The following is a 72,089-nucleotide window of genomic DNA, read 5'->3' as shown; positions in this document are numbered from 1 at the left end:
TAATGTACTGTAAACCGTAATTAAATTTAAGAACAATTAACGACTAGGCAAAAAGAAAAAAAGGGAAAAAGAAACAAACAGAAATGTATTTAGTCTATTATGCTTTATATAATGGCCAGACTGGTGCATCGTTCAGGCTCTCATCTGTCTCTTGGACTGCTGTCAGTCACACGGAGGTGGCTGCTCCCGCGGTGAGGCTTTGCCCTGTGGATGGCACGATGCGGTGCAGATTGATGAGGCCATCATATTCATATTCACCTCGGCAACACAACATATTGGCTCAAATCCAGGAGCAAGTTGAGCGTTAACTGTGTTGGCTTCATCTGGCATTGTTCCTCAAACCTTTTATTTTCAATAAGGACCCCCAGTTTCAATATGCACTAAGTTTCTATCTCTGGGACCCCAGTCTACATGTCAATTTACACTGTCAGTGTTAGACATGTAAAGGGCCCATTTAGTTCCTAGCTAATCAATAAGCTGCGGAACCCCCAGAATCCCCTCAAGGACCCCTGGGGTCCCTGGACAGCACATGTTTGCTGTGGCTATGGTTATGAATTATACCACACAAATAGATCAAATAAGAAGTCAGCTGTGGTTATGGTTATGAATTATACCACACAAATAGATCAAATAAGAAGTCAGGAGGCGTGGCACTCTTTGTGGACAATAAACTGAATTGTAAAGCAGTCGAATACATGACAATGGCAATTGATGACCTAATGGAGTGTGTAACGGTGGAAATACAGATGGAAAAAAGGAGCAATATAATTGTTACTTGTATATATAGGAAACCTGGGTCAGCGGTAGAAACATTCACAGAAACACTTGAAGATATATTAAGTAGGGTAAATGAAAACAAAACATTCTTTATCTGTGGTGATACCAATGTGGACCTCTTAAAGGTATCCAGTCATAAGGCATCATCCGAATATTTGGAGTCACTATACGGATTATATCCATTAATAACAAAGCCTAGTAGAATAACGGAAACGTCTGCTACATTGATTGACCATATTTTCACCAACAGCATGGACAATAAAATCACAAGTGGTTTGGTGATAAATGATGTCAGCGACCATTTACCTATTTTTCTTACATTAGAATGCCAAATTAAGAAGGACGAGGAGGAAAATGTGCCTAGATATATAAGAATAAGAAAGGATAATGCACAATGTATCCCCCTCTTTCTCCCCCTGACCTTCTTTAGTAAATTAGATAGTATGATCTCTGAATTCATTTGGAACAAGAAGGTGCCGAGGTTGCGTAAGCAGTACCTACAGAGGCCCAAATCTCTTGGGGGAATGGCTCTGCCTAACTTTAGATTTTACTACTGGGCCTCCAACATTAGGATTTTCCAATATTGGATCTTATATGAAATAGCGGAACCCCCTCCAACGTGGTTAGCTATGGAGGCAAACTCGGCTGGTCCAGTGTCACTGAAGGCTTTAACATACTCTCCCATTCTCTCCTGCGGCAACAGAAAACCTTGGATAACAAAAAGCTTACAGAATGCAGCTAAAAAGAAAAATAAATTGTACAGAGACTTTATCAAATCTAGAACAAAGAATGCCGAAATGAAATATAAAGTGTACAAGAATAAGTTAGTATTAATTATGAGACTGGCCAAGAAAGATTACTATAACAAATTGTTAGATGAAAATAAAAATAACATTAAAGGCACCTGGAATATTTTAAACAAAGTAATGGGTAATAAACCAGTTTCCACAAACTTACCTAGTCATTTCAATAATAATAATAAAATTATAAAAGACAAGAACGAAATGGTAAACGAATTCAATTCTTTTTTTGTAAACATTGGACCAAATTTGGCAAACTTAATTGGAAATCATGATGAAACAGAACGGGGTGATTGGTCAGGAAGTAGTAAAGTGTTGCAGTCTATGTTTGTGGGAAATGTTAGCGAACAAGAAATCCTAACTATGGTAACAAAGTCTAAAAATAAGACATCCACTGATTGTGATGGGTTAGACATGGTTATAGTGAAAAAGACAATTGATTGTATTATCAAACCCCTTTGTTATATTTTTAATTTATCCTTTCAATCAGGCAAGTTTCCAGATCGAATGAAAGTTGCAAAGTTATTCCACTTTTTAAATCAGGAGACAAGCATAGCTTCAATAATTACAGACCAGTGTCATTGCTCTCACAATTCTCTAAGGTGCTTGAAAAGATCTTTGCACAAAAGTTTGATGCTTTTATTGAAAAGCATCAATTGTTGAGTGAATGCCAATATGGCTTTCGGCAAAATAGGTCCACAGCAACAGCTATAATGAATATAATGGAGGAAATATCAACAGCAACAGATGAAAATAAATATACAATAGGGGTATTTATAGATTTAAAAAAAAGCTTTTGACACCTTGAATCATTCAATTTTGATTTCTAAATTATACACATATGGCGTGAGAGGAAAGGTACTGGACTGGATGAGAAGCTATTTAGAAAATAGGCAACAATATGTGCAGTGGGCAGGTAACACATCAGAGTGTATGCAAATTGCATGTGGAGTCCCTCAAGGTTCTGTTTTGGGACCCAAATTATTTAATTTGTACATTAATGACATTTGTGATGTATCAAAAAAAGTTTTGTTTGCAGATGACACAAATTTCCATTGCTCTGGATATGATTTAAATAAGTTAGCTGAGACCATTACACATGAAATGAAAAAACTAAAAAAATGGTTTGATATAAATAAGCTCTCGCTGAATTTGGAAAAAACTAAGTTCATGGTTTTTGGAAATAGGAAAAAGGATGACCAGGTGGAAGTAGTCATAGATGGAGTGGCCATCGCAAGAGTATCAGAATTTCGGTTCTTAGGTGTAATAATGGATGACAAATTAACATGGAAATCCCATATAGCGCATGTTAAGAAAAATATCTCGAAGAGCATCTTTATTTTAAACAAAGTGAAGCATGTGCTAGCAAAAGAAGCAATGCGAATATTATATTTTTCACTAATTTCTCCATATCTTAGTTATTGTGCTGAAGTGTGGGGGAATACGTACATGATTACCACAAAACCATTATACTTATTACAGAAGAGAGCAGTACGAATCATGCACAAAGTGCATTATAGAGAGCACACAAATGGTCTATTTATAAAATCGAGGGTATTGAAACTTGAACATGTCGTGAAGCTACAAACCATTTACAACAGCTATTTGAACCTAGTTCAGAAAGTGGGGATAGTAGGAGGAAATTTGATTTTAAACATAAAGTTGCACGGACAACTCAAAGACTGATGTGTCCTTCGGTAACAGGAATCCGAACGTGGAATTCTCTGGATGACAATTTAAAGGGTTGTACAAATATTTGCCAATTTAAAATAAATTACAAAAATCTAATATTTAGGCAATATGAAGCCGACGAATAGGTTAGCTATTATTTCTTGCACGTGTCATTGCTCAACTACTTGCTTGTTTTGTCTTACTCTTTTGTTTTTTGTTGTTGTCTCCACCAGGCCGAAGGCATGTGGGGAGAGTATGTTTTGCACTCCGTCCGTCCGCGTGTGTGTCCGTGTGTCCGTGTGTGTGTCCGTGAACAGCTAATCTCGGCCACCGTTAACCCGGTCGATGCCATATTTTGCACACACACTCCCTGGATGCCAACCATGAACCTCTGCCCCAAACTTTCCAGAACGGCCTGTTATAGCGCCACCAGGAGGCCGCTTTGTGCAAAACAAGTTTTTCAATGCCATATTTTGCACACACACTCCCTGGATGCCAACCATGAACCTCTGCCCCAAACTTTCCAGAACGGCCTGTTATAGCGCCACCAGGAGGCCGCTTTGTGCAAAACACGTTTTTGCACAGTACACCTACAGATTTTGTCCAAACATCACGCAAATTGGTACACAGTCTCTCTAGAGCCATTCAACGAAACGGGTCTTTCAGATTTATCAGACTCCATCCTGATTGGTTAAGATTGGCTTCCAAAGTTCACAGGAGTGCTCAGTTTCAAACAAAATGCTGCAAATCATGAACACATCGCGTGATTTCCGTGAAATTGTGCACCCACATTCCCACTAGGCCGAGGACGAAATGCCACATGAACAATTTCAACTCAGCCTCAAGGTGGCGCTATAACTGGCCGAAAAGTGTTTTTACCTCTAACTGCACGGATCTGTGGATAACCTGGTGGAGACCTGTGCCCGGAAGGGCACTTTTTCTAGTTAGTGTGGTTGCCCCAAAAGGGGCAACCAGACTCTAGTAATTGTAACACTTTATTATTATTAGTGTGGTTGCCCGAATGGGCAACCAGACTCTTGTAACTGTGACACTTTATTATTATTTTCTCACTGGAGTAGTCTTTATTTTGACGCTTTATACCTCCCACACTGTACGCTGTACGCACTTGAGCCATATGTCAAATTGACCGGAAAAATCGGGAATCGTGTGCTTGTATTTTGTTAAGAGAAATGTTGTATAGTTTAATTGATATGAATTTATTAGTGAATTAAATTTCCCCATTGACATGAATGGGAAAAGGCAAAAATTCACATAAAAGTATTTGTTCCTCGGAGACTGTAATCACTATAGTTACAAAACTTTTAGGGATATTTCAACATTATCACTAAAATTATTTAACCCTAAAATTTTATCGGTCGGCCTCATGGTGGCGCTATAACAGCCCACTTTACCTTTTGGCTTATAACTCTTGAACCGTAGGTCGTAAAATCAAAATTATTTTTTCCCTGGATTCCTTGGGTCATGACGCATCTCCCCATATAGGCCACGCCCATTTCCGCCATGATAGATTTTCCGCCATTTTGAATTCTGTCCAAAACACACTTTTTGCTTTTCCTCCTACAGATTTTGTCCAAATCTCACAGAAATCGGCACACGTGATCTCTGGACCCATCCAATTAAAACTGAGCCGCAGAATTTTGAAAGTGCGTATCGTTCGGCCGTAATCGTCTTCCGAAGTTAGTAGGAGGGGCCTATATCACAAAAAATGCCATAAATCACGAACGGAATGTCCAATCCATCCCAAATTTCAATCACATGTCCGGGGTGGTTCAATCAACCAAGTTCTAAAAGCAATTCCATTTTCATCCATAGGGGGCGCCGCAAACGCGAGAAATGTAACCGTTTGTCGCAAAAACATGAATTTCGGGGGTTAAATCCCCTCCGAATTACTTACGCATGATCTAAGGCGTGACTTGAAATTGTAATTGGCTGGCAATACTAGTGGGAGGGGCATATGTAAGCCACTGCGGCAACCACACTCTGCAATTTTTTTTAATTGCGAATTTTCTAGTGTTATTTGTTAGTGTGGTCTTTATTAGTAGTCTTTATTTTGACGCTTTATACCTCCCACACTGTACGCTGTACGCACTTGAGCCATATGTCAAATTGACCGGAAAAATCGGGAATCGTGTGCTTGTATTTTGTTAAGAGAAATGTTGTATAGTTTAATTGATATGAATTTATTAGTGAATTAAATTTCCCCATTGACATGAATGGGAAAAGGCAAAAATTCACATTCAAGTATTTGTTCCTCGGAGACTGTAATCACTATAGTTACAAAACTTTTAGGGATAATTCAACATTATCCCTAAAATTATTTAACACTAAAATTTTATCGGTCGGCCTCATGGTGGCGCTATAACAGCCCACTTTACCTTTTGGCTTATAACTCTTGAACCGTAGGTCGTAAAATCAAAAAAATGTTTTCCCTGGATTCCTTGGGTCATGACGCATCTCCCCATATAGGCCACGCCCATTTCCGCCATGATAGATTTTCCGCCATTTTGAATTTTGTCCAAAACACACTTTTTGCTTTTCCTCCTACAGATTTTGTCCAAATCTCACAGAAATCGGCACACGTGATCTCTGGACCCATCCAATTAAAACTGAGCCGCAGAATTTTGAAAGTGCGTATCGTTCGGCCGTAATCGTCTTCCGAAGTTAGTAGGAGGGGCCTATATCACAAAAAATGCCATAAATCACGAACGGAATGTCCAATCCATCCCAAATTTCAATCACATGTCCGGGGTGGTTCAATCAACCAAGTTCTAAAAGCAATTCCATTTTCATCCATAGGGGGCACCGCAGAAGCGAGAAATGTAACCGTTTGTCGCAAAAACATGAATTTCGGGGGTTAAATCCCCTCCGAATGACTTACGCATGATCTAAGGCGTGACTTGAAATTGTAATTGGCTGGCAATACTAGTGGGAGGGGCATATGTAAGCCACTGCGGCAACCACACTCTGCAATTTTTTAAAATTGCGAATTTTCTAGTTGTGGGCTCGCCACAGCGAGCACACAATAGTTATTGCCAGCCTATATTTATTTATTCTTCTTTATTCCACCCTTTTTTTTGGCACCTAACTACTTCCGCATACTTTATACTAGAAATTTAGTTCAAAGTTCAAACTGTTCGGCTCTTTGCAGTGATGGTTGCTTGTTTTTTTTTTTTTACAAAGTTTTATACTTTTTATACTTTTTAACTTTTTAACTTTTTTTTACATTCTTTATAGTGAGAGTCGATGGAAGAAAGGTCCCATTTTTCACAGTTAACTTTTTTGAGCTCTTATTACTCCGTCATACTTTCACTTTGAAACTTCATTCAAACTTTATAATGTTCATCTATCTTTGAACTTTAATTGGTGAAAAAGTTGTTTTGAAAAAGTTTATACTTTTTAAAATATTTAACTTTATTTATAGTTTTTTCCTCCCATTGACAATGTATGGGATTTATCTCTAAATCAACCTCACTTTTGCAGCCTCATTACTCTGGCATACTTTGTCGTAGAAACGTGATTTAAACTTTAGAAAGCTCACACGACTCTGGACTTTTTCGTGGTTCAAACCGTATTCGAATACGTTAAACGGTTTTTCCGAAATCGCAGTTCAATCGCAGGCCGTTTCGCCTAATTAGTGTCAAGTTAGAGTGCAGGGCTTCTTTCACTAGAGTGTGTGAACAGAAAATCTTTCCTTGAAAATCTACCAAACAAATTGCCGTCCCGGCCAAAATATTCACTTTACACGCATGTCCTTTGGTCATTTTGTAGCCACACATGTCCTCTTTCACACAATGTGACCACCAAAACACAGAGACATACAGAATGTGAACTACGGCCTTTTAAGTGACACAAATACAGTCAATCTGCTCATTGACCTCAATTGTAAAATCCTTACGAGGAAATTATCGCGATGACAATTCTTAACTCGCTCTTATAACCACATTTTCGATCGTACCAACACCACAATCGCACATGGTGTACCTCAATATCTCAGGCCACTCACAGCGAAAAAATTATTTGCATTCGACTTTTACTTTTTGCGATAGAGCAATTTGTTCGGGCATAGTTTCCCCCCATTCAGAACCATTGTAAAATAAGAGATCAAGTTGCGCGCCACTTGTTTGTCTTTTACACTTCCACAGCTGAGACATATAAGAGCTTAATTACAGGGCTGAAATTAAAGTTACAAGATCTCAATGAGTTGCTCTGCGATACCTTGTGGGCTTGTAGGTCTGCTATTTGTGCAATTGGATGGCCTTTACACAGCTCTCGCAAGAGCACACACGCACGCATGCACGCACGCACACACACACCCTGTCTTCCTATTGGCTGGCCTTTACACAGCTCTCGCAAGTGCACGCACGCACGCACGCACGCACGCACACACACACACGTTTATAAAAAAAAAAATCAAAAAAAAGAATTAAAAAAAAATAAAAAAAATTAAAAAAAATTAAAAAAAATTAAAAAAATTAAAGAAATTAAAAAAAATTAAAAAAATTAAAAAATTGAAAAAAATTGAAAAAAATGGAAAAAATGGAAAAAAATGAAAAAAAATGAAAAAAATTAAAAGAATGAAAACTTAAAAATATTTTTTTTTCTTTTTTACTTATAAAGAAAAAACTTCAATTTTTTAGATTTTTTTTTTTTTTTACATTTAAAGAAAAACTTTAAAAACACTTCTACAACTTCCACATACTTTATTCTGCTTAAACTATAGTTTTTACACATTTTCATACTTTTTTTAACTTTTACTTCAGCTTTAATGCATTTTCTACTTTTCTTTACAATATGCTACAGTCCCGAAATTTTGATTATAGATTTAGACCACCAAGACACCAATGGTAACACCATTACTCCGGTCCCCGAGTTTCAAACTTGACACGGCAATAACTTTATACAAAGCATTTTACGCGAGCCCACGCAGTTTCTACAGGAACTGCTTTCTAGTTATTATTATTATTATTTTTTCACTGGAGTAGTCTTTATTTTGACGCTTTATACCTCCCACACTGTACGCTGTACGCACTTGAGCCATATGTCAAATTGACCGGAAAAATCGGGAATCGTGTGCTTGTATTTTGTTAAGAGAAATGTTGTATAGTTTAATTGATATGAATTTATTAGTGAATTAAATGTCCCCATTGACATGAATGGGAAAAGGCAAAAATTCACATAAAAGTATTTGTTCGTCGGAGACTGTAATCACTATAGTTACAAAACTTTTAGGGATAATTCAACATTATCCCTAAAATTATTTAACCCTAAAATTTTATCGGTCGGCCTCATGGTGGCGCTATAACAGCCCACTTTACCTTTTGGCTTATAACTCTTGAACCGTAGGTCGTAAAATCAAAATTATTTTTTCCCTGGATTCCTTGGGTCATGACGCATCTCCCCATATAGGCCACGCCCATTTCCGCCATGATAGATTTTCCGCCATTTTGAATTTTGTCCAAAACACACTTTTTGCTTTTCCTCCTACAGATTTTGTCCAAATCTCACAGAAATCGGCACACGTGATCTCTGGACCCATCCAATTAAAACTGAGCCGCAGAATTTTGAAAGTGCGTATCGTTCGGCCGTAATCGTCTTCCGAAGTTAGTAGGAGGGGCCTATATCACAAAAAATGCCATAAATCACGAACGGAATGTCCAATCCATCCCACATTTCAATCACATGTCCGGGGTGGTTCAATCAACCAAGTTCTAAAAGCAATTCCATTTTCATCCATAGGGGGCGCCGCAAATGCGAGAAATGTAACCGTGTGTCGCAAAAACATGAATTTCGGGGGTTAAATCCCCTCCGAATTACTTACGCATGATCTAAGGCGTGACTTGAAATTGTAATTGGCTGGCAATACTAGTGGGAGGGGCATATGTAAGCCACTGCGGCAACCACACTCTGCAATTTTTTTAAATTGCGAATTTTCTAGTTAGTGTGGTTGCCCGAATGGGCAACCAGACTCTTGTAACTGTGACACTTTATTATTATTTTCTCACTGGAGTAGTCTTTATTTTGACGCTTTATACCTCCCACACTGTACGCTGTACGCACTTGAGCCATATGTCAAATTGACCGGAAAAATCGGGAATCGTGTGCTTGTATTTTGTTAAGAGAAATGTTGTATAGTTTAATTGATATGAATTTATTAGTGAATTAAATTTCCCCATTGACATGAATGGGAAAAGGCAAAAATTCACATAAAAGTATTTGTTCCTCGGAGACTGTAATCACTATAGTTACAAAACTTTTAGGGATATTTCAACATTATCACTAAAATTATTTAACCCTAAAATTTTATCGGTCGGCCTCATGGTGGCGCTATAACAGCCCACTTTACCTTTTGGCTTATAACTCTTGAACCGTAGGTCGTAAAATCAAAATTATTTTTTCCCTGGATTCCTTGGGTCATGACGCATCTCCCCATATAGGCCACGCCCATTTCCGCCATGATAGATTTTCCGCCATTTTGAATTTTGTCCAAAACACACTTTTTGCTTTTCCTCCTACAGATTTTGTCCAAATCTCACAGAAATCGGCACACGTGATCTCTGGACCCATCCAATTAAAACTGAGCCGCAGAATTTTGAAAGTGCGTATCGTTCGGCCGTAATCGTCTTCCGAAGTTAGTAGGAGGGGCCTATATCACAAAAAATGCCATAAATCACGAACGGAATGTCCAATCCATCCCACATTTCAATCACATGTCCGGGGTGGTTCAATCAACCAAGTTCTAAAAGCAATTCCATTTTCATCCATAGGGGGCGCCGCAAATGCGAGAAATGTAACCGTGTGTCGCAAAAACATGAATTTCGGGGGTTAAATCCCCTCCGAATTACTTACGCATGATCTAAGGCGTGACTTGAAATTGTAATTGGCTGGCAATACTAGTGGGAGGGGCATATGTAAGCCACTGCGGCAACCACACTCTGCAATTTTTTTAAATTGCGAATTTTCTAGTTAGTGTGGTTGCCCGAATGGGCAACCAGACTCTTGTAACTGTGACACTTTATTATTATTTTCTCACTGGAGTAGTCTTTATTTTGACGCTTTATACCTCCCACACTGTACGCTGTACGCACTTGAGCCATATGTCAAATTGACCGGAAAAATCGGGAATCGTGTGCTTGTATTTTCGGGCAACCAGACTCTTGTAACTGTGACACTTTATTATTATTTTCTCACTGGAGTAGTCTTTATTTTGACGCTTTATACCTCCCACACTGTACGCTGTACGCACTTGAGCCATATGTCAAATTGACCGGAAAAATCGGGAATCGTGTGCTTGTATTTTGTTAAGAGAAATGTTGTATAGTTTAATTGATATGAATTTATTAGTGAATTAAATTTCCCCATTGACATGAATGGGAAAAGGCAAAAATTCACATAAAAGTATTTGTTCCTCGGAGACTGTAATCACTATAGTTACAAAACTTTTAGGGATATTTCAACATTATCACTAAAATTATTTAACCCTAAAATTTTATCGGTCGGCCTCATGGTGGCGCTATAACAGCCCACTTTACCTTTTGGCTTATAACTCTTGAACCGTAGGTCGTAAAATCAAAATTATTTTTTCCCTGGATTCCTTGGGTCATGACGCATCTCCCCATATAGGCCACGCCCATTTCCGCCATGATAGATTTTCCGCCATTTTGAATTCTGTCCAAAACACACTTTTTGCTTTTCCTCCTACAGATTTTGTCCAAATCTCACAGAAATCGGCACACGTGATCTCTGGACCCATCCAATTAAAACTGAGCCGCAGAATTTTGAAAGTGCGTATCGTTCGGCCGTAATCGTCTTCCGAAGTTAGTAGGAGGGGCCTATATCACAAAAAATGCCATAAATCACGAACGGAATGTCCAATCCATCCCAAATTTCAATCACATGTCCGGGGTGGTTCAATCAACCAAGTTCTAAAAGCAATTCCATTTTCATCCATAGGGGGCGCCGCAAATGCGAGAAATGTAACCGTTTGTCGCAAAAACATGAATTTCGGGGGTTAAATCCCCTCCGAATTACTTACGCATGATCTAAGGCGTGACTTGAAATTGTAATTGGCTGGAAATACTAGTGGGAGGGGCATATGTAAGACACTGCGGCAACCACACTCTGCAATTTTTTAAAATTGCGAATTTTCTAGTGTTATTTGTTAGTGTGGTCTTTATTAGTAGTCTTTATTTTGACGCTTTATACCTCCCACACTGTACGCTGTACGCACTTGAGCCATGTGTCAAATTGACCGGAAAAATCGGGAATCGTGTGCTTGTATTTTGTTAAGAGAAATGTTGTATAGTTTAATTGATATGAATTTATTAGTGAATTAAATTTCCCCATTGACATGAATGGGAAAAGGCAAAAATTCACATTCAAGTATTTGTTCCTCGGAGACTGTAATCACTATAGTTACAAAACTTTTAGGGATAATTCAACATTATCCCTAAAATTATTTAACCCTAAAATTTTATCGGTCGGCCTCATGGTGGCGCTATAACAGCCCACTTTACCTTTTGGCTTATAACTCTTGAACTGTAGGTCGTAAAATCAAAATTATTTTTTCCCTGGATTCCTTGGGTCATGACGCATCTCCCCATATAGGCCACGCCCATTTCCGCCATGATAGATTTTCCGCCATTTTGACTTTTGTCCAAAACACACTTTTTGCTTTTCCTCCTACAGATTTTGTCCAAATCTCACAGAAATCGGCACACGTGATCTCTGGACCCATCCAATTAAAACTGAGCCGCAGAATTTTGAAAGTGCGTATCGTTCGGCCGTAATCGTCTTCCGAAGTTAGTAGGAGGGGCCTATATCACAAAGAATGCCATAAATCACGAACGGAATGTCCAATCCATCCCAAATTTCAATCACATGTCCGGGGTGGTTCAATCAACCAAGTTCTAAAAGCAATTCCATTTTCATCCATAGGGGGCGCCGCAATTGCGAGAAATGTAACCGTTTGTCGCAAAAACATGAATTTCGGGGGTTAAATCCCCTCCGAATTACTTACGCATGATCACGGGGGTCAAATTTGAATCACATGTCCGGGGTGGTTCAATCAAGCAAGTTCTAAAAGCAATGCGGACGTCTCTGTCGTTTATAACAAACCAAACCATTTAAAAATCGGTTGCAAATTGAGAAAGCTATTGTTATTTAAAAACTACATCTAAGATGGCCGCCACGCACACGACGTCGCCGTCCATTGGCCAGAAGCGAGTCCTGGTTCAGCCATCTGGTGACGTGAGCTGCTTTCCTATTGGCCGAATTGCTATGGTGTGAGCTTTGAAACCTAATAGACCCTTGACGTCAGTTGCTCTTCCGGTTTAGACATTGGAGGGGGAAATACTTTTTTCTCCATTGAGATTATATGGACCTCTTCTGGCTGGCAATATTAGTGGGAGGGGCATAAGACTAACTGACCATTTATCAGTGTACACTACAGAGCTAGTGGCAATAATCCTGGCCTTGCAGTGGGTAGAGGAGAAAGGGATCGACAATACTGTTATTGCGTCTGATAGCTTCTCTGCACTGGAAAGCATCAAGTCAGGCAGATCTGCATGCAGAATGGACCTCCTTAGTGAGGCACATATGAGCTTATATAGAATAGGAAACAGAGGAATAGTAACACAGTTCTTGTGGGTTCCAGCTCATTCCGGAGTGGAAGAGAATGAGCGAGTAGACATTTTGGCCAAGCAATCATTAAGAGTGGAGCAGGTAGACATGCGCGTGACTATAAGCAAGAGTGAAGTCAAACCAATGATCTGCTATAGACCAGCAATTGACATGGATAGACAATGATTCCACTTGTATTATAAGGAGAGACATTCAGAAGCAGCTTGGACTCCTCATGCATAGAAGGAGGCATGATGTCAGTCCGCTGCCCCCCCAGGTTGGCAGAGGAAGTTTAGCGCCCAGGATTACATTAGATAATTGGCACTGGCTGAAAAGCAAACTAGGTTACAAAATCAACGATTGCGGCAACCACACTCTGCAATTTTTTAAAATTGCGAATTTTCTAGTTCTTTTTATTTCACTGTAGTCTTTTTTTTGTCACTTTATACCTCCCACACTGTACGCTGTACGCACTTGAGCCATATGTCAAATTGACCGGAAAAATCGGGAATCGTGTGCTTGTATTTTGTTAAGAGAAATGTTGTATAGTTTAATTGATATGAATTTATTAGTGAATTAAATTTCCCCATTGACATGAATGGGAAAAGGCAAAAAATCACATTCAAGTATTTTTTCCTCGGAGACTGTAATCACTATAGTTACAAAACTTTTAGGGATATTTCTTAATTATGACTAAAATTAATTAAAATTATAATTTTATAGGTCGGCCTCATGGTGGCGCTATAACAGCCCACTTTACCTTTTGGCTTATAACTCTTGAACCGTAGGTCGTAAAATCAAAATTATTTTTTCCCTGGATTCCTTGGGTCATGACGCATCTCCCCATATAGGCCACGCCCATTTCCGCCATGATGGATTTTCCGCCATTTTGAATTTTGTCCAAAACTAACTTTTTGCTTTTCCTCCTACATATTTTGTCCAAATCTCACAGAAATCGGCACACATGATCTCTGGACATATCCGATTAAAACACCAAATGCAGAATTTTGGTAGTGCGTATCGTTCGGCCGTAATCGTCTTCCGAAGTTAGTAGGAGGGGCCTATATCACAAAAATGCCATAAATCACGAACGGAATGTCCAATCCATCCCAAATTTGAATCACATGTCCGGGGTGGTTCAATCAACCAAGTTCTAAAAGCAATTCCATTTTCATCCATAGGGGGCGCCGCAAATGCGAGAAATGTAACCGTTTGTCGCAAAAACATGAATTTCGGGGGTTAAATCCCCTCCGAATTACTTACGCATGATCTAAGGCGTGACTTGAAATTGTAATTGGCTGGCAATACTAGTGGGAGGGGCATATGTAAGCCACTGCGGCAACCACACTCTGCAATTTTTTAAAATTGCGAATTTTCTAGTTTTATTTTGTTTTTGTTTGTTTTGTTTGGATGTGTATGAGCCAATCATTAAAGTAAAAACTAACTTGAGTGAAAAGGGGGCAGGTATTTATAAGAATGTATTCTTCTTCCTGCTCCTTTTCGTCATGGGTGTATCAGATAGGTATGAAAAACAAATGAAGTATGTAAGACAAATGAATTGTTATCTATTATGATTTGTACTGTATTGTGATACTCCATGTGCGAAATAAAATGAAATGAAATGTTGGCTGGAGACTGGGCACAGCTCACCTTGTGAATGAAGAGGCTGCTGGTCTTTTAATGTGACAGACGCTTGCAGCTTCATGTCCCTATGAGACAGGACAAACAAGTCGACTGAAGCCAGAATCAACAGAAAAACTTTCCCATAATCTGAGTGACAGAGGGAAGGATTTATGAAATGTTTGGCAAACAGTGCACACTGTTGGCTTAAGCCCTGGGCTCCTTCCTTTGGGCATAGACGTAGATGTTCATAACACTTTAGGTGAACTGTTTACACACATCTCAAATGAGAGAGATTTGGGTGATTCAAGGTGTGATTCAGTGGTGGAAGAAATACTCACGTGTTTTACTTGAGTAAAAGTTTCAATACCACAACATAGAAACACTGTACAAGTAAAAGTCCTGTATTAAAAATTTACTTGAGTAAAAGTACAAAAGTATTGGCATCAAAATGTACTTAAAGTACCAAAAGTAAAACTACCTATTATGCAGAATGTTTTTGACTACAGTGAAAAAAAAAGATTTACTATACTAAAGTCTACTTTAGTAGTGTACTAAACATTGGCGAAATTGTCAAATAATATAAGAAAGAGGCAACAATTGTGAAAATAGACTATCCACAAGCTCACAACGCCTTGCAATATTGATCAGCAGCCTGCAGCAGACAATTCAAGCAGACAACCTGACAGAAACCTTTAATAATAGTTTTTTTTTGTTTCACAACAAAGTGTATTGACTTGTTTGTAAGTGTTTTCTTCACCATATGAGAGGGACATTTGCATTTGAAAGTTACATTTGTGACTGAAACCGGATCGAGCACAAGCTCTAGATCTTCAACCTGGCCTAGGCTGCACCACCAGGCTAGCCAACCACCACCAGGCAGGAGCAAGCAGAAAAGCCAGCCACCACCACCACCACCACCACCACCAGAAAGGAGCAAGCAGCTAGCTACCAGGCCAGCCAGCCAGCCAGTCACCACCACCAGGCAGGAGCAAGCAGCTAGCCACCAGGCCAGCGAGCCAGCCACCACCACCAGGCCGAAGTAATCAGCTAGCTACCAGGCCAACCAGCTACCACCACCACCACCAGGCAGGAGCAAGCAGCTAGCTACCAGGCCAGCCAGCCAGCCAGCCACCTCCACCAGGCCGAAGTAATCAGCTAGCCACCACCAGGCCAGCCATCCACCACCACCACCAGGCAGGAGCAAGCAGCTAGCTACAGTACCAGCTGGCCAGCCAGCCACCACCACCACCAGGCAGGAGCAAGCAGCTGGCTACCAGGCCAGCCAGCCAGCCAGCCAGCCTTTACCAGGCAGGAGCAACTAGCTGGACAACAGGCCAGCCAGCCAGCCAGCCAGCCACCACCACCAGGCAAGAGCAAGCAGCTGGCCACCAGACAGGAGCACCATGTCAACTCGGGCCCGAGGCAACATCAACAACAATGAGGATCTGGTCTCTATGCAGCAGGTGCGTGAAATGTTTGAACAGCAAAAAATGCACTACAAAGAACTTGCAGCAACAGGAAACCAGTTGTAAAAATTTCACGCAAATAATCATGAATACTACAAACCAGCGAGTGGATGAACTTATGTCAAACTAAATTAAATGCCTCAACTCCTATTACAAGTGCTTGTCAGGGTGGTCAAACATGATTATTTGGGGGGTCCCCAGTTCAAATATGGTTATTTGGGGGGTCTCCAGTTCAAATATATGATTATTTGGGGGGTCCCCAGTTCAAATATGATTATTTTAGGGGTGTGCCCAGTTCAAATACGATGGTATTGGGGGGTCGCAGCCTGAACAGGTTGAGAACCACTGTGATAGAGGACTGAACTTGACTACACACACACACACACACACACACACACACACACACACACACACACACATTTCGATTTCTTTATTTGAGTCCACATTTATAAAATACATTATCAAGGGCACAAATATTTTCAGTTGCTTCTGATATACTACGCACTTGAAACATCAAGTCTCAGTGCTTGAGTCCAAACAAGCCCTAAATAGCCTATACAGAATATAGGCAACACATGAACTTATTCACAGCCAACATTGGTCACTTCAGTCTGTCATAATTATTACCAACACCGAAAGTAAATCATGGGTACAAAAAGCACCTTCTATAGACCAAGCTGCTTTGCCTTACACTTATATAATAATAATAATAATCAAGCCTCTGACCACTAGCCTGTGGACATGGCCCAGGCTGCCAAATATAAAAACAATGAGCTGACACTTATAGCCCTGCAGTTGTATGCGTGTCTCAAAGTATCCTGTACGTCTGTATACTATATATTATTTATTGATGGTGTCTTCTTGTTCTGCACCAGGTGGAATAATTGTATAGGCTGTATATGTGTATATGCTCAAGCACGCTGATTGGTTGACGAACACCACACATCTAACCCTAGCAGAAAGGTTAGCAATAAAGCCATTTCATGGCATCTTTAAGGACCATATTGTGCATGCTACCATTGGCTCTCCGCCCGTTCTCAAACCACGATAAAGCGCACCTAGCCTTGCTCAAATGAAAAATGCCTCATCACTATAAATATTATTACTCCTCCATATATAGCCTACAGTATAACTCAAGGCTGGTCAGCCTTGACGTTAAGATACTTCTCCCACTCTTGTTTCCTACATCATCTGTGCCGTTGCGGTGAGGCGGTGACACGTTGGTAGCAGTTTAAAAATGCATGTGAAGTTTGCACCCTGGAGTGGGAACTTCTGGAGTACTCTGCGCTGCCTGTGAGTGATTGATTTTAAGACCCTTTTAATGTTTGTTTTGCATTTTCTTTTCTTATGAGTGATAGGATTTTATATAGCCATAGTTTTATCACACAGTCCTATGCTGAATACAATACATTGGGGGCAGTGTTGCCAGATTTTGATTTTGTGAAATGAGCAACCGCAGGTCTATGAAAACAAGCCCAAAAGAAGCGACTATATGAGGCCACGTGAGCACCTATACACATACAAACATGTTGCCATGCGACGTGGTGTGATCTTGTAGTTTTTTTTTTTTTTTTACATTTTAAATACACAAATCTTGTAGGCTATTTGTGTCCCTGGCACAAAGTATTTTCAGCTGGGGACATTTTGGTGGTCCTTGACATGAAAATGTTTGAGAACCACTGGTTTAAACATTAGGAAACAATCCCAAATAAGCAACTACAACTACTTTAACCCCCCCCCCCCCCCCAAACACACTTATTTGTCCCTACCACTTTGCAAAGTTGCACTTCATCTTCTTCTGTCAATACCAGGAAGTACGGACAAGAAGTTACGACATGATAAATAACCAGCCAATGAATGACAAAGCACCGCTGTGATTACAGTAGGCCTATGCCGTAGCATTGCTCATTATGTACTGTATGCTGATACACAGTGTTCACAATGCTGTGTGATGGCTCCTCCAGTTCATTACACTTCATATCTAATCATATTCCCTTTCTGTATAATCATTATGCAGCGAGAGAGGGTAAATATTTGGACCTGAAATAACGGATATACCCCATTAAGCTATGCTCGAACTTCCAGAGCAACAGGGAAAAATGAGCTTATGTGTCAGTGGCGTAATGATTTTGTGTTTCTGCATTGATATTCTACTGTGTAAACACAGCAGTGACAATGAGGAAAGCTTTCTGATGAATGGGATTATGTCTTTTTGTGTATTGAAATTAGTATTATTGGATAGTAATTCAATTCTGACATGGATTACCAATTCCTCATTCCTGCTCTATTAGCCGGTGTAATTTCCCTCTGAGCACCGTCTCCAGCTCACATGCACTTCTGCTGTAGTGTGCACGCACGCCAGGAACAAGCAACACACTTTGAGAAACGCTTTCTCTCTCTCTCTCTCTGTCTCTCTCTTGCTCACATATGAACAACTGTCTCTCTCACACACACACACACACACACACACACACACACACACACACACTCGCACACACACACACACACACACACACACACACACACACATGCACGCACACACACACTCGCACGTCGCAAAACACAACAACCAAACGGCAGCAGAATTCCCAGAGCTCATCCACGCAGTGTGTGGCTGGGGTCTACTCCAGTCATCAATCACTTCTAATACCCTCCCTTCATTTGTACAGATGATATTTGTTTTGTTATTGCCTCTGCTATTATTGTTGCCGTACTTCTTTGATACATTCCCCGACAGCTCGCGTTTCCATTATAAGTCGTCAATTAATATAACCCAAATGTAATTATTGTGACAGGGCGTCTAGTGTGCCGCTGAGACGAGCAATGGCTTATGACAGGGTGTGCTTCAGACTGCCGTAGCGGGCGCAGTGTGGGACATCCTCTGTGACGCCGGCCTCCCCCGGCCCAGTCCTGGTGCTTCTCAAACCCCCAGGACCCCCAGAATGATATATGTATTTGGCTGTGGATCCTCGTCTCAAAAATATTTTGTGCCAAGGATTTGAGTTGAAAATGTCTGCTTAAACATATATAATATATATATATATATATATATATATATATGGGCTGTCCGAGTTAACTCATTTACAGTAATCGCGATTAACTCACCGCTATCTCTCTTTAATAGGGGTATAAAAGACTTGAAAAATAGAAGGTTCATTGTGAATAGATAAAAACTGATGACTTATATCTGTCAGTCCTTGTCTCTTTTATGCCCATAATTATATGGAGTTTCCTGATGTCATCAGTATGCTATAGTGGAATGCCCACACAGGTTTAGTCTATAGCCAGAACAAAATCTGCCAGCATTTCCTTTTCAGCACTCTTAAGACGCTCTTAATCCAGAGCGATTCACAGTGCAGAAATTGGCCTCATGGTGGCGCAACAACAGGCCATTCCAACAGAACATTGGAAGGCAAAGGCCAATGGGGATGGAATATATGGGGACGTGGAGTGATCCGTGTTGATCACATGACTATAGAGATGGTGTATACTGAGTTGCGTGATGTATAGATAAAATGTGTACGAGTAATAAAGAAATGTGTTTTGCAAAAGTCGGCCTCATGGTGGCGCTATAACAGGCCGTTGTGGAAAAACTGGGGCAGAGGTTCGCCATTGGCATCCAGGAAGTGTGTGTGCACAGTTTGGCATCGGTCGCGCCAACGGTGCCGGAGATTAGCGCACGCACACACGCACGCACGCACGCACACACACACACGGACGGACGGAGTGCAAAACATACTTTCTCCCCATGCCTTCGGCCTGGTGGAGACTGGAGACAATAATTATAGCCATAAAAAACTGTATCATACTGTTTGTTCCCTTACAAAACTCCACATGGTATATTCAAAGTACTTTTTTTTTGTAATTCCCCATATGTGACCGGGGACATGCAGTAGTTTGATATACAAGGGGGCCATGGTCATTTTTCAGTTCTTTACATATTATGAAACTGCACACTGTAACCTTTCATATGATGTATTGCTCATTGAAATTGGGGGGAAAATGAAGAAGATATGACCATTTGAAACCTAGTGAATCAGAAATGTCAAAATAGAGCATTCCACCTTCAAAGATTTCAGCAGTGATCTGTGACTTTAGGGGGCGCTGTTTTCCCTTCATTCCTCCATTAGTCAACAAGCAGTGTTGCCATGTCTGCTTATTATAATTAGTTGGCCTTGTTTCTAAAGAAAAATTATGCATAGGCCTACTGTACCAATAAGTCTACACAATTAGAGAATGTTGTTATCTTGATAGTTTTCCTGTTATCTCTCCTTTTTTAAATGGGCTACTGTATTTATTTGGCATTTTGTAGTATGAAAAAAGGGCAAAAAACAGTGGCAGATAAATTAGGCCTATGTAAATGTCCCAGATGAGTACAAATACAATAGCTATATTAGCCTGTTATTATTATTATTTGTCTGCAGAAACCCCTTCTGAAAATAATGTATGCCAGGGACAAGATTTGTTTTGTTAAATGCTTGTAGATCGGCTATTTTCGATTATTAGGCAATATGGAGGATTACAAAAAAAAAGTACTTTGAATATACCATGTGTTGGGGGCTATATGATATAGCCCCCAACTCCGCATGGCTTTTCATAATCTCAAGCAATCCCAAAACAATTATAGCCATCGGTTTGGATAGTTGTAAATGCGTAGGCCTATTGCCTCTGTCCCAAGAGAGATATTATAGTCGTGTGTGTGTGTGTGTGTGTGTGTGTGTGTGTGTGTGTGTGTGGGATAACTTGCATGCACTGAACAAACACTTATTTATTTGTTTATATAGAACCTTGAACGGTGAAAGAACATCACGATTGATACAATGACAGTCATCCTTTTGTTTGTAATGCTGGATATACAGATCCTGAAGCAACTTTTGTGCCCATAAAGACATCATAAGTTTGGATGAACCTGCACATCTGCAAACTCTACACATATGAGGCGTTGTGCTGCGAGGCGTTGTGAGCTTGTAGATCGGCACGTTTAACATGACTAGGTCAACCAAAGTGGTGTACAGGTCAAAACAAAACAATGCAATATATAAACAATTCAGACATTAGCATAAGATTACAATGGAATAGTCACAAACACAACATTAGCACCAGCAAATGGGGTGCCTCAGCTGTCGCTGAAGGCCAGGGAGAAGAAATGCAGATGTTGTTTATCAGGCTGAGTCCAAAACAAATATTATTCCTCTCAATACAGTTTACAACAAACTATTCAGATTTGTTTTTGGATGCCCTCATCATTGTTTAATGTATGAACATTTGAATCTCCCACTGTAAGAAGAGACAGGTTACAATTCATTTTTAAATGTATGTATTATTTATAATTACCCATATTCTTCCACGTTTCCACCTTGAATAACCCACTTGGAAGCATTTTAGAGGCAATGCCGTGAGTTGTTGATTTTAGTTAACCTTCTGTGACCATGCACTTTGATGTTTTGTGAATGTGATTGTTTATTTGGAATCTTGGAAAAGTTATTTCTTGAATAAAATAGCTTGCTGCTGTGTGCAGAGCATAGTAGCCTAGAGTGCACAGGTGTATAGGGCATCCTGCTAATTGCCTTGATGTGTGTGTGGGTCATTTAGCTACTCACCTGTTTTCTTTTTACTGTGAAATGATGTCAATTAAGAACAAACCCTGAATGTTTGTATTGTTATATTTGCAGTTTTCACCGTCATGTTGATGAGGAAGAGCAACAGTAAATGTGACCAAATTTGACTGGGAGACTGCCATTGGATTTTTTTGAATTTTAGTTTTTTCATTTCATCTCAAAGCAGGGAATCATAGCTTCAAATTGACATATTGGTTGTTCAGTTTGACCCACCAGTTTCGGAGATATGGCTTATAGAGTGATGTCTTGCAGAAAACAGCGAGTTGAGAAAACAGGCTTGAAAGGTTCACTTCTGTGGTCTCTAACATTACAATAGCTACATGTTTAAGCATTTATTTCATATTTACATGTCTTCTGTGGTCTCTAACATTACACATAGCTACATGTTTAAGCATTTATTTCATATTTACATGTCTTCTGTGGACTCTAACATTACACCTAGCTACATGTTTAAGCATTTTTTTCATATTTACGTGTCAATTTCAGCTTTGACACTTATTTCAGACATGCTCTAGTATGTGAAGAGTCTGCCTGTGCTATTAACTCATTTAAAAAAGAAGACAAAAAAAAGTTTTTCTCCTCTGGTGAAAAGCTGGAATGTGCGCGATGGCAGTCTCTCAGTCAAATCTGGTCACAAATGGTCCAATCTTACTTTGTCTCTGTCTTCATTGGCTACGGTTTAACGCTGCTATAAGGAATAATATGTCAAAATCTTAATGACTTACAAATGACTTTGTTTGTTTTTTTGTATTCAGACAGCCAGCCATGAGTAAAACGCTCCCAGAGAAAAATTTGTCTCTGTGACACATCTAGGGGCCACAATCTGCATTCAAAGATGTTCCTAGAAGCTTTGTCATTGGTCGAAAAAAAACGGGCGAAATTACTAACCAATCAGGAAGTAGACAGGCAAATCGTCCAATGACAAAGCTTTTACCCATTGCTGGCTGTCTGAATACCAAAAGAAAATGTAATAAAAAGGTTGTTAAAAAATGTGACAGATTATTGCTTATAGCAGCTTTAACTCAGTGTTTAGTGACAGTTCCCTACACTGCATGAGAACACTACAGGTGTACTTAGCTGTACACCGGTGCAGGTCCCCACGTCATTTTGGGGGGTCCCCAGATGACAGTAAACTAATTAGTATAGTAGTATACAGTAAGTGTAGGGTATATGGGGGAGGGGTTCCCAAATCAAATGTTTTTTTTTTTTGGGGTAGGGGGGACAAATGGAGTGGTGCCATTGTCACCCATTGGTTTCTCCAGACCCGTTTTGAAGCCACTATTTCAGCTAATTCAAATCCGCCATTTTGGAATTTCTGCTTCCGAAAAGCCGCCGCAAACAAGTGAAACTACAGTATCTGCCTTCATTTAATGTATTGAGTTGCTGTTGAGAGACCATGCATGTGAGGATGTATGAGATGTGTATAGTGTATACCAAGAAATATAAAACTATGAACCCTTTACAATCTATTGATGGCAATATGAATGTGACTTCCTCTCATCTCCCTGAAGATGATTTATTGTGTCTTAATGTCGACCTTTTGTCTTAATACCCTCCTACACGTTGCACTGGCGGTGCAAATGTTATGATGCTGCTGGTGTTGACATATTTGGAAACCCAGTAGTGTGTGACAGGTGTATTACTGGGGCAAGGGTTTCCAAACCTTTCAGGCAGCGATCCCCCACAAATTGTGAAAATAGCCAATCTACAAGGTCTACAAACTGTGAGGCGTTGTGAGCTTGAAGATCCTGAGCTTGTCATATTTTTTGACAGTTTGGCCAATTTAGTATTAAAAAGGTCTTAAACGTCATCCAATTGTAACTTTAGACATGTGCAGATACCCTGTAGTGTATAGTATACACAAGTAAGACACGCAAACGCGGGAAGCGAACGCAGCTCGTAAATTGCAATAACGACAATTAGAATAAATTACGCACTTTTTTTTTCTTTTTAGTTAGTAATTTTTTTAAGTTTTCTACTGTGTGTGTGTGTGTGTGTGTGTGTGTGTGTGTGTGTGTGTGTGTGTGTGTGTGTGTGTGTGTGTGTGTGTGTGTGTGTGTGTGTGTGTGTGTGTGTGTGTGTGTGTGTGTGTGTGTGCTACAGCTGCGCCTTCTGGTGGCGGGTGGGTGGTGTCACAGCGGGACAGACAGACACACAGACAGACAGACACACAGACATGATCTGCAGGGTCTCATAGTTAGTGCTCATTGCGTTCGCAATCACTGCGTTCGCAACAATACACTTCGTTATACTGTATGTTGTTTTGTTTAACATGAGTGCTTTCAAATGAAAGCACAAGTCAACACTAAAACTGTTACTGTGGACGACACCATAATTAAGCATTAGGGTAATTTCTCAGAACATTTAGAGACGTACAAATATACACTTCAGTACAGTAAGGGGAAAGGGGGGGGGGGGGGACTCAGACTTTATTCACGGGGGCCAGTTTCGAATCAAGGGATTCACATGTCTTAATGACTGTTGGTAGGGCGTTCCACATTTTGGTGGCATAGGAGCGAAATTAATTTAGTCCCTTGTTTGAGCCGAATCTGGGTTGCACATGGTGTGTTGAACTCCCTCTGGTGTTGTGGGTGTGGCTGTTGGAACAATAGGCACACTCATGTGTCAAGGGTAGGAGGAATGTTACATTTTATAGTCTTTCCAGGCACGTCATTATCAGAGGTCAAAGCAACGGGTCAATAATCATTAAGGCAAGGAGTGTTCTTCTTTGGTACAGGCACAATGGTGGCTTCCTTAAAACACAGAGGAACCACACACGGTGACGGGGACAGGTTAAAAGCCTCATTAAAATGCTGACACGTGCAGCATGTTTGGAGGACATGGGAAGGAACGGCGCCTGCAGGGCCAATGGCTTAACGAGGATAAACCCTTTTCAAAGTTCCTCTCGCAGTTGTACTGTGGCTGCACGTGGGCAGCTAACAGATGTAAATGTCCGCAAGAATCAGTTAATTGTTGTAAACGAGCAGCTGCTGTCTCAATAGCAGCTGGACTTAATTATAACCATCAATTAGTTGAGATACAGCAGGTTCCGGTGTACCCATTGTTGTATTTTAGTTTTCTTCTTGTACATTGGGAATTGTATCAATGCATTTATTGATTGATTTAATTGTCTTCTGCTCTGCTACCACCCCCCCCCCCCCCTCATTTTTTTTACTCATTTTATAGGCACACTTATGATTTCAGCGTTGTTGTGTTGTGTCCTTTCCACAGATGTACAAATACATGTGGATTTCAATCAATCAATCAATCAATCAATCAATCAATCAATCAAATATTCACCATTGTCCCCATATAAAGTGAGTTTTCATGACAAGACAGGAATTATTATGCCTTTGCATGCAATAGAGTTATACATAACTGATTTATGATGCTTCGAGTTAGACAGAATTCTTGAGATGAGTCATGTTGAAATGTTGCGTGCTGCCCAGCAGTCTGGCATCACCCAAGCGGATACGTCCACATCCTTCTCGCCCTCAGTGCGTCTTTGTTAGATAACTTCTGACATGTTGTTTACACGTCATGTCAAGTTGGCTACTCCATCGGTCAGCACAGACAGAACTTTAGCCCAGTTCCACATAGGTCATTCATATTGTCACCTTATTGTCATCATTTTACCCTTAGTCTACTGCTCCGGGTTGTTCTTCTAATACATTAAATGTCATGTCATCCATGTTTATGGCCAAAATATGTTTTCATCTGTCCCATTTAATATCTTGTTCAGTCGCCATACTGTCTCTTCTCAGTCACCAAGTTATGGTAGGCGCTGTTTTTTAATTGAACATGCAGCTGCCGTGTTATCAGTCTAGTTTGACCTTGGCCTAGTAACTCAGTGCAGGGAAAGTTATCAACAAGTTGCCTGGCAACTCTCACGGCTTTCCATGGGCATCGATGCGGAACGGAGGAGATTAATTCTACGTCTCATCATCCATGTGCTGGTCCAATGAGCGCTCGACAACCAGCCCCACCGTGGGATATTACGGATCTCAAGCCAATGAACTTTATATCACCAAATCTGACGTGATCTGCACTATTAATGCCTGGGACATACTGTGAAGAGCGGTTCGGTTCGGTTCAGTTCAGTTCGGATCCACTTTGGAACCATTTGAACACTCTACATTATTTGGATGTAAATACTATTATCTGAACCATGTAGCACATTCTCTATGTAAATTGATTTATACCTACTAAAAATAATTGTTAAACCCTTAACTTTATTTCATCTGTCTCTAAATTCTTTTTTTAAGGTCTTTCTATTTGTTATGGTACAGACAGCATTTGGGTCTCTGTGCTGGGTTATTGAAGGTATTTATTTACAGTCCTTTCTAATTGAATGCCACAGACGAAAAACAGTCCAAGTCCACACTATTGATCCATAATGTATAAATGATAGATAAGGGTTCAGGACAACGAGGCCTTTTCGTAGAGGCGTCAGAATGAAATTTGGACTTAGACTGTTTTTCGTCTGTGGTACTCAATTAGCATTACAAAATAGATATAATTTATTTTGTATCTATTAGTCTTACTGGTTGTATTGTAATATAAACTGTATAGTACAGTATAGTAGTGAATTGATTACAGACTGTGAGAGGTTATGCCTTTAACCACAAAGGTTTCTGGGACGCTAAGCCCTTAGCTAGATGCGTGCTTAGTGTTTACATTTAGTATTCGTAAATTGGTAACTCATTATTTTCAACTGATCTGCAAATGTTCAGTTAAGATTTGATAATTCCATGTCTATTTGTAGATTGTTATGACCTTGTTGGGATGTTGGCACACCAATGGACATTTCGCAAACCTCAAACCTCCATTAAAACTATTTTAATAATGATGAATAAAAATAAGCGTTTTCATGAAACTAAGATTAAAGGGAAACACAAATCAAATCAAATGTGAAAAGAACAGAACACTAACTCATGAAACAGTAATTATCCCCAGCCAGACCTCAGACATGTGTTTTAGACAAGGCGGTGAGCTGCATCTAATTTGATGACATTACATTCTTAATATTTTACACGGCCCCGGGGCCCCATGTTGCCCTTATGCTGACCTCCCTCTCTCCCCAAATGCCCTGGCTGTGACTCCTATCTGGCTCTGCTGCCCTGTCTGTCCAGCACTCTAAAATCTCACACGCAGGCAGGCAGGCAGGCAGGCACGCACGCACGCACGCACACACACACACACACACACACACACACACACACACACACACACACACACACACACACACACACACACACACACACACACACACACACACACACACACACACACACACCTCTTTTTCTCTGTGCTTGCATCTCCTTGTCCTTTCTTGTTTCATCTTGCCTTATCCTGCCAACCCCATGTCCTTGTTATTACATCTCTCTCTCTCTCTTTCTCTCTCCCCCCTTTTCTAACTTCCACTTCTCTCTCCTTTGCCTCTTCTCTTCTCCCTTCCTATTCTTTCTCACTCTCTCTCTTTCTCCCTCCCTCTGCTGTAGAGGTCAGGTATGATGCAGGGACAGAGAGCCAGCCTGTGTTTAATTACATTAATAAAACGCCCTGTGAGGTAGAATGACCTCTCCTCTCCCCACCGACTCTCCCCCTATCTGCTATATCTCGCTTTTGCTATACGCTCTCTCTCTCTCTCTCTCTCTCTCTCTCTCTCTCTCTCTCTCTCTCTCTCTCTCTCTCTCTCTCTCTCTCTCTCTCTCTCTCTCTCTCTCTCTCTCTCTCTCTCTCTCTCTCTCTCTCTCTCTCAGTTGTTTCACAAACCCCAGCTCTGCAGAGGTTCTCTGCAGGCCACGGACCAATAGGTGCCAAGTTGCATTTCATGGCTGATTCAGATTGCGAGGCGTTGGACGGGCGGCCGGGCACGTCTCTCAGTTGTCCGGCTCCAACTGGCCCAATCTCCAGCGGTTCCTGACACACTCACTTAGCTGGAGGTCATGTCAGACATCCCTGCTACACCACCACCTCCCCAAAGAGGAGGAGGCCTCCTCCTCTGACCCAACCCCAAAGAGCTACACCCTCACCTGCTCCTCCTCTGACCCAACCCCAAAGAGCTACACCCTCACCTGCTCCTCCTTTGACCCAACCCCAAAGAGCTACACCCTCACCTGCTCCTCCTTTGACCCAACCCCAAAGAGCTACACCCTCACCTGCTCCTCCTCTGACCCAACCCCAAAGAGCTACACCCTCACCTGCTCCTCCTCTGACCCAACCCCAAAGAGCTACACCCTCACCTGCTCCTCCTTTGACCCAACCCCAAAGAGCTACACCCTCACCTGCTCCTCCTCTGACCCAACCCCAAAGAGCTACACCCTCACCTGCTCCTCCTCTGACCCAACCCCAAAGAGCTACACCCTCACCTGCTCCTCCTCTGACCCAACCCCAAAGAGCTACACCCTCACCTGCTCCTCCTTTGACCCAACCCCAAAGAGCTACACCCTCACCTGCTCCTCCTTTGACCCAACCCCAAAGAGCTACACCCTCACCTGCTCCTCCTCTGACCCAACCCCAAAGAGCTACACCCTCACCTGCTCCTCCTCTGACCCAACCCCAAAGAGTTACACCCTCACCTGCTCCTCCTTTGACCCAACCCCAAAGAGCTACACCCTCACCTGCTCCTCCTCTGACCCAACCCCAAAGAGCTACACCCTCACCTGCTCCTCCTCTGACCCAACCCCAAAGAGCTACACCCTCACCTGCTCCTCCTCTGACCCAACCCCAAAGAGCTACACCCTCACCTGCTCCTCCTCTGACCCAACCCCAAAGAGCTACACCCTCACCTGCTCCTCCTTTAACCCAACCCCAAAGAGCTACACCCTCACCTGCTCCTCCTTTGACCCAACCCCAAAGAGCTACACCCTCACCTGCTCCTCCTCTGACCCAACCCCAAAGAGCTACACCCTCACCTGCTCCTCCTTTGACCCAACCCCAAAGAGCTACACCCTCACCTGCTCCTCCTCTGACCCAACCCCAAAGAGCTACACCCTCACCTGCTCCTCCTCTGACCCAACCCCAAAGAGCTACACCCTCACCTGCTCCTCCTTTGACCCAACCCCAAAGAGCTACACCCTCACCTGCTCCTCCTTTGACCCAACCCCAAAGAGCTACACCCTCACCTGCTCCTCCTTTGACCCAACCCCAAAGAGCTACACCCTCACCTGCTCCTCCTCTGACCCAACCCCAAAGAGCTACACCCTCACCTGCTCCTCCTCTGACCCAACCCCGACCAGTCATTTGTCTGACGATGACAACCTTCCTCAAACCCTAACCTAACCATATACGCAAGCACGGAGAAGCGCATGTTCACCAACCTTAACGCAATAACGCATGCTTGTTTGCCAACCTTAATCCGGTCACCAACCTTAACGCATGTTCACCAACCTTAATCCGGTCGTTTTCCACATGTCGGACCAATGACTGGTCGGAAAAGCGTACGCACCCCGAAGAGGAGGCTACACCCCCACCTCCTCCTCCTCCTCCCTCCCACCTGCTCCCACACAGGCTCATCAGAGACAGTGAACCATCCACTTCACCTTTCTTCCTTTAAAGTTACATTTCACCTTCAAATTAATTAAACATAAAAAAACACAGCCGTGTGAAGTAAAGGGCGATCTTATCATCGTACATTATCTCATTCCGGACAGTCAGAATTTGCGTCCTCACGTTTGTTTTTAATGTTTGACTTACGCAATGTTTATTGTTTACACGAACACTCAAAATTGTCCATTCATTATCAATTGCATTCAATGTTTGTGTAGGACAGATTTGTGTTGGCACATACAGTACACTAGAAGCTGGACATACTGTAGGAAGGGCTACAATAAATCAAAAATCGCACCCATGTGAAGTGAGGGGCGCTGCTATCATCTTCCAACCTAGTCGATATACAGTATATTAATTTATGTACTACCAATGTATAATATACATTTTATGATGTAATTATCAGACAAAACAAACATTAAACTCTGTCCATTTCAATGGCGTTGTTAATGTCTGTTTAAGGAAAAGTCATCGTCCCTCAACAATATATCAAAAATGAACAAAAATAAGTTAAAGAAAAAATATGGCCCCTCACGCATTAGAAGGACGGCATCAGTCACTAGAACCATTGTTTTCAATGAATCTGTCATGGTGAAAATGGAGTTTGATGTTACAAACATGTTTTTGAAAGTGAAATATCCCTTTAACTTGCCTGCACCACCACTACTCGATTCGAGGGCCGTGTGATCCCATCTCCCATCTGTATCGAACCGATTACATTTGGGGGGAGAGAGGTTGAAGGGTGAGGGCGTGAAATATTCATTTGGAGACAAGATTCAAGGCATGTGCCGGGGTCCAGATCTCTTAAGTATTTCAACGAGGCTCCCTTCCGCTTCACGTTGTAAAAGCTGGAATCGATGGCACGCAGCATACCCCCTGGGCCGGCAGACAATGGTCCTACACCCATAAATAATGTCAGAAGCAGGCTGGCACATGACAAGCAGCGGTAACTTACTATTATTGCCTGCAACCCATGATGAGAATCCCCATGGCAGCCAACAGGTCGTGGCAATGCAATATGCATGGGATTCATGCAAATGGTGCACCTCAAATGCAGGGTGTCAAGAATATCTCTGCTGTCAAAGTGAAAACCACCATGGTACCTTCAGGAAGAACGTATTCTCCAGAAGTTTTATTTAAAGGTTTGAAGGCCTTGCCGGTTGTCAGAAACTTTTTTGCCATGGGGCTCCAATGGTCTCTATGGACCTCAGCCAGGCGTTGCAAAACTTTGAAATGTACCGATAAAGACCATGTTGACGTCCAGTAACATAAGATGACGAAATACTGGACCTAAAGACTTTCTAAAGGGTTTCTTTCCTTGACAGAGGTGGAAAAAGTGCTCTGCAACCTACATCATGATCCCCATGATACAGCCTGGCCATAAAGGCTAAATAAATAAATAAAATCACCATCTTGTCAGAGAACATTATGGCTTCAATGTAGACGCATAGCTTACATTTCCATGCACCACAATGGGGTAAAGCATATCCTTTACGTGGCTTGGCGTGCACTTTTTGCTGCACTTTCCCACACGGAAAATTGTTCTTCCATCTATCTATGCATGTTGATACCGTAGTAGTCCCATTCGGGTGTGTTGTTACTAATATATTATGGAGTAATGGCAAAACCACATGGGGCTCTCCAGCGCCCTAATGGGGGGCTCTCCAGCGCCCTAACGGGGGGCTCTCCAGCGCCCTAATGGGGGGCTCTCCAGCGCCCTAACGGGGGGCTCTCCAGCGCCCTAATGGCTCTGGTGGTTGATGCTTTCACTTATGCTGTGAGAGCAAAAAGTGGTTAAAAGTGCTATGTGCTGCGGGTGGGCAAATGATAGTGTTTTAGATGTCAGAGCGTTTTTTCTCTGTTCTCAGCAACGGCATGCACCCAATGACAAAAAATAAAGGTGCTGGCCGAACAGGTTGTCGATTTCTTTCATTAAACTGGCTGTTTCTGTGCCCTGAGATTGTTAAATATGTCACATTTGGTTTGCTTTCAAATTCCTTCCTTTTTTAATATATTTTTGTTGCTTTTGTTTTACTGTAATACTAGTTTGTCTGCTTTGTCACCGTTTAGATGTTACTCTTTATTGTTTATCATATTTAGGTTTCAATACTGTAATTCAAAAAATACATTATCATACAATTTATTTTCCCTCCTCCCGTACTACACAACAATGTGATTGTTGTGTGGCTTGTCCATAAAAGCTCCTTTTAAAATCACAGATGTACCAGTGAAGCAAAAAAGGAAGCTTCCTCCCTAAACAAAGAAACCAATGCGGTTCAAGTTCACTTAACTGAACTAGTCTGTCTACAGTACTGTATATGCAATCAATGCTGGTTGCAAAGAGAACTGTAATGCATGGAATACAACTGGAAAAATTCTTGCTTGATTTATAAGTTAGTAAACATTTTCCTTTTCAGTCGCTAATTTCAAGTCTTCTTCAAAACAACATGATGTTCATTTTGTAAATGATGGTCCCGTTTAAAGTAGAATAGATGTGAAAGTGTTGTGATTGACTAAGCGACCACACTTCAGTGATCACATAGTAGAGGCAGATTTTACGGCCTCAAAACAGGCCAATATTTACAAGCTCCCAAGGAGCTTGCGAAGTTGTAGATCTGTTTGGCGAGCGACAGTGAGTATAAACTGGCTCACTATATTCTGTCTATTCCTCAATATTTATGTGATAATTAATATCAAACTCGCTAAACAGTAAAATAACAATAATATAATAATAATAATAACAGATTGTGTGAACATGTGTGAACCCTCACTTGGTTAGTATACTGATTAGCTTATTAGCTGATCGGTAGAACAAATGTGCCATCTCTATCATCCTGTGTCACATGTCGGTCTGTCTCCTCCAATTCCATTCTCTTGTTTTCTCAACATCCACTCTCGCTAGCTCTTCACTCCCTTTCCTTCCTCTTCCTCCTCGTCTTCTCCACTTTTCTCTCCCCAGTCGGGGGAGGGAGAGAGAGAGAGAGAGAGAGAGAGAGAGAGAGAGGAGAGAGAGAGAGAGGAGAGAGAGAGAGAGAGAGAGAGAGAGAGAGAGAGAGAGAGAGAGAGAGAGAGAGAGAGAGAGAGAGAGAGAGAGAGAGAGAGAGAGAGAGAGAGAGAGAGAGAGAGAGAGAGAGAGAGAGAGAGAGAGAGAGAGAGAGAGACGAGAGAGAGAGAGAGAGAGTTAATTAGATAGAGGGCCAAGGAGGGGGGCACCTGGTAATGGAAAGACACTTGTATGGAAACAGATGGCCCAGAATTTATTAACTTGCAGGAGAGCTTCAAGGAGGCCACTGGACCAGACATTAGGCCAGCCACTGTCTGACTGGGAGCTAGCAAGCTGCAGGATACAGGTAGAGGCTGTCGGAACCCAAAAATAGAGGAGATTTATCTGCAGGTCTTTGCAAATGATCTATCGGAGGGGAACAATGGAGGCGATAGTGGCTTACTGGTTTTGCTCTGGTAGCTTAGCACCACTGAAGCCCCAGTATGTGTGGCAGTGCGGGAGTTATAAAAGGATAATTTGAGGAGGAGACATGATGGAGATGGGAATGGTATTTCATTATTTTTTGCAAACTGACTGTGAAAATTGGACTGACTATAATCAAATTGCAGGTGTGGGGAATAAGGCTGGGGTTGCCATGGCAATCAGTTGGCTCAGGCAGAGTGAGTGGATTTAGACTCATTAGGTCCACTGGCAGAGCCATACCAGAGCCTTTTCTGGCGGTTCTGGACAACCGTGTATCTGACCGACTCAAGGCCGGGCACTGCGCTTCAAAGTGGCAGTGGTATGATTCTCGAATTACGTGGACTAGAACTCGACTGTCCTTCGGTCGGTCTCGCTCCAACGCCACGCCATTCAGCTGGCCAGTTGTCCGGGTGGCCACTCATCCAGGTGGCCACTCGTCCAGGTGGCCACTCGTCCAGTTGCCCAGTAGTCTAGGTGGCTACGTGTCCAGGGTGCCCACTTGTTCTGTCAGACTATTTGGGTGGCATACTGTTCTGTACCGTACTGTACCTTGTGTACTGTACCGTACTGTACCGTGCCATACCGTACTGTACCGTGCCATACCGTACTGTACTGTACTGTACCGTACTGTACCGTGCCGTACTGTACTGTACTGTACTGTACTGTACTGTACTGTACTGTACTGTACTGTACTGTACTGTACTGTACTGTACTGTACTGTACTGTACTGTACACTTTGAACAGGCATAACTCATGAAAACTTCAATACACATATGCATCTCCTCACAAGGAACAAATGTGATATGGGGACCTTTGACCTCTCACCCACAATTTTGAATTGTATGAAAAACAGTTCAAATCTCCTCCCAGGATCTACATTTTAGTTTTAAGTGAAAGAATGAAGGTTTTATGAGCCAATGAAAATTGCAGTTTTATGAAAATTCTTCTTCTGCCCCTAATACATTCAGCGTCACATTTACAGTAGGGTAGAGGGTCATACCAAATGGCACTGAAACCAGTCTTACTCCAATTGGCCAAAGGGGGCCGCTATAGCAATTGTTTGAAAATGAAACCTTTGAACAGGCATAACTCCTGCCTTGTTTGGCCAAAAGCCATGGCACTTTTTCCACATGTGCCTTGACTCATGCGGAACACATCTGTCACTTTGACCAGTAAGCTCCGCCCTAAGTTTTCCCGCCATTTTGAGCAATTTGAAAAACGCTTAAACCTGATTTTCTGCCGGTATTTTTGAGCAATTTGTACAAATAATATATAGCTGCAAACAGCGATCTGTCTGTCTGTCTGTTTAGGGTACGAACAGCTGCAATACCTCTGGGTGACCTAAAGTGGCACTGTTGAGCTGAGCAGCCTAAAAGGGCGTATTGCTTGCTCCTGTCTTATCGCTGCTTGCAGTTTATTTATTATTATGATTATGATTATTATTATTATTATTATTCACTACTTATATTATTATATTATATAAATGGCTGTTGTACCTGCTGTAATTAGATAAATAATTATGTCCTGTTCAGGAGTCGCAAATTATGTTCTTATAAACAAACCGTGAACCTTGAAGACGACCTGCATTGTGCTTCCAGCACGGCAACGACTCTCTCTCATGCACGCACGCACGCACGCACGCACGCACGCACGCACGCACGCACGCACGCACGCACACACACACACACACACACACACACACACACACACACACACACACACACACACACACACACACACACACACACACACACACACACACACACACACACACACACACACACACACACACACACGTATATATGAAAAAACATGAAAGCAAACAGCAGAACACACACATAATGTACATGCTAACAAACACAGACATACATGCACATACCCACACGCTCATGTTTTCGCTTACACACACAGCAGCACACAATGGAACATGTAGGATGCAGAGTGCATTTCTGTGTGTACGCCCTTGTTCAAGTGCTCCAGTTTTCAGGGGATGTTTACTTCTTATCCAAAGACATTTAAATCCCATGTTTACCCTCTGATGTGGCAGTATACGATTCACAGTAGAAGTAGAACTTTGACTTTGGGAGTTGTTAAACTTACACTGCATGAGAATCAGAATAACACCCGTCTTCCACTTTTTATTCGTCGCTGCCAAAGCTCTGACAACATTCGCATGAATTTCAATAGGCTCTTTGTCTCATGGCTCTGCCTTTGACTTCACAAGTGTTCCCTATTTCTGGTCTACAAAACAGAAAAAAGATCCTCCCAAGGTCTTAGGAGTTGTAAGTGCTCTGCTGTTTCCAGTCAAATCTGTAAAAGGCTCTGCCACCGAAATCAAACACACAGCACAGCAGCGTGCTAAAAGCTAATGAAAAATAGATTTCGGCCGGGTACGTGTTCATTTCATTTCAGTTCTTCTCCAAAGCAACGTGATGGAAGGCAACATGTGCGCTCGAACAGCTTGTGAACTGGTTGTGTGTGTGGGCCCTGTGAAGCCGCGTCTGGTTTTGCGAGTGAGTCAACAATGACGCTAAGCTTCAAACCACTCCTGCCAGGAGCCTCCGCCAAAATAAAAATAGACTGCTATGACAACCGGGCGACCATTGCGAAGGAGTTCCATTAACATTACGTGTGTTTCTAGCACTGACAGACACGACCTCACCTCAAGCTGACAAGGTGGCATACAGTGAACCGCCCCTCCTGTATCAAACAAACAGTGAACCGCCCCTCCTGTATCAAACAAACCAACAAACAAACAAACAATGGCACTCTTGCAAAATGCATGAGATAAGCAAAAGGCAACATGGCAAAAACGCCTGGTCTTTGCAAACAGGGCCGGAGAATAAGAACGGTAACAAGGCTTGAGTGGTTGGAAGTGACAGACGGTAATATTGTAGGACCCTGATGGAGAGGGAGTGCAGGCCATTGGGGGGGGGGGCGGACGGAGATGGCATGTAGCCTTAACCCATTCTGAACGGGCACCCATTTTGGTGTCAGCATCATGTTATGCTTTAGCTATTGAAAAATAGCAGATCTACAAGCTCATATCGCGCCACCGAGTGGCGCGATACGAGCTTGTAGGTCTGCTATTTTTGAAAAATCGAAGAGCGACTGACATTCTAGAATCTGATCTCAGGTCAGAATGGGTTCGTCAGACCAGCGTGTGTCCAGTGGAAACCTCGTATGAATCTGATCTCAGGTCAGAATGGGTTAATAATGGCTGAGTAAGCGCCACTGTTCACCCCCAGTCTGTGGAGCTGCGTGGTGTGAGGGCACATGTCCTTAAATGACTCACTTGCTTACACAATTACCGACTACCACTGGAAGCGTCACCTCAGCATGACAGCAGCATCAGCTGCAGCCACAGCGTCTCCTGTGCTCGCCGTCTGCTGTCGTCCACACAGACAGTGTTCCTGTTGCAGTGCAGAACATTTGGCCCATCTTTCTACATTGAGTTGGCCTTGATAACATCTATTGAATTGATTTTTTAAATAACATTTTATTTCATTTTTATTTAGTAGAGAGAGAGAGAGAGAGAGCAACAATGTGAACATTGGGCCATCGAGAACTAGACTAACATGGCCGTGAAGTCTTCTGGACCTTACTGTACTTACTGTACTGTCTGTGTATGTAACTAATAGTCATTTATATTATCACCGGGACAATGTTACCACAAAAACTCATTCTGAATCCGATGTGTGCCTCCTTGTCAGCTGCGATTACATCAGCCAATTGTTTTAATTCAAAATTAAAATAAACCAATTGATGGAATCCTATTTGCATGAGCTCTGAATACAATGACTGGATAAGATCCTGCTTTTCCTGCTTGCTATACGCAGATTGTTTCTTCAAACATAAACAAAGCAACAGTTTTATCAGAATACGCGTGCCGCTGCATGAGTAACATTAGGATAACTCGCCAACTGTTCACTGATGGCACAATTGTTGTTGTTCGGTTCCCGACAGATGTGGAGAGCCTCGGAGGAGGCAGTATCTGCCACACTGTCACACTGTGTGAGCAGCTGTACACTGAGTAGGAACAGTGGCATTGCTGACCTAGAAATGCCAGAGTCATGTCGGCATCGACATTAGCATGGGACTGAGTTGAAGCCCAAAAGTTGTATTTCCAGTAGTAGGCCTACCTATAGTCATCTGGTAAACAGCCTCCCTGTGATACTGTGGTGGTTGTTGCGCTGACCCTATTGGTCAATCAATCAATCAATCAATCAGAAACCCTACCACTGCAGCCTTTTTCTTCCTTTTCTTTGTCAACATGCAGGAGATCCCATGTAACCCTCTAGAGCATTGATACTTTTCTCTTTTTAAGTAATGTGCTGATACTTTTCTCTTTTTAAGTAATGTGCCATATCACCATATTCCAAAATGAATAGGAAAGGGACGCCCAGTTCCACCCTACAGTAGGCTACAGACTAGTACAGTATATTGTGGACAACTTTCAGCCTAACCTGTACGAGTGTCCAGTATGGCCTCAGAGGTGGGAATTAAAATAAACGGAGACCTACCCGTCGATATGATTGCTGTCGTGATGTGACACATTGTGAGCCGGTAGATCTGCTATTTTCGAAAGTTTTTATACATTTGAAAACTTGAAACGAGTACTTTTACTTTTGGTACTTTAAGTACATTTTGAATTCCGGAATTTTGCTTGTAACGGAGTAGTTCTATATTGCAATATTGTTACTTTTGCTTAAGTAGAAGTACTTTTTCCACCATCTAGTCACTAACGATAAAATAATTCGGTTACAACGGCAGCATCGACCCTACCTAGTCCAATGATGCTAACATGCAATAACGTGGGTGTGTGCAAGGTTACGAGTGACAGACTTTCTCTGTATCAGAATATATCATTTTCAAATTGACCTCATGATGGCGCTACAGCAGGCTGCTTTATTGGCCTAGAACTCTTGGTAGACCATTTTGTTTCCTTCGTAGTACACGCTTTGCTGTTACTCAGATGTTGTCCAAAACTCACACAAATCGGTACAGTTTATCTCTGGAGTCATGTGTGGAGTCAGATATTTCACATTCCTTTCTGATTGGCTATGATTGACTTCCACATTTTCTGGCTCTGCATTGTAAACCCGGCCTGGCGGAGAACGGTGGTTTTCGTTGCATGTCACTATCGTACACAGTCGGTTTAAGTATAATCCGCGTGTGTCCGTCCGTCCGTCCGTCCGTCCGTCTGTTACCAGGTAATCTCTGGCACCGTTAACGTTAACCCGGTCGATGCCAAATTTTGGCTTCCAAAGTTTGCAGGATAGGCCCGTTTTGAACAAAAAGCCTTGCACGCAGCATGCAATTTACATTAAATCTTTCACAGGCTAGGCTGAGGAATATATCCCACCCTTTTCACATTGGCCTGTTATAGCGCCACCAACAGGTGGATTTTTGCAAAACATTTTTTTTTGGAACAAAATGCCTCAAATCATCCAATTGCAATCCAAGGCGTGAGAAGAAATGTCACCCTTTTCACATGGGCTATTATAGCGCCACCAGGAGGCATTTTGACCGTGAACCTCGGAGAAAAGAATTGTGCACAAATACACCTGTCAAGGCATGCCAACTGTAGAACTGACTTCGATCAGTGCCATATCTCGTTGAAAATAGCTGATCTACAAGCTCACAACTTGTCACATGATTTGAATGATTCCTCCCCCCCCCCCCATTGTTTTCTAATTAAAGTTTATTTTTGCGATTGCAACTCATCTCTCTCAAGTGTTTGTTCTCGATTAGTTTTTTGTCTCGGACTGTTGCGTGTGGGGTGATATCGGAAGGCGGGTCCTATGCTGAAAGATGTAGGACTGCTCTCCATTGGTCACTCAGAGTCTGAGTGACAGCCTGGCAACTTTCTTAATACCTCCCCCCCTTCATCCACCGAGTCTCACTACACGCCGTGGAAGCATTATTTCATATTGTCATATTTAAAATAATATCAACATTATTCTATTCACATAGCCTGATACTACTTTGCAATGGATAGCCTAATCATGATCGCCTACATTGCAATCGTATTGTATTGTCTTTAACTGTATATAATAGATATATATAATATTATGATAATTTCCTTTTTCTCATATAAGTGTATATTTGTGTCATTAATGTTCTGATTAATTGAAAATGGAGGACCCTCTGATAAACAAGTCTTAGTGATCTTCTGGTTTCATCCTCGTAGCAGTTTTTGTATTGACTGTATTGTACCCATTCTACTGTACATACTGTGAATACAAATTTCAATGAATCGATCAAGGAAATTATTAATAATTAAATGAATCGATATAAGAACGCTTTATTCAGTCCGTTATGCTATGCAGTATCCAGACTGTGTGCACCAAATATAGTCAATCTACAAGCTCACAGTCAGAATGTCTGTCTGTACGTCGATTCAGTCATTAATAGCCGATCTACAAGCATTTAAAAAAACCAATCTTGTCCCTGGCATACATTATTTTCAGATGGGGGTTCTGCAGACAAATAATAATAATAATAACAGTCTAATATAGTTATCTTATTTGTACTCATCCATTTACATAAGCCTAAATTATCTGCCACTGTTTTCTGCCCTTTTTTCATACTACAGAATGCCAAATAAATGCAGTAGCCTATTTAAAAAAGGAGAAATAACAGGCAAACTATCAATTATAACAACATTCTCTAATTGTGAAGACTTATTGGTACAGTAGGCCTATGCATTATTTTTCTTTAGAAACAAGGCCAACTAATTATAATAAGCAGACATGGCAACACTGCTTGTTGACTAAAGGGAGGCATGAAGGGAAAACAGCGCCCCCTATAGTCACAGATCACTGCTGATATCTTTGAAAGGGGAATTCTCCAATTTGACATTTCTGGTTCAACAAGTTTCAAATGGTCATATCTTCTTCATTTCCCCCCCAATTTCAATGACCAATACATCATATGAAAGGTTACAGTGTGCAGTTTCATAATATGTAAAGAACTGAAAAATGACCATGTCCCCCTTGTATATTAAATCACTGGCACTGGTCACATATGAAGACAAACGGTAGCCTATAGCCCACTGTATAATCCACTGCTTAAATTTGTTATAGCCGTAGGTCTACTCCTTCCAAATGAGAAGGAAACATGTTACACACCTTGTAAAAGGTCAAAACCGTTGAGGTATTTTAAAAACAGGATGGTTTTGGTCCATTGAGAAAACACATTTCCTTATTTTCTTTTTATTATTTTTTTTAAATTCTTTATTTTAGGATTTTTCAATATGCAAGACAGACAAAAAAGACAAACAAGACATACAATAGGACAGAAACATCAACAGTAAAAAAAAACTGAGTAAAAACAAAAGACAAAAAAACAAACAAAAAAACAAGAGGTCATGGGATGTTCAGCAGCAATCCATATTACAGGTTTTTGGGGTTTGTTACATTCAATGACAACCGGAAGGACACCACCCATATTCACTCCACATCCACCCCCCCCAGCTAAGTACTCTGTCCATTTCTCCCATCTTCTTTCACCCAGCTCTTTTTGCAGTCTTAACGAATAGGTCATCTGTTCTAGGTGATGCAGTTGTTTCACAATGTTGAGCAGTAGACACATTTCCTTCTTGTTCTTTTATCATCATCATCTTTGATTTGCTTTCTTGCCACTTACTTTGTTTTCTCCTGGCAACCAGGAGGCTTCGCATTTAGTGTGTGCCTGAGAACACATGTCATTATTCTGCCCAAATGCCTACTGTACCACACACTGAGAACACATGTCATTATTCTGCCCAAATGCCTACTGTACCACACACTGAGAACACATGTCATTATTCTGCCCAAATGCCTACCACACACACACACACACACTGGAATACTTTGAAAAGACTTTGACTAAAGTTTGACACCCTCTCACATCTACTATACACCAAGACAGTGGTTCCCAAACGCTGTGTCAAGAGGCACACTGGTGTGCCATGATGAGACAAGTTCAAGTGTGCCTTGAGATGTTTTGACAACCACACATTATTATTGCAGACAGTATAGAACTATTTAAAAAATACGAGTTCTTATTTTTTATTATGTATATATATATATATGTATATTCTATAAACAGCTTTTCTCTCCACACGTCTAAATATTTGCCATTGACGATGAAAGGGGAGGTCAAATGTCCGCTAAATCATGTCCCCACACGTCTCAATATTTGCCATTGACAATGAATGGAGAAATTACATCAGAATTCCGCTAAATATGACTTAAATTAAACGTACATAAAAGCTCTGTGGCTCTCAGAAAATGTACGTCATATGTAAACGAGCAAATCAGCTGAGCTAAACAAACACAGGCAACAGGCATTCTGATTGGCCAGTATGAGATGATCCATGATGATGTATGATGATAAGAGCTGATAATTCAGCTAAATATGATGTAAATTAAACATCAAAACATGAAATGCCATTGACATTGAAGGGAAAACCTACGTCATATGTAAACGAGCAAATTGGCTAACCAATCACATGGTGGGAGCTCTTGGCCAATAAGGGACCACCCAAATGTACCTTATGTAGCAATGTCAAATCACAGGTGTGATTGTTTGACGGGCGCTAGCCCCTCCTATATACAGGTTTAATGTTTGTCTTTAGTTCAATGTTTGTTTTAAAAACGCCATTGACAAAGAGGGGTCCCTAACTTCCTAGTCAGAATCCTAGTATTCTGGTATGCTCACCAGACGATGAGGGTTAAATGGGGGAGGTCAACCTCTGCTCCTTTTGGGGTAAACAATGGCGTCAGGCAGGGCGGGATTTTATCTCCTTTTCTCTTCAACGTCTATATGGATGATTTATCCACGGAATTAAATGCTTGTGGTATAGGGTGTAGGGTTGGAAACCTGCTAATTAATCACCTCATGTACGCTGATGATTTGGTCATCTTTAGTCCTTATAGTGCTGGCCTTCAACAGCTGCTGAGTGCATGCTCACAATACGGTGCTGACTTTGATATCAAATATAATGCAAAAAAGAGCAAGATTATGATTGCAGTGCAAGCCAAATGTTTGTCAGTGTTGGGGTTCCCACCTGCTCTGCTGTGCTACGAAATATTATGTACAAATTCATGTGTAGGGTATCTGAGTCAGTAAATGACATCATTAATGTCATGACTAACACAATACGTAGTTCTGTCAGGTTCTCCTCCAGACTATGGAACCATTGGCGAACTGAATATGATTGAACTCTTTTTTTATTGTATATGTCTTTCTATTTTTTATTATTATTTTTATCTATTGTGTTGTTGTACTGTACTGTGATATGGATTCCCCTGAGTCTGCAATAAAGAATCAATCAATCAATCAATGAAGGGAAAATGTATGTCATCTTGTCCCTAATGTTTGTTTTGTCACCGTTTGTTTTACATCACCATTACATATAACAACATGAGTTAGACTTATATATTAGGTGTGGGACGATATGGGTACCTCACGATACGATATATATCACGATATTAGGCCCTCAATAACGATAATATCACGATATTTGATATATTGCAACTACAAAATACTTGGAACTGAAAAAAAAGCGCTATTTTTGTGCTAGGACACATGTGGGAGGGACACAGCTGACATACTGTAGCTGACATAGCTGTCTATAGGAGTGGTTGCACCACTCAAACACTAAATGAATACTCATTCTGCATTAAAGCTGTTTGGACGAATCACCATCCAGTAATTCAGTACTTCTGGTTGCTGTGGAAAAACACAAAAGGTTAGAATATGGAGATAAGAGCTGGTTTCTTCCAACAGCGACGATATGCAAAGATTAGAGATCTTGCATGCAGGGTCTGTGTTTGCAAGAATAGAACTAGATTCCCTTTGATATTATTTATTACTCAGCATGATCCTGGTGTAAATTTACAAGAAGAACACTGTTTAACAATGGAATGCATTGAAACAGAAGGCCACAGCTGCAGATGTGTGTATGTGCGGTGGTTTGTTTTGAGAAGAAAAAGCCCAAAAGAAAAGGAGAAAGCATTGCATAATGTTGACGACAAACCTGGTTGAGAGGATAGCAAAGGGAAAAGAAATTTGGAGGGTAGTTAACTAGCTCAGTGTTCTGCCATATAGCCGACAAAATACATCATGAGAATACTATGAATTGCATGGGCAATTTAATTCAATTACATAATGTATTTGTTATCCAGCAAGGTCTGTTCTGTACAGTACATTAATTCCATATTATGTAAATAGATTTCAAATAAGAGTTCGAATACAGTACTGTAGCTGAATAATTGGCTGCTTCTTTGACTGCCAAGTCAAATAGTGGCCAATATATCGGCCAAAAGTGATATATCGGTCAGGCTCCAGTGAATATAGATTATACCAGCTCACAGCTACAATGGCCTCCTACAGTGCCAGGGATTTAATTAGTGATGTTTGTATGGTGGTACTCAGCTTCCACTGCCAAATGGCACCCAACCTCCTTGTGAATGCACATCTATTATGCCAATAACATAAAGCTGACATTATATATTCAATTTCTGGTAATACTATGGGGTTAGTTGGTGTTTTAATCTAGGCATTTCAACGGGGATAAATGACAGAACCAGCTCACTCACAAGTGTAATTTATATACTGTATATAGCTTATCTTCAAGTTCATAACCTGACTACCCACCTTCCCACAAACAAAATAAATACTGTTGCTGTCAGGCAGAACCATTCCAAGTGTCCAAATATCAACTCTTTGTTTTTTAAAGACGGGGTGCTGTAGTACTTGAGTATTACTACTTACACTTGTCCTCAGTGGTCAATCAGTCATTCCTTCTCGTCTCACTGCTTTCCCCCGTCCTCAGCCAATGAGACCCGGCCATTCTACACACCTCTCACCTGTCGCTCATTAGCTCTCCTTGTAATCATCCAATCACATTTCTGTCTCCAGACTCTTCACTGCACTTTATATACCATAGAGTTATAATATATCTAGAGAACGGATTGAGGAGCGATAGCCCCGATAGCCCCGCCACCGAGTGGCGCGATACGAGCTTGTAGGTCTGCTATTTTTTTTTTTATCGAAGAACGACTGACATTTTTAGAATCTGATCTCAGGTCAGAATGGGTTAAATACCCGTTTGCCTCCGCTCACCTCAGACCTCAGGCAGTATTCATTTCACTTCCTCAGTGTGAACACAGTATAGTCTCCTCACAGCTCTGAATGTGCTTCTTTTTACCTCCATTCTTTTTTCTTTTTTTTTTACCGTAAGGTTTTCCTTGAAGAGTCTGCTGTTGGTTCTGCCCAGATTTAAATAATACAACACTGTTTGCATGCACTGCCTATACGGAGTATGTCATTACAGAACAGTGCCTCAACAGAGCGCAGAGCAGGCGAGGTGGAGGTGGAGCTCCATCACGCTGTCTGTGAGCAGGGGGTTAGGTGGAGCTCCATCACGCTGTCTGTGAGCAGGGGGTTGTCTGTCTCGTTGGCCAATGGCACAAACAGCTGGGTCGGGCTGGGCTGGACTGCAATCAACCCACTGTGGCCCCTTTTCCACCGGATGGTTCCCAATGGGAATCAACCCACTGTGGCCCCTTTTCCACCGGATGGTTCCCAATGGGAATCAACCCACTGTGGCCCCTTTTCCACCGGATGGTTCCCAGTGGGAACCGGTTCAGTTCTTTTTGGTTCTTAGTCCATGAGCCAGAGCTCCAAAATTGGAACATTAATTATGAATTGAGTGGGAAAAACCATACCTATATTACATTTTGAAATATGCAAATGAGGCATTATGTAGGAAAATATGCAAAATAATCGAAAATATGAAAAAGCTACCACTGTCGAAGTATTCATTTACTTGTATTGATCCTATAAACACTTTAATATAGGTCTAGTTTTTCCCACCAATTTTGGAGCTCTGGCTCATGGACTAAGAACTAAAAAGAACTGACCGGTGGAAAGGGGGTCTGTGTGCAGTCTACCTGGCTAAGATATGTATATGCACTGGGGCACCCGCTGGCCGAGTGGTCCAGGAGCATGCCACATATAGGCTCTGGCCTGACAGCGCGTTGCGTGTTCGAGTCCCGTTCATGACAGCCTTTGCTGCATGTCTCTCCCCCTCTCTCTGTAAAGGTGGAGAAGGTTCTTGGTCACAAGAGCAGGGAGTGCTGACCAGCTGGTATAATCCGAAGTTAGGTCTTGGCTATATCTTTATCTTTACGGACCAGTTAATAAAACTTAAACTGAAAGGCTTCGTTTAGATTCTCAAACAGACTAGATTGAAGATGATAATCCGACAGAGAACGATGCTGGCGAGATGCCTTATATAAGGAGGGGATGACGTCACATCAGCCCTGACACTCTCTCCCTCTTTCCTGTCTGTCTTCACTGTAACTATCAATGAAGGCACAAAAGCCAAAAACAAGTGCCATTGCCTTTCAGGGGAGGGCTTTTGAATACAATGTCCTCCCATTTGGTCTGTCCCTGTCACCCCGAACATTTACAAAATGCATGGATGCTGCACAAGACTATAAACATCACACCTGTCCTGTCGGTGGCGGGACTGGAACGCTCTACATCCTTCTTCCCACTTAGAGCTAAGGGCCACGAAGCGGCCCGAAGTTCTAGTGATTATTACAAAACATAGGCTACAGTAACCACTTCAACCCTATTCATTTCGGCCATTGGAATATAGCTGTTCTACAAGCTGCATATGCATAGCATTGTGAGCTTGTAGCTATTGTTTTTATTTTATATATTTATTTTTTTACATTTTATACATTAGAATATATACATGTGTAATATATTCTGCATAATGAGTACTTTCTACTTTTGGTACATTTTGATGCCAATATGTACTTTTACTCTACAATTATTTTTATTCCAGACTTTTCCTCGCAAGTATTCCTTTCCTTGCAGCATTGATACTTTTACTTGAGTAAAAGAAAACGGTATTCTTTCCACCTCCAGCTCTCTTCTCTTCATGGTCATACTCTCCACTGCCGTAGTAGAGGACACCGGATAGCTGCTTATGTATTACATATATTATGTAAGTCTTTAATTTCACTGAGCTAGCAAACGTTTGAGTGCATGCCAGAATGTAATGTCTGGTTTGTTTGAAAATGTTCTGAATACTCAAACTGTCTATACGAATATTACAAAGATCTTAAATCATCAGCATTAGAAATGGTCCAACAGTGGGCATGCAGTCTTTGACTGTGCACTTTTTTAAATGCAGCTATTAAAAGTATATAGATGTGTTAATAGGCTTTTTTTTTACATCGACTTTAACTGCAGTGCTGCATTCTGAGAATAAACCTTCTGATGTGATTCAGTGGAGGGATCTCACAGAAGTTAAGTTTCTTTTATTTTAGCAGTCATCTCATATAGTACAGTGTGTACTTGGCCTAATTCTGAGGTGTCTTTTTCTGGATTCAACCTTTTTTTACAAGAGATGTCAACATGTTTACACAATGGCACACTGCTCATTGTTTGATATTATTGGCAAGCACACACTGTGGAGGAAGCACTGCTCCTGTGTTGAATCCATACTCTGACGTAGGAGTATAGGATGCAATCGTGAGTAGGATGTTATTGTGAATATAAAGTGGGCTCAGTTGTATATAACTGGCAAATATTACACAATGATGTTAAAGGTTTGTGCCCTTCGGTTACTTACTTTCATAAACAAGCTGTGTGTGTGTGTGTGTGTGTGTGTGTGTGTGTGTGTGTGTGTGTGTGTGTGTGTGTGTGTGTGTGTGTGTGACTGTGTGTGTGCGTGTGCGTGTGCGTGCGCGGTGTTTTACTTATTTAAAGAATACAGACAATAGAAACAATTGGGTCAACTTGTATGATGAGGCAGTTAAATAATATTGAAGTTTTGATAGGAGTTCATTGTAGAGATGGTGCTTCTTTTCACATTGAATATAGTCTACTACTGTAGTAGTATTATTAGTAATTCCCTCATATTTTACAGGCACTTCCCCTTAGAGTTTCTCCCCCCCCCCCCCCCCCCACAATTGTGCTAAGACACATTTCTTGAAACCTTCACATATTCCAGCCAGGGGACTTTGTCCACATCATCACATGAAACGTTGTCCCTCGCCAGGCAACAGGGGAAAAACGTATTCCTGCAATTCAGACTCTCTACTGTATGTATGTGCCAGAAAGACAAGACTTATGCAATAGTGTATTTGTATGCACTTCCGATTCTCTCTCTCTCTCTCTCTCTCTCTCTCTCTCTCTCTCTCTCTCTCTCTCTCTCTCTCTCCCCATCATTGGTTCTCAAAGTGGGGTCCGGGTATCCCCAGGGGTCCTTGATGGGGGTCCCATGGGGATGCTGTATTTGTTAATGTAGCATTACAATCATTTGAACACCTTCATCCATATTTTATACGTTGGATATTCAACAATAGTGCGTGACTCTGCGTCGTGCTGCGAGCTGCATCTGCTGTATCTGCCACTTGTGAACGCGACAAAATAAGTATTCCAAAGAATATTCCACAAAAGAAAATTGGTGGACCCCTTAGGCAAGCAATTTGGCATTTTCAAATGAGAGAGAGAGAGAGAACAAGCCTCAGTGGACATGGCCCCTAAAATAGTAATGGATATGACTAATATTTATACTGTATGTAAAATGTTATATGCATGTATTTATTTAAGTAAAAGTATCAATACTGCAATGTAGAAATTCTCTGTTACAAGTAAAAGTCCGGAAATTAAAATTTGGCTGGAGTAAATGTACTAAGGTATTAGCATCAGAATGTACTCGTTACATCTACCTAAGTAACTATAGTTTCCAAGTCATTGTAGTGGAGTAAAACATATTTGCCTCCAAGATGTATTGGAGTCGAGGTAAAAGTATTGAAATTCATCCAGTAAAGTGTAAAGTAACTACTAAATGGTATAAGATTCATTATTTTCTTACCCAGCCCCCATTCAATTGGAAACTCTTCTTACCTGTTCTCTTCTCTGAATGTACATGATGTGCTGATTATGATTCCCAGAGAATCTGTGCAAATTGGGATGTATAAACTTTGTCCTGCTTCCCTCGTTGTCATTTCATGAACAAAACACTGTTCATCTTCATCACACTTACATTTTCATCTGAAAGGACTGTTCTTTCTCATTCTCATCCTCATAACCTAGATACTCTTTATCGTTCATGACCTCTCAACAACTTGACCCCCCCCCCCCCCAACATGCCTATAATTCCGGGGGGAACATTCACCAAAAAAAGCTGATCTACAAGCACAAACCGCTTTGCAACTCGCCGTGCTTTGAGCTTGTACATCAGCCATTTTTTGACGATATTTGGTGGAGAGAAAAAAAACACTCAAGTTTGTTTCACAAAGATTACACTACAGGGTTTAAGTATATGATTAATAATTCATCATTATGATGGTGTTGCACGCTCAGGCTAGTCGCACAAGCGACAAGCTCTACAAGCTACAGTACAATAGGATGCAATGCTGTTGTGGGCTTGGAGATCAGGCGTTACACATACTTTTCCTCTGCCACCAACATTGTTTCCATTCTTTGTAGGTAACGTTGAACGCACCTGTGCCACCTGTGAACTCTGACATGGTCTATATGCTGTCCAGTTGCCTTGACCACATCACTAGAGAGGGAGAGAGTTTGGCTGATTGGTGACTCCTCCTGTGAGGTTAATTATTGCACCAATAAAACCATCCAGGAACTGGCCAGACGGTATATGCATAGAGCACCAAAGTCCTGACGTAACTCGCTCATCCCTTCGATTCCCCTGGTTCGCGGAAGTAATTTCTCTATGGAGAATAACATGGGGTGATCTTAATATCGTCTACTATAAGCGTTGTGGTCCAAAAATAAAAAAGCTGTCTCTGCGTTATTGTCAGGGAGGTGTCTCTGTATCGTTTGCAACAGTCAGTCACTCATATATGATACAGTCTGCTTCTAGCGAAAATCTAACTAATTCAGCAGCAGTAACATTAGCGTTTTCTCTCAGTCAGTTGATTCTTCATATCCATATGAGTGAAGCGGCCGGGATGACATGTTTATTTTTCAAACACAGTTCTTATATGAAGCAATCTAAAAATCCTCCTATGGCGATTTCAATGCAACTAAACAAATACATGAACCTGGGGACTGGCGCCCTCTACTGAAAGTGACGTCAGACTTCGGTGCTCTATGGTTTACTTGAATAAACGTACCAGTAAGACGGCCTGAGGGCGAGAATGGCGTGCACGCATCCGCCTGGGTGGCGGCAGACTGCTGGACGAGTGCTGGCGCTTTGGCATGGGGGGGTCAGATCAACATATGGAATGAATTCTGTACTGGCCATATATGGAGCGTGTCTTGAGTGTACAGGGTTTGATGAGGTCAGATCAACATATGGAATGTCATAACTGCATAGCTCCATATAGTGGAGAGTATGACCATGAAGACATGGGCCTGTTGAGAACTCGCCGGCTGCCGAGCGCGGCTGCTCTTCTAACTTTGGGGCGTCTAGAGGACAGGGAGACAGGCGGGGAAGGATCAACATATGGAATGTCAGAACAGGTCAGCTCCATATATGGAATTAATTGATCTAAGCGTTTGAGGTTTGAGGTCAAATGTAGAGTTGCTGGCCGGCTCCATATATGCAGATCTAGGTGATGATTCAGTATTCTCCATGTATGGCTATCCAGGGTTTGATGAGGTCTGTGTTGTGTTCTTCATATGGAGACAGCCATATATGGAGTGTTGTGTCATGAGGCGTGACGGACTGACGAACATATATGGTCACTTTGCGGTGCGTTGTAAGCTTGTAGATCTGCTGCTATTTTCAAATAGCCTAAGTATATGTAACGGCTGAAGTGATTAATGTCTTGTAATAATGATTAATGTCTTGTAATAATAATCAAAATCTACAAAGTATAGGCCTGGGCTGGCCAAGCGGTCCAGGCACCTTGGCTGGTAATCCAGCCTGACAGCACGTCGCAGGTTCGAGTCCCGATCCCGACGACCTTTGCTGCGTGTCTTCCCCTCCATATCTCTCCCCCTTTCCTGTCAAATAAAGGCAAAAAGCCTAAAATAATATCTTAAAAGAGAGAGATGTAAAAGTATAGAAATTTTGAGTAAAGTTTAAAAAATAAAAAGTACGCACTTAATTACGGTACTAAATGCAAACCAATGGTAAAGACTCAAGAGCAACTTATTATTACATTTTATGTGTAATGCTGGAAACAAGTGTGATAATTTTAGTGGTGTTGTGTGTAAACAATGACAAAATGTGTTGTACTAGCTTACCATTTTGCATCACAAATGCATCACAGTGTGAAATGTGTTTGAGTGAGTGAGAATGTGCAGTTTTGCAAATGTTAACTACCTGAATTTATTTTAAAGTTTTGCCAAATTGAGTGATTGATTTGGGCCACTGAGCATTTCGTTCAGAGAATGGTGTTTACTTGAATATATTTTCTTTTCAGAATAACAAACACTATTTATTTGTTATTATATAAATGCAGTATTATTTTAATAGTAGTGTAATAGTTTATAATCCTTTAATCCATTGAAGCGGGCATGGGTGAGTACCTTTTATTTTTGCAGCAGCAGCCCAGGGGAAGTAGCTTGGTAGTTGTGATGCACGTGCACACACACACACACACACACACACACACACACACACACACACACACACACACACACACACACACACACACACACACACACACACACACACACACACAAAGAGTAGACATTTACAAACAGTTGAACTGTGGCAACTGGGCAGCCATAACTGAATGGGTAGATATACTACTAGGCCACTTGGGAAAACAGAAAGGTACATCAGAGATTTGATTCCCGGCTCCAGCTATGTGTCTCGAGGTCTCCATCATGAACAAGAGACTATATCAGAACAATCTGAGCAGCCATCTCAGCTGGGTGAAGTATAGCTGGAAACTGGAATTTCCACCGCAGGATTAACCAGGTCTCCTCTTTCCTTTGCAACCTTCACGTCTTATGGAATAATCAAGACTAAGCAACTAAATTGATTTTTCTTTTTAACCACTTGACCCTATTTGATAATTGTATACAATTATGCATAAATAGCTTACCGGTATCTATATAAGCTCCCAACACAAATTTGTGATATGTTGTGAACTTGTTCTAGCTATTTTTTGCTACGTTTGCTACAGTAAGTTATTGTATTTAAATGGATACTTTTCATATAGTTGTTTAAATCTGGTTAAATCAGTTTGATGATTAGTCGCACCCCACCTTGCAGATTTGAGTGTTATCAACCCATATCAACCAGTAGGTTACTTTTTATCAAACCCATTAATGGAGCCAGTAGGCTCTACTGGAACGGAGACGTTGTTGTTGTTGTTGTCAGCCATTATTGTTGTTGTTGTTGTCAGCCATTCACATAGTTTAGTTTATTTCGATCTTTAGAGAGGGAGACATTACACAAAAAAAACAGTTTACTTTTAGGTGATGGAAAAGGCATAGGCAGAAGCTTAAAGCTTATTAGTGCCTATCCTTATCTCAACGTATTCCAAAATACTGTTGAAGATACAATCAACATATAAACAAAACAAACAAATGCCATTTAACGAAGGAGAATAGAAAATTAAACAAACAGAAAACAAAACAGACAACGAGAAAAACAAAACAAGGAGGGAAAAAGACAAAAAAACAAACAGACAAAGCTACAATGTTATAGTCCAACACTACATGGCATAAACATGGCTCAGCTCCCCACTCATTCCAGATTATATCTATGCAATAATTCCTGTTTGAGCCTCTTTTTAAATTGTTTTAGGTTGTTGCTTTGCTTTATTGGCTCAGACAAGCTGTTCCACAGCTTAACTCCATGAACAGAAACCTATACTCTTTGAGGTAGATCCAACACTTATTTGTTTGAAGTTTAGTTCCCCTCTCAGCTCATACCTCCCTCATACCTCATTGGTCGTGTTGTCCGCCTATTTCTAACCCTAAATCTAACCCTAACCTCAGCCTTAACTGGCCACCTAAGTAAACATAAAGCGAAGTTGCTGTATAGTGCAGTTTCACGATGTTTTCACTTCGGCAGCAGTAATTTCACTTCTGTGATTCCTAATCACAGCCAGTAGGCTCCAGTAGAGCCTACTGGCTCCATTGCATGGTCTTGATGAGTACAACCTACTGGTGATTTCGGGTTGATAGCGTTCGAAGCGGGTGCCCCACCAGTAGTTTCATTCCTTTGCCACCTGGGCGGCTCCACTGGATCAATTTAAATGGGTACACATAGTGTTACTTGCAACATTTTCAACAACTTGCAGCAGTCACTGTTTCTCTCTCAGCCCAAAGCTTTTTTCCCTTTGTACTATTCCAAGGTCAGAGGCTCATCAAGGCTACTGCTGCCTGCGGTTGTTTTGGTGCTTGTGCATTGCTAGTTGAATGATGTCCATTGAGTTAATTTCAAATGAATTATCCACATCTTGCGCATGCTGAACCGAGCACACCCACGGTCTGCAAAACCTATCGCATTCGCATTTGTGCCCCAAAGAAATGCAAAACACATCATTTACTTGCACGGTTGGAAGAAAAGGAAAGGGAAAAAGGCAAAGAAAATAAATTAAAAACAAAATAAACGTCAAGAAAGACCGCCCCTCGTGGACTCGGGGGAGGCAGACATGGTGGATTCTGGGATTCATTAGCTGGTAGGAAATAGACGACTCTTGGCGGTGTCCATGACCTCTCATTTGTTGCTCTCTCTCATTTATTTATTCACTCCCAGGCTTCAGAGGGCCAGTTTAACGTGCGGGGCAGATCCCTGCTTGTCATTCAGCCGTGAGATCAACAACCACGAAGAATAGGCCCTCGTCATTTAGATGTAATCCACCTTTTCACAGTGAAAATAGGCAAAACATTAAACCCTTCAAAAACGTTGTCTGGGGCTGGACCAACAGCAGCCCCTTTCTCTATTGTGGGGAAGTAAATGAATTAGGGGGGGGGGGGGGGGGAATAGACTTTTGAGAAAATGATTGCCTCTGAGAGACTGTGTGTGTGTGTGTGTGTGTGTGTGTGTGTGTGTGTGTGTGTGTGTGTGTGTGTGTGTGTGTGTGTGTGTGTGTGTGTGTGTGTGTGTGTGTGTGTGTGTGTGTGTGTGTGTGTGTGTGTGTGTGTGTGTGTGTGTGTGTGTGTGTGTGTGTGTGTGTGTGTGTGTGTGTGTGTGCGTGCGTGCGTGCGTGCGTGCGTGCGTGCGTGCGTGCGTGCGTGCGGAGCACGCCCCTCCCTGAGGCAGAGACTCTGTGTTTCGTGGTTTGAGACTGCTCTGGTATGTGTGTGTGTGTGTGTGTGTGTGTGCGTGCGTGCTCTGGTATTACCATATGCACTCAGAGATTCACAAAAAAAATACTGTCACATCTCATGCTAGCTGTGACATGAATATCAATGGGTGCATTTCTCTCTTGGACCCGGTCTACGAAGCAGACAGTGGAAGAAAAAAAAAATGTTCATGCATGACTACCTTCCACATGGTCCACTCCATATATCCATGACTACCTTCCACATGGTCCACTCCATATATCCATGACTACCTTCCACATGGTCCACTCCATATATCCATGACTACCTTCCACATGGTCCACTCCATATATCCATGACTACCTTCCACATGGTCCACTCCATATATCCATGACTACCTTCCACATGGTCCACTCCATATATTCATGACTACCTTCCACATGGTCCACTCCATATATCCATGACTACCTTCCACATGGTCCACTCCATATATCCATGACTACCTTCCACATGGTCCACTCCATATATCCATGACTACCTTCCACATGGTCCACTCCATATATCCATGACTACCTTCCACATGGTCCACTCCATATATCCACTTTATTGGGATAAGCATGACTACCTTCCACATGGTCCACTCCATATATCCATGACTACCTTCCACATGGTCCACTCCATATATCCATGACTACCTTCCACATGGTCCACTCCATATATCCATGACTACCTTCCACATGGTCCACTCCATATATCCACTTTATTGGGATAAGCATGACTACCTTCCACATGGTCCACTCCATATATCCATGACTACCTTCCACATGGTCCACTCCATATATCCATGACTACCTTCCACATGGTCCACTCCATATATCCATGACTACCTTCCACATGGTCCACTCCATATATCCACTTTATTGGGATAAGCATGACTACCTTCCACATGGTCCACTCCATATATCCATGACTACCTTCCACATGGTCCACTCCATATATCCATGACTACCTTCCACATGGTCCACTCCATATATCCATGACTACCTTCCACATGGTCCACTCCATATATCCACTTTATTCATGACTACCTTCCACATGGTCCACTCCATATATCCACTTTATGCATGACTACCTTCCACATGGTCCACTCCATATATCCACTTTATTCATGACTACCTTCCACATGGTCCACTCCATATATCCACTTTATGCATGACTACCTTCCACATGGTCCACTCCATATATCCACTTTATGCATGACTACCTTCCACATGGTCCACTCCATAATGACTACCTTCCACATGGTCCACTCCATATATCCACTTTATTGTGACTACCTTCCACATGGTCCACTCCATATATCCACTTTATGCATGACTACCTTCCACATGGTCCACTCCATATATCCACTTTATTCATGACTACCTTCCACATGGTCCACTCCATATATCCACTTTATGCATGACTACCTTCCACATGGTCCACTCCATATATCCACTTTATTCATGACTACCTTCCACATGGTCCACTCCATATATCCACTTTATGCATGACTACCTTCCACATGGTCCACTCCATATATCCACTTTATGCATGACTACCTTCCACATGGTCCACTCCATAATGACTACCTTCCACATGGTCCACTCCATATATCCACTTTATTGTGACTACCTTCCACATGGTCCACTCCATATATCCACTTTATGCATGACTACCTTCCACATGGTCCACTCCATATATCCACTTTATTCATGACTACCTTCCACATGGTCCACTCCATATATCCACTTTATGCATGACTACCTTCCACATGGTCCACTCCATATATCCACTTTATGCATGACTACCTTCCACATGGTCCACTCCATATATCCACTTTATGCATGACTACCTTCCACATGGTCCACTCCATAATGACTACCTTCCACATGGTCCACTCCATATATCCACTTTATGCATGACTACCTTCCACATGGTCCACTCCATATATCCACTTTATTCATGACTACCTTCCACATGGTCCACTCCATATATCCACTTTATTCATGACTACCTTCCACATGGTCCACTCCATATATTCACTTTATCATGACTACCTTCCACATGGTCCACTCCATATATCCACTTTATGCATGACTACCTTCCACATGGTCCACTCCATATATATCCACTTTATCATGACTACCTTCCACATGGTCCACTCCATATATCCACTTTATGCATGACTACCTTCCACATGGTCCACTCCATATATCCACTTTATGCATGACTACCTTCCACATGGTCCACTCCATATATCCACTTTATTGGGATAATGAACACATGACTACCTTCCACATGGTCCACTCCATATATCCATGACTACCTTCCACATGGTCCACTCCATAATGACTACCTTCCACATGGTCCACTCCATATATCCACTTTATTGGGATAATGAACACATGACTACCTTCCACATGGTCCACTCCATATATCCATGACTACCTTCCACATGGTCCACTCCATAATGACTACCTTCCACATGGTCCACTCCATATATCCACTTTATTATGACTACCTTCCACATGGTCCACTCCATATATCCACTTTATTATGACTACCTTCCACATGGTCCACTCCATATATCCACTTTATTGGGATAATGAACACGCGGAACATAAAGGAATTGTGCATGGTAACCAAGCTGTTATTCTCAATGCACGACTTTCTGCCTCTGATTTCACTACTTCAAGGGACGATATTTTTTGGTGGCTGTTTTTCAAATTGCCTGTCTGTGACATTCCAGCAAGTCACCTTGACTAGGTCGTGAATAATGTTAGTAATAAATACAGCAATGGAACTTTACTCAGGCGTTCCACGGAAAGCAGCTAGAGTAGCAAGTGTGTTGCTCTAGTTAAATAAACTGAAATTTTAGATATTTCCCATGGCACAAGCTAACGACGTTTTCTAATATTTCCATACCTACCTTGTTGACTTCCATCCAAAAAAAACTTTTTGGAGGGGGTTTACCAACTCATTCTGTAAAATACAAGCCCAAGGCTAATGGGCAAATAATGTTTTCACCCAGCATAATAATAAAGAGAGCTGCATTTTTTTGTTGTGCATAAATGCTGGAGGGATTCCTCTGCACTCCCCTCCTATAGCAAGTGCACACACTTTCACAAGCACAGCTGGAACTATTCTGACTGCGTTTTGTCTGAGAGTGGATCTGCCCTGTGCAGTCGTACAGGTGCTGAGCTTGACACAGACGAGTGGAGGAACCCTGTCAACCTTTTCTGATACGCTTGCCTGTGCTCAGACAAAAGAGGACGCCTGCACACCGGCGTCATTGAGGAGATCACGCCGTACCTGCGTTTCCTCCTGCCAGCCTCGTGCCAAGCCTTCACAGCTGTGCAGCTGAGCTCCCCTGTGGAGAAATGACAAAAATGGAGAACAAAGAAAAAAGGAAAAGAATAATCCCGAAACCAATAAGCGAAATGCCAAAGCTAAATTAGCTATGCCTTTATGGAAATTAATGACCCTGATGTTATTGACAAGGGGGAGCCCGTTGTGCTCCTGTGAAAGCCCTGTGCATTGCCCAAAACTCTCTGCAGGATCTTCCTCTTAAAAGATCCACAAAGACATGATTAAATGTCAGATGAATAAATAAACAACAGTAACGAAGGCATCACAGTGCCAGATGTTACTTTTAGTTGCTCGGCACTCCCCAATGAGTCACTCTGACAAACACATGCATGCACACAGAGACCTGCAGAACTGAATATAAAAAACGTGAATCAATACGTACTTCCACTGCTCGCATCCTACATTGTTCAGTGAGTGGAAGATAACCTATGGCTGTGTTAACAGCCATAGGTCAGGTCTTCATCAGTTCCCACTGGAGCCAACGATTACTAACTAAGTAATAGCATACCCATGGTAACTGTATGACGCCACGCATATAGATAGAAGCTATACTTGAAAAGAAAAAGTGGTTTTCTACAGTTTGCCATAAAGTATATGGCTATAGACACCAGAGTTCATAGCGGAGTAGCTGAATAATTATTTTGTGAAGTAGTGTACATGGAAGAAAATGCCTCCCTACAGTAAATCAGTGAAGCAGTTATTTATTATCGGTAACGTTCAATAGCTGTGTGTGTGTGTGTGTGTGTGTGTGTGTGTGTGTGTGTGTGTGTGTGTGTGTGTGTGTGTGTGTGTGTGTGTGTGTGTGTGTGTGTGTGTGTGTGTGTGTGTGTGTGTGTGTGTGTGTGTGTGTGTGTGTGTGTGTGTGTGTGTGTGTGTGAATAGTACATCTCTACACCTGACAATGCAAAGGTAGTGTCCCTTTACAGAGGCGTCTGTCTGGAAATACAGCCTTCTTTTCACCACATTTTGAGGATACAAACTGCAGGCTTTGTTGTGTCACAATTATTTGCACTGTCTTGAAAATGACAGAACAGATCCACACATTTGCTTACATTATGTGTGTCTGCTCACTTTAAATAGTTAATCTCTTATAGGAAGGTGTTGTGAAGTTAGACATGTGTTTATATAGTTATGAGTGTGAGTGAGTCTGAAAGATCCTCATATGATGTCCTGTTTCATATTACTAGACCTGTGAACCGGCCTACTTGGGAACGATGCAAGTTGGGAACAATAAAAATGGGGATTGCATACCCCGCACGTTTTAACCGTCTGTCTGTGTCCCTTTGTGGCCATACTGTACCGTCTGTCATACTGTACCGTCTGTAACCGTCTGTCTGTGTCCCTTTGTGGCCATACTGTACCGTCTGTCATACTGTACCGTCTGTAACCGTCTGTCTGTGTCCCTTTGTGGCCATACTGTACCGTCTGTCATACTGTACCGTCTGTAACCGTCTGTCTGTGTCCCTTTGTGGCCATACTGTACCGTCTGTCATACTGTACCGTCTGTAACCGTCTGTCTGTGTCCCTTTGTGGCCATACTGTACCGTCTGTCATACTGTACCGTCTGTAACCGTCTGTCTGTGTCCCTTTGTGGCCATACTGTACCGTCTGTCATACTGTACCGTCTGTAACCGTCTGTCTGTGTCCCTTTGTGGCCATACTGTACCGTCTGTCATACTGTACCGTCTGTAACCGTCTGTCTGTGTCCCTTTATGGCCATACTGTACCGTCTGTCATACTGTACCGTCTGTCATACTGTACCGTCTGTAACCGTCTGTCTGTGTCCCTTTGTGGCCATACTGTACCGTCTGTAACCGTCTGTCTGTGTCCCTTTGTGGCCATACTGTATAGACTAGAGCGCCGGAGTCTGACGTCACTTTCAGTAGAGGGCGCCAGTACACAGGTTGATGTATTGAAATACCCATAGGACGACTGTCTTTGAAAAATAAACGATCATCCCAGCCTTTCTGTCAGGGGATGTGGCTGTGCGTCGTTATGACTCGTTAATGATGTCCATTCATATTTGATACAGCCAGTTTCTGGAGAAATTTGAATTAATTTGGCCGCAAAAGCCTTGAAACTACATATGAAAGCAATGTCGCTGCTAATATACGTCATGCCCAGCTGTCAACACATTGCGTTCCTGAGATTCCTCGTTGACGTAAGCTCAGCTGGCGGTGACTCGACTCGTACTAACCACGAAACATTAAATATCAATAAAAACAAATATAAACAAACGTAATTAACGTCAGTTTACGTCAGGCAGCTGCAGCCATCCTGCAACTCGGAAATGTAGTCTCTGGGTTGTTTTACTCGTTTCTAACGCATATGTTGTTACTCTTTGAGTATATTTGTACATTTCCACCTTCAGTCGATGCTTCATATCCATATGAGTGAAAAGGCCGGGATGATCGGTTTGTTTTTCAAACACAGTTCTTATATGAAAAGATCTAAAATCTCTAAAATTCAATGCAAATAAAAAGTACTGACAGTGACGTCAGGACCTCGGTGCTCTATGTCTTGCAGATCTCTGTATGTCTGTCCTTGTCCCTATTATGCCCATATAAGGAGATCCCGGCCAGACCAGAACCTTTTGTGTGTATACGACCGACTCAAGGCCGTGAAACACGTCTGTCGAATTTGAAGTCAGTGGGGGGGAACGTTGATTTCAGATGTACACACACAAACGTGATGCATTTATTGTAAGATGAACATCATCCACACGTTTTAGAACAGATTTCTTGCACTTCATAGCAAACAAAACCAGCTTTGCAGTGGAATCTGGCCAGGGATGTGAAATGTCAACACTATTATTCCTATTTCTATTGCACCTTTGAAGACCTTACCTTTGTCGATGATCTTGCTCTCCTCTTCTCCACATGCATATCACTTCTTATACTGTACAACGTACAGTAGTAACTGACAGCAAGACTGTGCGTCAACAAGTTGGATTGGCTGGAGATCCACTGCAACAAAACGGATAAATCAAAAGCAATAGGAATTGATGAACAGATCATAGACGATACCCATAAGTTCACACCTATAGGAGGCATCCTGTACCATGATGGGGGTAGCAGCCAATACTAAGGCTCATGCAACATTAACAAGACTAAAACATATCTGGAAATGTACAAGCAATGCCCTGAAACTAAACTCTGAATATTTCAAAGCTGTGTATTGTCAACACTAATGCTGTGAAACAATAGAACAGGAAATCCATAAATTCCATACATCATGCATATTTGCATATCTTCTGGCCAAACGCCATCTCCAACGACAACCTTCACAGAATCACTCAATAAGATATAAAACACACAGCATTACAGAGTTGCCGTTGGACCTGCATGGAATGGACATGTGCTCAGAATGAAAACAACAGCAATTCCCAACATCACATTAGATTGGACCCCAGAGGGTATAAACAAAAGACTGGGGAGGCCCAAAATAACATGGCACAGGACCATTAACAGAGAGCTGCAACACCACTAAGCTATGGAGAAAAGGGCCCGACACAGACAGAAGTGCATGGTGGCACTTGGTTGCTGCCCTATACGCGACATACGGTGTAATGAGGACTGTTCTGTCGGTACCAATTCCAGCCATCAGGTTCTCCAGGCACAATAAAATAAATATATTCCCCAATCATCGCCCCACAGGAATAGGTTATTACTAAGAAGGCCACCGACTTTTAACCCAGATGGTTCAATTCTAATCTGAAACCCAGTAAACAGCTTGGTCAAGTGCATTTGGATGGAAAGCATGTTACCTGGAGTAAAGCCAAATAAGCTATTTATATTTGTTTATTGGGTTGTGCTGAATGCATCATTCCTTAAGCGAATAAACGACCTGCAAAGAACGAAAGGACAGAAAGGCAGATCAACAATACAGTGCAAACATAGTGTTTCTCAGTGTGCGAGTGGCAGCATCAATTCAGCACCTTGGACAGCGCCACACATGTTCTAACCACTTACCCTCTATTCTAAGTCAAAAGGAACTGATTTCCAGTGTACTCTAGTCTAGTCTACACCAAGTCTCTGATTTCCAGTGTACTCTAGTCTAGTCTACACCAAGTCTCTGATTTCCAGTGTACTCTAGTCTAGTCTACACCAAGTCTCTGGTTTCCAGTGTACTCTAGTCTAAAGGAACTGATTTCCAGTGTACTCTAGTCTAGTCTACACCAAGTCTCTGGTTTCCAGTGTACTCTAGTCTAGTCTACACCAAGTCTCTGATTTCCAGTGTACTCTAGTCTAGTCTACACCAAGTCTCTCCGACACAAATTAACCGATCTACAAGCTCACAACTATGAGCTTGTAGATCTATTAAGTTTGGCCATGGTTCCCCCCAGAATATAGATGCTGGGGTTCAAGTGACTAAGTGCTCTCCCAACCTCCCAAAACACACAAATGCAGTAAAGCTACTTTAAAGTAAAATCTTATGTTGCCAGACTTACTGTAAAAAACAGGTACAACTCTCAACATTCTTGCTTATTTAAATATTTATTTGTGTTACTTTTAAAAAGTCCCCCTTTGGATTCTTATACCCCACTGCTGTGAGCAGTGTCTCTTATTGGCCGGCCCAGACCTCATTATGCAAATTCCATCAGGGTCTATAGTCATTACGTAGGGTACTTCTTTGGCCTGAAAGAATGGTTCTCAACCTGTGGGTCCCCATATGATTTTGTATTTATTTATTTAGGGCCTGAGCACTGCACAGTAAGAGAAAGCCCTATTGAAATCACAATGATTATTATTCTTTGTTTATCCCCCCTAATGAATCGCGTTTTTGAGGCGCTAAAGGTACTCGAAAAGTTGCGAAACTTTGCACACACATCACAAGTGGCGAAAAATTACGTATTGTAATCGTCTCAAAAAGGGGCGTGGCCTAATGGCTCAAGCGCCCCCCCGACAAAAGTTTGTGCTTGAAGCCCCACACATGTTTCATGTTTCACCTACATGTGTGCACATTGGTACACACATGTTTCATGTACTGTATGTAAACTGGTACACACATGTATCATGTATGTAAACTGGTACACACATGTATCATGTATGTAAACTGGTACACACATGTATCATGTATGTAAACTGGTACACACACATGTATCATGTATGTAAACTGGTATACACACATGTATCATGTCCCGACGTACAAAAAAGTATCTTAGCGCCATGACCTAAACCAAACAGGAAGTCAGCCATTTTTAATTTATTGTGGCATTTTGGCACAATTTATGCCATTTATCACGTGTTGCACTTTAACAAACTCCCCCTGCAGGATGGTACACAAAAGACCTTAACGATGAAAAGTTATCAAAATCGTGAATTTTCATAAAATGGCATGACCGTGGTGAAGCGTTAATCTTCAACGCCAAACAGGAAGTGAAAATAGCAGATCTGCTAGATCAAGTTTTTTTTTTTTATGTAAGTATTGAACTGATTGTCGTACAGACGTGGGAGTGGTGTCATTGGACTTGGTTCAGAGACCTTGTCATTCATTGGTGTAACGTAGCCCCGCCTACTCTTCTGTCGATGTTTGATGGTTCCTATTTTGACCAATGATTTTTCAACGGTTTGTCATACAGATTTGTGGGTGGTATCATTGGAGTTGTTTCAGAGTCCGTGATCTTCATTGGTGTAACTTAGCCCCGCCCCTGCCCCAGCGAACATGTTCATTTTGTAAATTATGTTCCAATTTAGATTAAAAAAGGGTCAGGCTTTAGGCCTAGGCCATGGCTACTTTGTGATTGACAAGTCATAGAGCGACACGTCTTCCCAGCTCCACCCTTTTGTCCAAATATGGTCTCTTTCGGTTGCAAAGGGACATGATGAGCAGCATCAAGGCTTCAAAACGGGACTCGTACATAAACCCTTTTTTAAATCTTGCTTTTTGTGTGGAGATATTGTGTGTGTATGGGATTCTGAAATGGTCTGTCAACGTTAGCAACCATTGCATCGTTAAAAGATTACCTATATCATCTTTAAAGTCATTTCAACACGGATGGCAGTGAATGATGTTTAAAAATATATTCTTCACTGCTTCAGAGATCTAAAGGATTGGTACAGTTTTAAGACATGATTTGTTTCTCATAATTTAACCAAAATGTATGTGTAATTGCATCGTGGTAATGCATGCCATATACGTTTAATCTTAAATCTTTAGTTCAATTTTATCTTCAACATACCTCATCATCATTCCCATAGTGGTACATGCATGCTTTTACAGGCAGGCGTGCATACATAGGCATGACAGGCATTCATACCAAACAAAGCCTTATCAAACCAGTCAAGGCATAAAAGTACCCGATGCGTTGTATAGTCAAAAGCCTGGCGAGCCTACGTCACGAGGAGAGAGAGTGGCAGCTGACACTGGGAGGAGGGGGATCGGAGGAGAGGAAATAACATAAAGCATAAAAAAGTAAAGCAAATTCCAAACAAAGGCATAAAAAGAGGAAAGGGGAGAAGAGAGTGCAGCCAGGGAGGGGGGAAAAAGACAAGAAAAGAGGATAGCTATAAAGAATAGGAGGGGGTGTGCACAGTGCAGTTAGACTACAGAGAGAGAGAGAGGGGGGGAGCGACAGAGGGAGAGAGAGAGAGAGAGAGAGAGAGAGAGAGGGAGCGAGCACCCGCCGGCCCATTGAGGAAAGATGGCTACAGTCACTGCAAACGGAGTGCAGCAGGAGAATGGCTTCAGCACCACGAACAGCGCCGGCAGGATGAACGGGCTCACGGTCGGACAGAACACCATCCCCATGAAGGACCACGACGCCATCAAGCTGTTCATCGGACAGATCCCCAGGAACCTGGAGGAGAAGGACCTCAAGCCCCTGTTCGAGGAATTCGGAAAGATATACGAACTCACTGTGCTGAAAGACAGGTTTACGGGAATGCATAAAGGTGGGTGTTTTTTTTTTTTTTGTCTTTCTTTCTTTCTTTCTTTCTCTCCTAAAATATCTCTCTCGTTTACTGTGGTGCCATTTAAAGAAGAAATAAAAAGACAGAGAGAGAGAGAACGAGAAAGGAATTGGGCATTGTTGCAGTTCTCCTCCTGGGCCGAGCGCACCAAGTGTGGCACATTTTGAGCATGTTTGGGACCCCCTTCTTTCTTCGAGGAGGAACATTGTGTGGTTTCACACAACACACACACACCCACACACACACACACACACACACACACACACACCCACACACCCACACACACACACACGTGCGCGCCGCGCGCGGGTTAATTGTCAGCGTGTCAAGTCCGTCCCTGCACGTTGAAAATGCCATTGTGTGTGTGTGTGTGTGTGTGTGTGTGTTTACATTGACTAACATGCTGCTCTGAACGTCCCGTTGTAAGGGGGGCGGGACGGCCAGGGCTGAGATAGTTGGTGTCGCCTTACAAAGAAGATAACGCTCCATCCATCCCGTACACACACACACACACAGTCTGATATGCTGCGTGTGTTTTTGCAGATGCTTATTTCTCCCTTATACAATAAATATCTAGGCTATAGCCTGTTTGTTATTAATCATCACGAGCTTTTTAATAAATTAAAATATATGTTTTGCAGCCGAAAGGCTATATATAGGCTATGATGCAAAGCACCGTTTAGTCAAGTCACTGAATAACGGGTCATTTAGGTTGTAATGATGTCGGTGGCTTTGACCTTTGCATGCAGGGGGCTTAATAATGTATATAGGCTATACTTTTTCCAGACGTCATTAGCGGTTGAAAATAACTCTTTCCGTGGCAGCGTGTGCGGTGTGTGCGTGGTGTTGTGCTGCAGCTAGTGCACGTGCACCCCACGCGTGCGTGCGTGCGTGGTGCTGTGCACGCGGTGGTGGTGGTGGTGGTGCCCGTGGAGAGGAGTCGTGGACGTATATATATATATATATATAGGCCTATAGGTGAAATGACACAAAATATATACCGGTAATAATGACAATAAAATGTCAACGCCGTCTACAATTATTTTCATATAGACAGGTTATAACTACCTTTTAATGAGGACATGAAATAGGCTACATTAAAACACATTAAGGGTGGGGGGGGAAATAAGATTATTCAGCAATATCCAAAAGCAATATAGCCTTTGAATGTTGGATATTGGCTTATTGCTTCTATCTCTTGTATAGCCTATAGTATCAAATCAAATTTATACAATTGTATAAAGAAGTAAATCATGAATATTATTAGCCTATATATTATCATCATGTGTTCATCTCACTATTGGTCGCTCTCTCTCTCTCTCACACACACACACACACACACACACACACACACACACACACACACACACACACACACACACACACACACATCACTGAGTTTTTATTTCAAATCAAGCCACATTAAAGCCCATTAAAGGGTAGGCTGTACATCACCTATATTCCACAAGTGATCGGTCATCGATACCAGGCATACTAAAACACCCCTCTCTCTCCTCAACGCACACACACACACACACACACACACACACACACACACACACCTCCTTTGTGTGTGTGTGTGTGTGTGTGTGTGTGTGGTACACGATGATCGATTAAAACAATATTTCTGACGGCCGTGGCTGCGTTGTTGTTTACGCCTGTCCTCGGCCATCCCTGAATGTCAACACACTCCGGGGGCTGTTTGCCTGCAGAAAGGATAATCCTGTTCCACACAGCCCTCTGTCTGTCTGTCTGTCTGTCTGTCTGTCTGTCTGTCTGTCTGCCCGTTCAGAACCACCGTCCCTCCGCCGTCTGTCTGTCTGCCCATTCAGAACCACCGTCCCTCCGCACAGCCCTCCGCCGTCTGTCTGTCTGCCCATTCAGAACCACCGTCCCTCCGCACAGCCCTCCGCCGTCTGTCTGTCTGCCCATTCAGAACCACCGTCCCTCCGCACAGCCCTCCGCCGTCTGTCTGTCTGCCCATTCAGAACCACCGTCCCTCCGCTTGGCCCCGCCAAGGCCGGCCGGGCCTTCTGATGTATGCATTATGCCCACTTCATCCCCGCATCGTGACATTCAAAGTCACTTTGGGAGTGCAAGGCGTGCAGCTTTAATAAGATTTTGCGAATGCATTATGTGGATGGGTTTTCTCTCTTTTTTTTCATTGGCCACTCACCTGTGAAGTATACAAACGTGTGTTCATGAACCCCCTCCCCCCCCCCCATTCCCCCATTCCCCCATCCCCCCCCGTGTGCTTGACGTATACGTATATGATACCTATTACCTACTGTATGCAGACTGGGTGGGAAGCGAGACAGCTGAGGACTTTACAGTATAGGAAACGTGATAAGCGTCTGACAAAAAGAGATGGAGCTGGAGTACTTCTTCTGCCATACACTGTCAAATCCCCATGACAGCGGGTGATTACCTGGAGCGTGTGTGTGTGTGTGTGTGTGTGTGTGTGTGTGTGTGTGTGTGTGTGTGTGTGTGTGTGTGTGTGTGTGTGTGTGTGTGTGTGTGTGTGTGCGTGTGTGCGTGTGTGTGTGTGTGTGTGTGTGTGTGTGTGTGTGATCATTGTTTTATTTTTCTGCAATATCGAAGCACCATATGGCACATTTAGATCCCATAATATTGTGACGTTTCTATAAATATATTCTTAAATATATGTGTCTTCCTATGTGGAAGAATAATGCATAGTGAGGTCACTGAGGTGTCACACACAGTAGAGTGTGTGTGTGTGTATAGTTACATGTCTGCCCTTCATATTGTCCATTATTGTCTAGACCAGACACTAACCTTGAAATTCACACTGAACAAAAAAAATCCTAATACCGGGTAGTTAACCACTTCTGAACGGGGACCCATTTTGGTGTCAGCATCATGTTATGCTGTAGCTATTGAAAAATAGCAGATCTACAAGCTCGTATCGCGCCACCGAGTGGCGCGATACGAGCTTGTAGGTCTGCTATTTTTGAAAAATCTGACTGATCTCAGGTCAGAATGGGTTAATCAGACCAGTGTGTGTCCAGTGGAAACCTCGTATGAATCTGATCTCAGGTCAGAATGGGTTAACCACTTATATTAGTTGACTGGAGTCCCCAAGGGACTATACTTGGGCCCTCTTCCTTTTCCCCCTCTACAGTAAATATCTTTTGCAAAAAGAGCCGATCTACAAAGCGTCGTGAGCTTCTAGATCTTGTCTTGTTGTGCCAAATGTTGGCCCACAGAATGGGGACGCAAGGTTGTATGTGGTTTCACGCCGCTTTATTTTTCACTTTATTAAAGTGAGCCTTTTAACACATAATATGCTAATAGGTGTCTTTTCTGTAGGCCGATTGTGTGCGTGTGATTTAACTTACCAGTTGGATAATGGCTCACCTTTCCACATCATAATGTTGTACAGTGTCCTGTCCATGTGGGAGCAGGCGCAGGTATAGAGATAATGGCTAAAATCACAGAACGTGCGTACACATCAGTGAGAGAAGGTACTTAACCCACAACTGCTCCAGTGGAGCTCCTTAGTGGCCGGCAATAGAAGGCTGTGCTTGTACTGGGCAGCTCCCAGGTGTGATTGTGTATAATGGCATGAATGTGAAGCAGGTACAGGAAAAAAAGAGCATGAGTTGCTCAGCAAACCCTGCCCAGATATATAAAAAGCCTATAAAACTGGGGTCCACCCATAAAACCGGGGGTCTGACTTGTTCCTTCACGAAGGATGCCTGAAAAGCTCACATAAAGACTAGCAATTTAGTAGGCACACATCATTAAATTCAGACGTTTTCAAATAACCCAAACTCCATATTTACTTATTTCTTGTGAGCTTGTGTTGCCAAGAATCACGTGAATACATCCATGGATAGTGGAAAGCCCTTCACAAATAAAGGAGGCACCTATCCCATATTCAGTCAACTTTGTATCATAAGAAGAGGCCACATACAGTAGGCTACTGTAGGGCCTACATGAAAACAGAAATGAGAGAAAGTGTGAAGGAAGATATAATCAGCCTGACTGTACAATTCGGGCACAATGTAAAGTCCCCAAAGAGTCAGTACAGTGCCATACATTTAATCTGACTACTGTTTTGAAATTCCTGTTATATACATTAGAATGTGATTTAGATTAATGGTGTCCCTGATTCAACAGTGCCTGGTGATTTGCAACACTATACATTCTCTTCTCACTCCTTTGACAAGGGACTGCACTATAATTATGGATTTAAGGGCAGATGAAAATATGTTTGCTCATGACTAATTCATGCGGATTGTGGCGCGTTGAATCAAACAGATGTTATGTGTGTCATGAATTCTTACTTTGGGCTTTTTACGGCATCTCCGAGTCCCCGTGCGAATGTGCCTTTGGAGAATTTCAGAGTTTCTAGCTATCTGGGGAATTTTATGGATTGTAGTGGGTGAGTGCATCTCTGTATTTAATGGGATTTTTTCCTTTATACTGCTTGTCTTTTTTCTTCTTCTTCTCATATATAAAAACAAAAGACAAAAAACCCAGATGATTGACCCTGTCTAGCAGTCACCAGACACTGCCAGCGTTAATGGAGGTCTGATAGTTTGTGCGTCGTCACGGAGCCTCATTCGGAGGAGGGGTGGCATGACTTGACTCTACGGCGCGGCGCGGCGCGCGGGCACTATAGTCGGCGTGCGGCGCAGCCAGGTCGTGCTGCGTAACATCCATCATTTCGCTGAGCACTGCATTATCGTAATACTTAGTGTCAGCGGCGAGAACGCACGCATTGTTCAGACACGCTGAACGTCGGTGGGGGGCAAATCTTTTGCCTGAGCACCATTATCTATCAATCCGTCTCAGGCGCTGAGAGCAGAGGCTCTGAGCTCCGCCACACACAGCCAGCCACCAAGGAGATACAAAGAGTTGTTAAATATCCCCCATCCATTCTGCTCTCCTCGTGGGGCCCGGGCAGTTTAATCGGCTATAAATAGCCTACTGGCCAAATTGACATAAAAAAGTCTCCGTGTAGGTATATTTATATTGCAATGTCAAATGGGGGGAAAAACAAGTGCACTGTGGTGACACTTATGTCTAATTGCGAATGTGTCCTCTCTTTGTTTTTATGCTGCTGTTTTTCGGTGACACAAAATCCCACTGCTGTCTTTAATTCAGTCTTGTGTGAGTTGTAATAATGCCCACTAGGAATTCCAAACGCCTGCCCCCGTCATTGGTTGCGTTGCACAGTGGGGAGTGTTTGACAGTGACTGACGGCTTGTCTGTGTTGAGTGACAGGTATAGGTCAATCCACAGATGACCTTTGTGATCATTAGAAAGGGACCAACTTGAACCGCGGCTTATTCTTTTCCATATATGGAAAAACAGATCTGATGGACAAATTGACGGATAGATCAGTGATTCTCAACCTGTGGGCCGGGTTGGTTCCATTGAACCAAGCCGGAACACAATCGGTTGCCCATAACGTGCTCTGAATTTGCACGCGGCCCACCCATCTGACCACTTAACAAGTCTAAAAATGTCTTCTAAATCATAACAGTTTTCTAAAATGTGCTTCTCAAACGTTTGAGTTTTTAGATTCCAAAATATGTTTGGCCGCAGACCCAGGGACCTCCAAGATTTGATTTAAAAAAAGTTTGATTCAATGTATATATATATTTTATTTTAATATATATATATATACCGGATTTCAAGGACATGATTTTTGTTTAGCCAAAGCCACTTTTGACCCTACTGGTCTGGTACTCATAGTCACATACTGTAGGTTAGGACGGACATTGCTGTTCCTTTGAGTGGTTGCACCACTCAAAAACACTGGCAGTAGCTGCAGACTGTTCTAGAGAAACTAGCGCTATGTCAGTGTGTATGTGTTAAGTGGTCAGATGGGTGGTCACTGGTCCGTGAACGATTTCAAGATTTCAGGTGGGCCCTGAATCCAGAAAAGGTTGAGATTGAGAACCACTGGCAGAGACAGCTATAGAAACAGACAGAAAACAACAACAACCCAGACTGTTAGAGACACACATGCATTTGGGTGGCAAATAATATATGCAGCCCTGGCACACCAAATGGAAAATCCCATTGTTTTTCCTCCTCAGTACACATGAGAGGGTCAGGCAGTCACATTCAGCAGCATCTTTTTACTCCATAATTTGTGCACCTAGACATGTGAACACTTGTTATCTTTTAGGAAATTAATTTGCATTTCTCTCTGTTTAATGAACATCCGCTGAATACGCTTGGTAAGAGGAGACGGAAGGAGGGCAATTGCTTATGAGTCGCAAATTCATTGTTAATTAATTGAAATTTTATACAAATTTGTTCTGGATTTTTTTTTTTATGTTTTCTTTTTCAATTACAGCTACCTGATGTGTCTCTCTCTCACTCTCTCTCTCTCTCTCTCTCTCTCTCTCTCAATTTTTTTTAGTTAATGCCTGAATGCATGCAATGGTGCAGTTGTTCTAATTTGCATTATAAGACAACCTGTTAAAAGGATGAGAAAGTTCCACATAATTATCCCCCCCCCCCCCCCCCAACATAATAAATAAATAAATACAAAATAAAATACAAGATATATAATAACGTTGATCAAACACAGAGAGGCATTTCATACATTTACTGCTGTCTCCTTTTATGACAGTTTTCCTGGCTTGTTTTTTTCATTTGCCTTAAATATAATTTGTTGGACTTTTGTTCCCCTCAGAAATTACAGCGTAATAAATTGTCTTTGATTAACAACATAACATAATTTGCACTCCCCAGACTCCCCACTCCATGTATGCACCCCCACCAGTCCCTTGATTCAAAGAACTCACAACATTTCTCACTCACTATACTTTTGTTTTATTTCCATTACGCCCCTTGCCACTCTCGTAAATCAAAATGCAATTCTCGCACTCTGTAAATGATGTCAGTGGCACTTGGGTGCCACTGACATCATTTACGTCACTGACATCATTTACGTCACTGCAAGTGACGTTTTGGACAGTTTGATATGCGACTTGGGTGGTTAGATCATGTTACTGCGTTCAGACTGAGATGCATCTTTAGAAATCAGATTTGAATCAGATTTGAAAGCACCTCTGAATGTGTCTTAAGTGGGTTAAGTAAAAATCAGATTTCCATGTGATTTGTTTGTGTTTAGACTTATTTAAACAAATCGGATGTGGCACAGCTCTGATTCAGGCTGTATTTGGCTGCCTGCAGTGTCCCTATTCTGAGGTGAGCATTTGGCAGATCTACAAGCTCATAACATGGGGCGTTGTGACACATTGAGAGCTTGTATAACGACTGTTTTCACTGAAGAGATTTATGGCCCTATTTCCGTCACTGCCTTATCCCTAAACTTATTTTCCTTGTTTTTGCTCCCTTACGGAGCTGTGTGTGTGTGTGTGTGTGTGTGTGTGTGTGTGTGTGTGTGTGTGTGTGTGTGTGTGTGTGTGTGTGTGTGTGTGTGTGTGTGTGTGTGTGTGTGTGTGTGTGTGTGTGTGTGTGTGTGTGTGTGTGTGTGTGTGTGTGTGTGTGTGTGTGTGTGTGGCTGGGTGCGTCTGAGCATGAAAACAGCACAGTTGTTTTTCACCATCTGTGTGCAACCTAACACACACACAAACACACACGCACATCTTAACTGTATATATGGTGATTTCGGGTGTGCAGTACAGTACAGTACAGTAGAGGGTACAGTAGAGGGACCCCAACACGGTAACTCTGTCATTTCTCAACCGTTTCGGATCGGGCCGGCACCCTGGGTGCGTTCCTGTGGGTCTGGAACTCCCCCCCCCCCCCCCCCCCCACACACACACACACACACACACACACACGGAGTTGCACCACTCACTTCACACGGGTGTGATTTTTCTTTACTGTTTTGAAATATATTTTGGAATAGTTCAAAAAGACAATTCTACATACAAGCTCACAACATTGGCTAGGGTTAAAATAAAAAAAGCAAAGGCATTTCGTACCTTACCTGCGAGGCTGCCCACAACAAGTCAGCCGCTGCCCGCAAATGAGGTATAGCAGTTTGCACTGTCCCTTAACAAATTAACTGCTCGTATCGGAACGTTCTGCCAATTAGAATCCAACCAGCAACCTCTATTGGCGGAACGTTACGTCAGATAAGCTTCATTATTGATATCAAACCGGATCGCTGATTTCTTCTTTTTTCATTTTTTGCTTGGCCTTTCCTTCTTCAGTGATCCTAGACGGGTTTGTCAGGCATCAGTCATATCAAAACTTGACTACTGTAACTCTCCTTACTGGCCTCCCGGCATGTGCACTTAAGCCTCTCCACCCAGATTGCCGCAGCACGCATTGGTCTTCAACCAGCCAAAAATCTCCCCCCTTCTCGGCGCCCTCCATTGGCTCCCATGAGTTACTGCCTGCACAGAGTACAAAACACTGACGTTGGCCTACAAAGCAACCAGAGGTATGGCAGCCCCATATCCTCAAAGCCTGATCCAACCCTATACAACCCCTACCGCTCACTCTGATCAGCGAACACAGGGAAGCTGGCAGAACCTTCGCTAAAACATCTGGACCACACTCCACACGTCCCAGACTCTTCTCATTTCATTTCTGGAATGAACTCCCCATTGCAATTAGAACTGCAGGCTCACTCCCAATTTTACGCCATAATCTGAAGAGTCACTTCTTCAGACTCCACCGTAGACTGTAGTACTTGCTTAGTACTTGCCCTAGCCTTCACGACCTTGCAGGCTTATGCAAAGGCTAACATGTAATTTAGATTACATGTTGACCTGACATTCCAACATGTGTATAGTTTCAATGTGCAGATTATATATATAACAATACAAAACATATATATATATATATATATATATATATATATATATATATATATATATATATATATATATAGATAGATAGGTTCTTGGTTTTACTATGATCCTAGATTACTATTTCTATGCATTTGATGTATTACCTTTTGTTGTCCTTGCTTACTG

This window comes from Protomyctophum parallelum, assembly GCF_964188405.1.
Source record: "Protomyctophum parallelum genome assembly, chromosome: 2".
Classification (NCBI taxonomy): domain Eukaryota; kingdom Metazoa; phylum Chordata; class Actinopteri; order Myctophiformes; family Myctophidae; genus Protomyctophum; species Protomyctophum parallelum.
The sequence above is the reverse complement of the archived record's forward strand: the minus strand, read 5'-3'. Positions refer to the sequence as shown.